This window comes from Passer domesticus, chromosome 4 (assembly GCF_036417665.1).
Source record: "Passer domesticus isolate bPasDom1 chromosome 4, bPasDom1.hap1, whole genome shotgun sequence".
Taxonomy (NCBI): domain Eukaryota; kingdom Metazoa; phylum Chordata; class Aves; order Passeriformes; family Passeridae; genus Passer; species Passer domesticus.
Window position 1 is genome coordinate 79,682,967 of NC_087477.1, and position 72,089 is coordinate 79,755,055.

The 72,089-nt window shown below is 37.7% G+C and overlaps 1 long non-coding RNA gene across 1 annotated transcript; it reads right to left on the bottom strand.

Moving 5' to 3' along the window:
• Positions 1 to 40,806: 40,806 nt before the first annotated feature.
• Positions 40,807 to 52,229, bottom strand: LOC135300136 (uncharacterized). Its single transcript, XR_010362020.1, has 3 exons — positions 52,118 to 52,229; positions 41,917 to 41,988; positions 40,807 to 41,129 (listed from the first exon to the last, which is right to left on the bottom strand). It is a non-coding gene; the product is annotated as an uncharacterized LOC135300136 (long non-coding RNA).
• Between the last annotated feature and the right edge of the window lie 19,860 nt (positions 52,230 to 72,089).

The window sequence follows — 72,089 nt, forward strand, 5'->3', positions numbered from 1 at the left end:
CTCAGAATTAATTTAAAAGTAATACAGAATCACAGAATATTTGGTTTTAAGGGAACCTTAAAGATCATTTTGTTCCAACCCCCTACCATGGGCAGGGACACCTTCCACCATCCCAGGTTGCTCCAAGCCCCATCCAACCTGGCCTTGAATACTTTAAGAAATGAGGAATCCACAGCTCCTCTGGGCACCCTCTGCCAGGGCCCCACCACCCTCAGAGGAAATTTTTATTCCTAAATGTGATCTAGATTTACCCTTTTTCAGATTAAAGCCATTCCCCTGAAATTTTTATATATATATATATATATATATATATATATATATATATATAAAAAATAGCTTTAACTCCTGCCAGTCTTTTTATTCTTTAAGAAATCTCATAACATGCTCATAGCAGAAGAAAGATGTTCCAGGATGTTCTGGAATAAAGACTGGCACTTCTATTAACAAATTTCTTAAACTAATGAGGCCACCAACAGCATCTGTAAAGGACTTATGCCAGTAAAAGATGAAAGCAGGAAATATATTTTTCTTCTCCTCAGTCTCTAAAGAAAAGTTCCACCTCCAAAGTTCAGTACTATTCTAACATCTTAGACTGTTTTAGACTGTTTTTCTTAGACCTCAGCTCTTTTAAGGAAAGGAGTGACCAGGATACAATGAACAAAGGATCCTCAAAGTGGCACCAAAAAGAAACAGCCAAGGAGCAGCCTGTCAGTTTCCCAATTTTTGCCATTACTAACACTTCAGTATCAAAGACAAGACAGGCAAAGCTATGAGGATTACTCCTTTAGAAAAGCTTCCCAAATTATTTCAGTTTTGTCTGATTTTAATGGGAACCTGAAAAAATATATTTATAGTCTTAAACAGGAACAGCTGCTCTCATTAAATATCGAAGTGATTTTGCATATGTATTTTCACAGAAAAAAAATGTATTAAACTTGGTTAAATAAGAAGTATTTACATTCTTGTTATTCTATATATTGTGGGTCTCAAGAGATTTTATTGCAAGATTTCTGTGTAACAAGTGAATTCATCTGCTTTCTTTGATTCACATTTATTTAAGTACATACTTTTTACCATGTGCATAATTTTTTTAAAAAATATTTTTGATTGTTTAGGTTATCTCTGATTAAAAGAAATCAAAGAAAGAGAAACCAAACTGAAGAAAGGCAAGACATATCTAGCCATGACCCATCTGGCCATTTCCATAACAGACTGGAATACGAATTATTTGTGATGGCCCAAAATGGAATTTTTTTCACTTTGAATATATCACCTTTAGCTTAAATTAGCAATCAATATTAATTCCAATAGGGAATTGAAAACTGTGTGTGTTTGAGAGAAGGATGTAATTCTATGGCAACTTATGAAAACCATTTTCATATTTAGTTTAATTTTTCCTTTCTCATTTTCTCTATTTTAATAAGACAAGGATTTAGTAGTATTGTGATTGTTGTGCTTCCCTTTCATTATCCTGCTCTTTGACATAGGGTGGAGAACCCATGTTGAAAGAACAGCCTCTGAGAAAATTTAAAACTGATTCTTGCATATTTTCCAATCCCATTGTTGCCTCATGAACAGGCCCTGCTTTGTCAAATTTTCAAGGTAACAACCATGGTTTCTTTGATTTGACCTTTAAAGTGTTATTGTGTCCTTCAGTTCCATCATTTATTACACCAAGACTGATTCACTCAACCAAGCCACCACAAAGTGACCTTGTTTTCACAGCTCAAAGCACCCAGCAATGCAAATTAATCACAAAAGGGAAAAAAAATCTATTATCTTAAAACCACATTGAACTGCATACCGGGAGTAATGCTCTTAACTTGGGATTTTGACTTTAAAAATGTCATTATTCAAAAGCTCTCGCTTCTGCTTTTGAAGAAAATGGAATATAAAATTTAAAAAACAGTCTGGCAAGATTTGTTCCTGATTATCTGCACAGCGCTGGCCCTGGCTGGGTGTTGTGCCAAGCAGGCTTGGATGTGGGGATGAAGCCATTTGTCCTGGAAGGGTCTGACAGTTATCACACATTGGCCTTACTAATTAGTAATGGAAATTTTCTTCCAGGCTAAGTGCTTTTTTAAAGGAAAGGAGCACACAAAGACAACGTTCTTATATATTTGGTGACTCCACCACTCCAAGTCACTTTGTTGCATTATTGTACAAGTTTCAAGCCCCACAACCTTAAATTACAGCTGGCTGCAGTTCTTCAGGACCTTTGATTGTGAAAGATCCTGACTGATGAAGCTTTCCTACAAAGTTTGTGTAGAATAAACAACAACCATCTCCTTTCTCTGAAAACCAAGCAAAACTTGTGTCTCACCTAAAGACAAAAAAGTACGACCAAAGACTATACTCTCCAATTACTCATTCTTTTTTATATAAAATAGTAATTTTTAATCCTTAAAACAAATTTTATTTCATACACATACATGTAGCTGAAGATTGTGTATGTGGAACAAACTGCTTGGAATCTGTTCTACCATCAGAAGGAAAATGGAGAGAAGAAAAAGACCCCATAGCCCATGACTAAATCTAATATTTCCTGTGCTTTTAAAAGCCTGACACCTTTTCATGCAGTAATAGTGCTGCAGTGGAAAGAGTTGTTTAGCAGTTCAATCTGTTCTCTTCAAAAAGATTAACTGAGGCTTCTTTCAGAATGAGACAGGTTTGGGTTTTTTTGGGTTTTTGGTTTTTGGGTTTTTTTTCTTGACATGGCAAAGACAGCAATTATTTCTGTAAAACCTCCTGTGTTTAATGCACACACATTTTCAGCTGCTTGGGATTGAGTGTCAGATGTAAGAAAGTCTGAAAACATAATGGATCATTAAAAGATTTCACTATTTCCAAGAACAAAGATCTTGATTCCTGTCACTACACAAATCAGAGAGAACAAGGTGGCTGCTCCTAGAGCAATGAGAACATACAAGGCCAGGTTGGACAGGGTTTGGAGCAACCTGGTCTAGTGGAATGAGATGCTTTTCCAACCCAAAACCATCCTCTGATTCTATGATACCACTGTACCGTTCATAGTCACTTTTGTACATTACTTGTTCTATGCAAAAAATGATTTTTTTTTTCAAAGACTGACCCTTTGTTAGGAGGCCTGCATTTTTATATATTAATTTCTCTTGATACTGTGAAAATGTCAAAAGTTTTTCCTGAAAGATGCAATCCTGCTATTTCCAGTTACAGAAATAACAAAGTATTTCCAGTAATTTTTCTCTTCTACACACTTAAAATGGGAGTAATCCATTTGCTATTTAATTGCTTTCAAGAAAGCAATAAATTCACACAAGAAAATTTTTGGAAACTGGAAAAAAGTGTCCTGAAAATATAGAAATATCCATAGCTAATGAAGATAATTTTTTAAAAATTTGTAGTTAATAATTAGAAAAACTTAATGAATCCCAAACTTTTAGAAAAAAAAAATCTGTCTACATTTTTTTTAAGTGGAAAAAACTAAAAGTGCCAAAGCAACATAAATAATTGCTATTATTTATTCTTGAAGGTGATATACAGAAATGTTTCATTCCTTGTATTTACTAAATACAGTTAATGAAGTTTGTATAATGTAGACAGTGGGATGTAAAAAGAGATCACCTCAGTAGGAGAATGGAAGTGGACTTGAGTACACCAACTCTAGCAGGTGACTTTAGAGATTCTGTAAAGTATGAGACTATTTATAAATTAGATTATAATAATCTGAGTCACCCCTTTCAAGACAATTCAAATGTAATTCCAGGAAATTATTAATTGATTGAACAGTCTGACTTAGAATCACAGAATGACAGAATGATTTGGGTTAGAGAAGACCTTAAATTTCATCCAGTTTCAAGACCCTGTTACGGGCAGGAGCACACTGTTCCAAGTTGCTCTAAGCCCTGTCCAACCAGGCCTTGGGCACTTCCAGGGGTGGGAATTCTGCAACACCTCTGGACAACCTGTGCCACAGCCTCATCACCCTCAAAGGGAAGAATTTCTTCCCAATATCCCATCTAACCCTGCCCTCTGTCAGTTTGAAGCTGTTCCCACTTCTCCTGGCTCTCCAAGCCCTTGTCCAAAGTCCCTCTCCAGCTTTCTTGTCACCACTTCAGGAACTGAAAGGTGCTCAAATGTCTCCCTGAAGATTCCTCTTCTCCAGGCTGAATAACCCCAACTCTCTCAGCCTGACCAAACCCTTGAATGCAGCCTGGTAGTGTGAGAGACTGAGAATTAGAATTGTAGAATTTACTGTACCATTGTATTTTCAAATGAAAAAGTAGGGGAAAAAACCCAAAAACGTTTATGCTACAAAAAACCCCAACCACATTGCAGAATGAAGCTACATATTGATAGTCCGTAGGCTGAAACCCAAACTAAAGTTAACATTTGCTCTGCCTTTGAAAAGTTTTATGAAATTCCTAGGAAAAAATTTAATGAAACATATTACAGTGGATAGCCAGCATTAAACAATGTCTAAATGTTGTAACATTACTGATACAGTAAGAATAATTATACATCTCTGGAATGATGCTCAAAATGAGATATTATTCCTTTTTTTTTCCTATGGTTCCCCTATTATCCAGCCAAAAGACACAGAGAACTGCTGGTGATCTCATATGTCAGGATGTTCATCCTTAAAAGGTTTACTCCAAAGGACATACCCTGTCTTCATCTCAGACATCTCCGTGCTCCTGCAACGTGGGAAAAATAGTGAGAGACCTTCAGGGTGGCTTAAAATAGTGACATTTTTGTCCGTGAAATTGCATTACGTTAAACAAAACCCATTACTCTCACTTCATTTAAAGTAACTTTTTTTGCTTACTTTTGTGCAGAGCTACCTGCATTCACTATGTGACAGCTGTTAGGAAGCACTGTCTCTATGGTCATAACCAAAAACATGGTTAGGAGGGGTTTGCAGGCACTAAGAACATCTTAAAAGGCCTTATTATCTAAAGATATTAATAAATTAGATATCTAATATCTAAAGTCTGCCCTATTAAATGCTGAGGAATGAGAGGACCAGCAGTGGTGATTTCCATGAACTTCTGCATTCTGCCTCAGAAACCCCTGAAACTTCAGTCTAGCCTTGCTTCCTTTGGAACTTGCTGTGCATCTTAAAAACTGACCTTGTCTCTCCTCTGAAGTAAATAATATGGAACATTCTAGAACACTACAGTGGATTTTTACATAGAATATCCTGAGTTGGAAGGGACCCACAAGGATCATCTGAGTCTGATTTCTGGCCCTGCACAGGATCCCCCCAAGAATCCCACCCTTAGATCAGGCACACGGCCCTGACAATTCCCTCTTCCATCCCTGGATCAGGAAAATGGGTTTGCAAAAATCATTGTCTTCATGTGAAACCTGTAATTCCAGCCTTGCATTGCTCAGCTGCAGCGGATGGTCTTTAGTGGCTAGAAAATATTAGAATAAAAACTTTGGGGAAAATAAGTGTCTTTCTCTCAGATTTGTTGCTTGTATAAGTTTGTGATGGAATTCCTGCAAACATTGAAATGCAGAGGGATGTCACAGTCCCTTGTATACAGGCAGATGATTCGATCCATCAGGCTTCAGCCTTTGATTAAAAGCTTTGGGAATTTGCAGGTGTTCAATTAGTCACCAGAGGGAGCCCATATTATGTCATAAACACAGCAAGGACAGAGTGAAAAGAAGGTGAGGGGAGAAAACCTTTGGGGTGACAGAGTGAGAGAATCACCCTTGTTTCCCCCTGTTCCCTGACAATCAGGCTCCAGGAGTTTGCTGTACAGGGCAAGGTGTTTTCAGCAATATTACATTTTATAAAGTAAATTTTGAGGAGGATGAGCATATGCTCTCTTTTTCTTAAGCCATCAATGATTTTTTTTTTCAAATTTTCTGCTGTACTAAAGGTTGCTGGCAAGGAATTCACTTTACTAATATACATTAATAAAGGTCAGATGTCAGTACAGCAAAATTCCAGTTATCACAGACCCACTTTCATGACAGGAAATATGTCTGGATAATCAAACACAATCAAAATGAACACAAGATTAGACAGTTTATCTATTAATCTGCTATAAGAGGATGTTGGGATAATGCAAAATGTTATAAATTATGTTTTCACTGGGATTTCTTCTCATGGCAATATCCACTATGACCTGGGAAAGAGCTTTCTGTGAATTGCAAGGAGGGTTTTGTTTATTCCTGGCCTAAGCAGATACTCTCACATCCCTCTGTTTCAGTTTTCCTCCTTTCCTCTATCAACAGCAAAAAAAAATTTGCTGGAAGTGGTATTTTTTGTGAGCATGCTATCTCTCTAACAAATCACTGATTCTATTTGGATATCTTCCCGAGTTATTTGCCAGCAAAATGGCCTCAAATGTATCACATTTCATTTAGCAGTATTTGCTGTTAGTGGTCTCTGTAGAGAATTGTCTGTTTTGCTAACAAACTGAAGGGGGGAAAAAAGAAGGGGAATTTAATACATTTCTAAGTCTTATTTATAGGACTACAATGGTAAAATAACTCTGCTTTGGAATCAACTGGAAGTTTTTATATTAAAATCTTATCTGTCTCTTATGGTATGCTAGACACTCAAGTCTTTAGGGGAACTCTGACATTGTTATAGCTTATATCAATTTTCCCACATTCACACATTATTTCTGCAGACATCTACAAATGATCAGAGTATTTAAAAAGTCTTTGTTTTTTAGGAATTATTCATTTCTGGTTGAGCTGTCTTCCTGCCTATTGCCCTCTCTCTGCCTTCACCCTTTAATTGCAAGGCAATTAAATTCCCCACTGTTTGTAATATCTGTGTCCAAAATGGGTCATCTTATCACATCACCTTTTTCTTTTTTTTTTCTTTTGCTACATGCTTAGCAAAATGTAGTTTAATATTTCTGTGTCCTCATGAAGGTGGAGGTTTCTCCATTCGTTGCTATTTTTCTAACCTTTATCCTTTAGTTGGTCAGAGCTTTCTTGCATCATTGCATGGAAAATAAAATAAAATTAAAATAAAAATAAAATAAAATAAAATTTGTTTCTCACCACAATGCATTAATTTTTGGGATGTATCCAATGACACCATGTGAAAAGGATAAAGTGTGCCTGTGACTGATAAGCACTGATTTTAAGAAAAAAATATTCCATATCCCACAAGGCTGGTACAGAATGCCCAGCATTTAGTTTCAGATAGGATCTGAAGCATTTGAAGGACCATCATTGTCTACCAGGAAGAAAATTATGTGAGATGGTGTGGGTGTGATGTGTAATCTCAGCTACAGGTGCTGCACAGGGACTGCAAACTGCCTTTGTCCAAGGCACAGCGGTGGAACCTGCACTGAGGTGAAACAATATGGTTCATCTGCCAGCATGAACAGGCGGAGAATTTATTTATGGCTCTGATGGTGTATTTGCAACTTGTTCAGGTTTTACTGACAGACCTGGTGCCGAAGTGTCTTGGGTTGGAAGATGTGGCTGGGGGTATGTGATCTATTTCCATCCGTCAGAGGTGGGGCAGTTCTCTTCTGTTCATTGGGCACTTTTCTGCATCTCTTCCACAACCAATCCTCTCTCCAGGAGATCTCTGCTGTTCATGGGCCATTAATTATTAATTATCTTCTGTTCATGGCCACTGAGTGTCCCTGCATGGCTGATCAAATTCCATCATCCCACTGGGAGATGCTCTGCCCAGGGCAGGAGCCAAGCATTCCTACCTGGATACAATCTGAGCCTGGAACAGCACAGCAGCCTTTGCCCACTGCATTCCCAGAGGAGCAGCTTTCTCCTGCCCTGCATTCCCAGAGGAAGAGCAGGCCCATCTCCAGCAGCCCTGGAGCTGCAGAGGAAAACTGCAGCCTTGTGCAGGATCCCTGCTCCAGCAGAAGCACAGCTGGCACTGCAGGAGGGCTGAGCCCCCATGGGATGGGACTGTGCCATCACCCTGACCCACAGGGCTCAGCTCCTGCTCTGACTCTGGCAGTGGTGTTTTGTATTACTGCGGGTTTTTTTTCCCCTAATAAAGAACTGTTATTCCCACTCCCATATCTTCACCTGAGAGCCCCTTAATTTCAAAATTATAGTAATTCAGAGGGAGGGGATTTATGTTTTCCATTTCAGGGGAGGCTCCTGCCTTCCTTAGCAGACACCTGTCTTTTCAAAGCAAGACACACAGGTGTCAGAACGATGGCAAGGGAACAACAATTTGATTTCCTCCTGTGGTCTGCACACTGTGTCTGTACATTACAAGTGGGACACAAGGGTGCAATCTGGACTTCCACTGCCCTTTCCCAAGTCAGAGATTTTCTGCAGAGTTCAGTGAAAAGAAAATCCCCCTTTCCCAGGCTTAAGTGTCTGGATTCAAATATAAAAGTACCAAAGAAGGGGCATGGGTAGAAAAGAGCTTCTCTTGTTCACACCAATCATTTATCAGGAAAATTCTGTACAGTCTGGTGTGACAAGATGCAGAGTTTTCCTGGGCAGTCTCCTGCCCTGGTTGCTCTGCAGTGAGATGCTCAGGGCAGCATTATATGTGCTTACTTAAAACCTTTTGGCTTACTAGCATTTGTGACCTACCTGCATTCTCTGTAACTGTGCTGCACAAGCTCATTGTTTCTGTTACAGGAGCCTCCACTTTTGACTCAGGTTTATGTAATCTTTTTGTTTATGTGTTTATTTGAAAGCTAAACGTTCTTGGCCACCAAATCTGTTGGCGAATCTGATTTTTTAAAATTATTTATATAAATGCAAATACATCATAAAAAGCAGATCCCTGTGGTACTCTCAGCCCATTTTGACAAGTGCTGTTAGGGAGAGCAGTCAGATGAAGTGACATGTCAATAATAACATGAAATTGTAGTGATAGAGGCAGAAGTAAAAGCTAGATTTTATTTTCTTAATTGTTTCTGCATTGGGTCATATCACCCTTTCTGAGTGGTCCCTGACTTCTGAAATATTTGCTTTTCCTAAGTTTATTTTATATTACTGTAAGTTTTGCAAAATATAAAGGCATTGATTTCTCTGAAAACACTTTGGAACCATGGTCAAACCTCTCTTTGATTCCTGTCCCAGCATACCACTGGATCAGCTGTCCCCTCCTCACTGTGGGGGACAGTGAGAGAGAAAAAAATTGTTGAATATATTATTTCTTCTGAAATACTGTAATTAACAGAGTTTGTGTATTAAAAACTCAGGCAGACTTCCACTCCCTAGTCCCATCAGTTAATGCAGTTTATGTATCTGCATTAGCATGCTTGCTCACTCAGCAATCTTCCACCATATTTCCCTCAAGTATCAAGTGTATTGCCAACCTTTGCCAGGATACTACTGAATTAAGGTTATTAGCTGCCCTTGCTGTTTCTTCTAAACTTCTTTGGCTTTGGAGGCTCCTAATCAAATGCTTAAAAGTTATTTCACTGCAGCCTTCTGTGATGGTATTTGCTTCTTTTAAATGCACTTTTCCTTTCCTGAGTAGTCAGCACATCTCCCTCTCAGGGCCATATAAACTCCTAAGAGTGCCAGTGGCCAAACTTTGCAGCACTTCTGAGGGTTCCACAAGGCAATAAATTGAATATCGCAGAGTGTGTGAACTCCTGGCTATATATATTATAATGAAGTGGGAGATGTGCTGATTATCACATAATCCAGATGCATTATGTACAGAATAGGTACCAAGAGGAAAGAACGTGCTTTGCTTTTATCACTCACTGTTATGAGAAGGAAAGGACCCAACTATGTATAATTATAAACTGCAAATGTCATGCCTCCTCCTGCTTCTTCTATCATCCAGAAAAATCAGCACATTAAGAAGGAAGCAATGTCCTGGGTCTTGCCTATTAGCCTCACAAAATCAGGGAACAAAAAGTTCACAACTACTGTCTGCAGTAAAAGAACTTCTATATCTCAGGAGTTAAGTTCTGATTTTAGTTCTCTTGGAACTTAAGAAAAGAGGAAATATGATTAATCTAGAGAAGGGTGCGTATCCAGTAGTGGTCAACAGCAACTGCTTCAAAAGGAAATGCAGAAAATGCAAAACTAGTAACAAGCAAAGCATCTTTCTTGACATTGACAAGAAATCCTCAGATTTCAATTAAACCATATCTAGCCCTCAAAGGTATAACTTTAATGGTTTAGCCATTACATTTCTGTTTCCTTCCTTCTGCACCACATTCTTCTACAAGTGTATATTCATGAAGTGGTGACTTCCAGTGGGAATGGCCTTTTAGAGCCATCACTGACTGAGTCTGGAAAAAATCCCCCAATGTACTGTGAACTCAGTCTCCACCTCTGAATGAAATCTTTTACAGACAGGATGCTTATGAGGTGTGTCCTTTTCTTATTCTACTGCTCAAATTATTTCATTTTGCTCCTGAAAGCAGGTGGAAATCCATGTCTGCACAACTGTGTTGAGGATTCTCTCCTAGTAAAGATGTGGTTCACTTGCCTATTCATTTTTAGCTATTTGCACTGCTATACTTTGTTTTCTCCTTCAATTTTCTTAATATTTTGTTTCCTATCTTTGTCTTCTATTGTAGTTAAAGAACCTTTTATGTTTATCTTAATATTCTTCCTCAGTACTGCTTCATTATTCCCATTTGTACTGTCAATGCCCACTTTATAGTCCCTCTGTTTCCTCACATAAAATTCCAACAATACTGCAGATCTTTCTTTTCTTATAATTTTTAAAGCTCTGTTTTGCTTTCATTTAACTTAAAAGACATATCAGTCATTCCCAATGAAGTTTAATACCTGGTTTTACATAATGGCATATTCTCCTTTTAAACTCACTCTATCACCACTAACATTTAGTTAATTTTGTCAGCCTTATCTCTCTCTAATAATAATGGTCTGTTTATATTTTTTATTAGGAATTCTTCCCTGTCAGGGTGGGCAGGCCCTGGCACAGGGTGCCCAGAGAAGCTGTGGCTACCCCTGGATCCCTGGAAGTGTCCAAGGCCAGGCTGGATGGGGATTGAAACAACCTGGGAAAGTGGAAGGTGTCCCTGCAGGCAGTTGGAACAAGATGGTCTTGAAAGTCCCTTCCAGCCCAAACCACTCTGTAGTTCTAAGGTTCTATGATCAATGGTATTAAATATGACCTTTTAAGAGTTTAATTAACCTGTATTTCTATACAAAATACCATCCAGCACCTGAAATTTGAAACTGTAATTAATCAATCAATGCTCATCATCATGAGAATAATAAAAATAAACAAAACAAAATTATTATTCCTACTATTATAATTATTATTAGTATTAGTATTATTTCTGAAATAGTCTCTAAGAATCAAATCCTCTATCACAGCCTGTTCATTTGACATTACAAGTGTTATCCACCCTCTGGTATCTCTTAAACATAGTGTTTTTTTCCACTTTTATCTCTTGATCCTCAGATGTTACAATTCATTTGCAGTAAATCTAAGTCCTCAATTGTTACTGTGATTTTAGATCTTTGAGAACATCTTGTGACCTTAGATTGAAGGATGATGAATATTTTCTGTTGTGTTACTCAATAGCCAATAAATCAGCCCAAACCCTTTCTTAAAATTCTGTAGCAGAACTGCAGAAACCATGATTCATTTATCTCCTGCTTTTCCTTTTCATTACTGCCTTAGAAAATGTAAGGAAAGCTGAATGTTGATTAAAGTACAATAAATCAAACAACACAGGATTTCTAACAGAAATTATCAAAGATCTCAGATCTCAAAGGACAAAAATCAGCATAATTTCACAGAAGCAGTATTAATAAATAGATTGGCTCTGGCTGGAGGTGCAGTTGTGGGTTTGAAGAGTGGTTTGTAAGCCATGAAGCACATTGCACACGTGCCTTTTTGCATGTTTGCCTTATTTCTTCAGTATTTTTTGAGGCTGTTGACCAATTCCACCCAAATCTAATGGGCAGTGTAGAGTCTGCAAATAAATTGACATACTATAAACCCTGACTTTGTTTTCCTGCCTTTCAAATTAAGAAGTTGGATAGAGTAGAACCACCCTATTGATTGCTCTGGTAAGGATGAAGTTCAGCTCAATCCTTATTAGACAACAGAGTATGTACCTTCACATGGGACACTATGACCAGAAAAAGGGAGATTTTGCTGAAATTAGAAGCTAACTGGGCAGCTCAGACACAAAGCAATACAAAAAGACTCTTTACTAGCTCCATAATTTGCATAAAATTTGAAGAATTTAATGGTCATCTGATAGTAGTATTCCCTGTCTTTGGACATATAATGGTTACAATTCTTAAACTTATATTTCAAAGAGCTACAGCTGCCTATGAATTTGTAAGTGCTCAGGTTCCTTGAATTCAAGCCTCAAGGAACCTGAATTGGGGGCTCACAAAATGATCAGAAATATATTTATACAGGCAATCGGTGACAGGACAGGATGAAATGGCCTCAGGCTGTGCCAGACTCAGGTTGGAAATCAGGAAAAATTTCTTCACTGAAAGGGTGGTCAGGCATTGGAACTGCCCAGGGAGGTTTGGAGCCCTCACCCCTGGGATTGTTCAAGGAATGACTGGAAGTGGCACTCAGTGCTCTGGTCTGCATGCCAAGGTGGGGATGGGTCAAAGGTTGGACTTGATGATGTTGGGGATGTTTTCCAAGCTAAATTACTCTGTGATTCTGTAATTATAAAGTGCATTTTCCTCCTATATTAACTGAAAAATTACTGACATATTTCATAGTCCGTTTTCAACTAAGCTTTTCTGTAGCAGTGTACAAAATGAGTTTTCCACACTCAAAGCATTTACAGTGCTAATAAAGAGGAAAGCACATTTGATGAGCGAGCTTTGCAAAGAGTCATTGAGCACTCATCTCCAATTTGTGTTTTTGATGCTTTCCCACAGTGTTAGCAGAGGCCCTCGACAAAACTCTCAGAAGAAACACATTATTACATCTTCATTCAACTGAAACTGTGACAATTCACAGGAGCCCCATGCTGCACACAATACATGCCAGGGAAAGAAGAATCAGGGCTCTAGGAACACCAGCAGAGGGGAAATAATACATGCACTGCAAACGTGGTGGGATTTTGCATGAGAAATTAATTAAAACCTGTAAAATTTACACTTTGATGTCAGGAACAACGCAGTGTGGAAAATCTCTGTTCTATGTTAGGATGAGAAGGAATGTTGTGGGATTTCTGTTTCTTTTATAGTATTTCTTGGGATACAGTGTTAACTGAGGAATGATGTATTTCACAGTTAAAGTATTTCACAGCAGTGTGACATCACTCTAGGGTATGTTAATTATGTAACATTGGCACCAAGGCAAAATTATGATGGCTTTCCTCTTAATAGTACACTGTTAATTAGAACTCTCAGTGAGGAGGGGTTGTTGTTCATAAAGCTTTGTCAGAGAGAGAAAATGAGTATTTGTCCTGACTGCAGGGTGCCCAGTGTCTTTGTGAATAATTAATCTGGGATAATATACACAACAGCAAAGACAAGAGAAAGCAGGAGGATGCAGATGGTTCCATCTGACAATCCCTTGGGTACAGGGCCTTTACAGAACCATAAATCACTTCAATCACTTTAAAAATAATAGAATTATTTAGGTTGGGAAAGACCTCTAAGATCTTTGAGTCCAACCATAACCCAGCACTGCCAAGCCACCACTAAACCAGGTCTCTAAGTTCAGCATCTCTGTGAAAACCTGAAATAAAACAAAATCTCACAAACAGACCTCTTTCAATAACTACATTAAGACTAAAAATGAGATAAGTATATAAATATCCTCCTAGAGATATTTAGTTCAGCTTAGCATGCACATTAATTGTCCTGACAATACTTCCATCTTCAGTGTTAAATTACTATTTTCAGCAGTGAGATGCTTCCTTAACACAAAAGAAGTTCTTCATCTTCATCTTCTCCACTCATCCAGCAATTTGTGCTGTTGAGTTTTTTGGAAAAGGCTTCCAGCAAGTGGTGAAATTGAGTACCTGAAGGATCTGAATGAAGGACTGGTGTACTGGAATTACAACTTCCGTACCAGCACAAGCAGAAGGAAACGGCCCCAGACTTTGCTGTTTCATTGCTAGCTGACTTATAATTCCAGATTTACTTTCTCCCCTATTCTGTGTAGTACAGAAAATGGTACAGAGTGTGTCTAGAGATTGTCTTGCTTACACATCATCATGTATTCAGTGCAGCAACTCACATCAATACTGGGTAGCTAAACTTATTGTAGCTCCCTTCCTAAGGAGGCAGGACCTCTGCCTGGGAAGAGACAAAAGTAAAACAAAGCATTGCAGCTCACTTAATTTTCAGGTGTAATGGTGCTTGAAAAAGTATCTTGACTTCTAATTTTTTTTTTTAATGTTATTACATTCTGGGTGTTTCATTTGTATCTTGCCTAGTAAATAGAATTATTATTATATAAGTGCAACATAATACTACTACTCATGCAGTAGCCAATACACAGTGTGTTAGTTTTATTAAAATTCAAACCTAGATGTCTGCTGAGTGTTGGAAAGTACATTACTAATATAACTGAATTGATTTTGTTGAACCCATTGAAGGTAAAAGCATTGGGCATAATTTGTCTGCGTTTCTGAAAAAAAAAAAAAAACCACCCACATTTGAGACTTTACCACACAACAGATCCATTTATAAAGCCAGACAGCATAAACCAGAGCAAACAATGTCCTGGAAAATAGACACAAAGGTCAGTTAAAAGGAAAGCATGCAGAACGAAATCTGATTTTGTTCAGGTTGGTATAAAATGCAGCATTAAAATAATTCTTAGTGTTGTCTTTGTAAGGACTGTTCCAAAGCTTATTAATCTTAGTATTTCATGCTTTTTTTTGTTCCCACTCTACTAAAGATCAGATGCTGGATGTGTGCATTAACCTTTCAAGTTAGTCCTGGAGAAGTACTTCCTATATAAAACAGAAATTGCATTATTTTGACCCCCTATACACATCCATCAAGACTAACAGAATATAACTTATTCCACCTTGTCATCATTCAGCACACAGAAAAGAGAATGGATGAAATAAAATACTCACCAAAATTTTTCAGGATCATGTAGCAAACTAGTGTGTGTTGGTGAGGTGCAAACCCAGTGGAGTACCTATCCAGCAGGTATCCATGAAATACATCTGCATTTCTGGATCAGCTGGAAGCAGAACTGCCAAAATACACTTGACTGGTAAGAATATTTCCTGCCCAGTTCATGACTATCCAGAGAAATTTGTGAGCACATAATAATGTCTTTTTGTTGGAGACAAAATGTATGTTAATTATGAAAAAAAAAAAAAATAAATTGAAGTTGGTAAAAAAGTGTCATTTCATATTTTTGGGTTGTGTGCTGTGAATAAAAATCAGCCATCCTTGACCTATGTGTCTGATGAAAACCTAAGTGGGAGGATGAATTCTGATAGAGAGATAAGATGCTGAGAAAAGAAAGGAGTAGATTGAATAATGTGTCTGGGATTGTAACTAATTCAGAAATAAGTCATGGACTGAAGTGTAACCAAGGACTGGAATATAAATAGTTTGAGCAGAACAATGGGAGTCTGGAGTGGAAGCAAAGTGACAGAGTCAGTAATGGAAGGAAATACAAATTAACTCCAAAACAGGAAAGATGAATGGAGAAAAGGAAATTTCAGGGGTACTGGAGATCTGTGGAAATATAATAATGAGAAATGAAGCATCAACACTTAGAAAATGTAATATTTTTGGACAAGATTTTGTTGTGAACAGAAAATAATTTTAAGTCAGATCTTTGTCCTTCCATACAGGATCAATGGACCTCTTAAATGCCTTAGGATAAGACGCTATATTTGTTATTTGATTAATCTCTGTATTTAATCTATGTTTTACCTCATTGTGGCTTTGTTATTTTCCTTTTTTGTTTAATGCTGGACTGCTGTTACATTCCCTAAAGTTCTTGGTCCTGTTATTCAGTTAGAACAGCTTGGCCTTGAGGAGATGCAGCAGAAAGTTCTGGATACACTAATTAGAAGCCTTCATAACAATGAGGGATAAGAATACTTCTAGTCAATCCACTTATTTATTTTCAATGTGTTTTTAGAAACTTCTAAAACAGATGTGGTGACACTACAAAGCACATCACTGGGTACAGAGTTGTGTCAGACAATGCTCTGACACACCCTAAGGGGGTCAGCACTCAGGTCTGTGTTTCAGGTGTCTGTGTCTCCATCAAAAACCCAGATTATTACGTTCTCATACTGTCAGAAGAGTTTCATGGCAAATGTAGGAAACTGAGGCATGAAAGGGCAAAAACCAAGTTACTCTATGCCATTCAAGGTCTGTGTATTAAGAGCTGGATCCAAAAAGTGCTGCCCATGGATCTCAGACAAGTGTGGAATTCTTTCAGGGAAAAACCACCATGAAATCTTACATTTACCTGGCCATTAACATTGACAATCTCTCTCCATTGTTCAGAAATACTCATGAACTTTGTTCTCAAATCTCATAACTTTAGGAAATTAAGTAAAGTTCAGACTAAAACTATAAATGGCAAAAGAATTTTGTCTATTTAGGATATTCTCTTCTCAGCAAATTTTGGCTACTTTCCGATTCCCTAAAACCAGACATGTTGGAGGTCCTCAAGAAGAACAAACAAGCTGCTGTACTTTCAATTTTACATATACCTTGCTTAGAAAATCACATTCTTTTACAAAGAATAAAGCCAGGAGGATACTATCTTAAATCTTCCCCCCTGAGTGCCAGCAGACCTCCAGTTTTGTAATATTTATGAAGAGTTTTGTAAATTCACTCCACATTATGACCAGTATGTCCATATCGCATGTGTTAATCACACACTGGGATATATCCATGTCACAGTAGGGCGCAGAATAGAAAACCAGGTACATGTCCACTCTTGGAATACTTTAAAAGCAGATCAAGCTGAAGAGTGGAGAGAAACCATAGAACCAAAAATATGCTGAGCTGGAAGGGGCCCACAAGGATCATGGAATCCAACTCCTGGCCCTGCAAAGAGACTCCCAAAAACCACACTATGTTTCTGACAGCATTTTCCAAAATGCTATGGCATGGCTCAGAGGATGATGGGTTTCATTAGTCAAGTTCCACAGCACTTTGTAGGGTTTTTTCAAACAAAACCTTCAGGTTCAAAGTGTGTGGCTCAGGAGCAATGGGGAGTAGAAAGACTGCAATTATTGGAATGCTTGTATCATGACATGAGGAAAATAGAGGGAATATAAAAGATCTTCTCCTCTGCAAGGGAGGAGGCTAGACATGATATTAAATTTAATAATGAAATGAAATCCAATAGGAAGGGCAAAGAAAAGTCTTGAAGGAGGTTGAAGGAATACATCCCAAGCAGGAAGAGCTGTCAGATCTTTGAACAGGACCACATTCCCCTTTACCCCTCCAGGGTTTTGTTAACCAGCCAGATGTTTCAGCCTTCACAGAAAAGCTGTTTTAGCAGCTCCTCTCAGTGCTTCCCTGACCATTCCCCTACCCACGTCAGGGAACACAACTGAAATAAGGATCAAGGAAAAAACAAGAGAAAACAATCACAGTTTGACAACATTTGTTGTCATTCTATAGAGTGCACACAACCCATAGATCTCTCACTTCAAATCTGGACTGGATTTGTGTTTGTTAATCTGTTAAGCAAAAAAATAATAATTTATAATAAATATATATCCTTAAAAAAATTTCCTCTTAAAATGGGATAGTTTTTTAAGCCCTGAAGTAGTAAACACATCCCCTTTATAGTAATGGTCAAGAGGCTTCACACAGTTGATCTGCACAGATTTACATTGCTGAAGAGCTATCTTCTATGGAACCCACTGAGAACAGAGCCTGCCAGATATTATTGTCTTTCTCAGCATTTTCAGTAAATTAATCAAGTGTAGAAAATTGTGGCTTTTCAAAAGAATAATCACTGCATGATATATCATGTTGGTTTTTTACTGTACACAAGTTTGTCCCAAGATTTTTTGAGTGTTTATTTGAACAGGAACATAGAATCAGTATTACTGGAAGAGTTTATTAATTTGTGCTCCTTACCTGCCTCATTTTCTAGGACTGTACAGACACAGCACTATCCACCTTTCATGAGCATTAAAAAGAAAGATTCTGTTTGCAGTTAAGACATGTGAATAAATTAAAATGTTTATTAATGAGATCAGACAGGTGTTCAAGAGATTTCCCAAGAGGTAATCAGTAGACTGAAGCCCAGTTTCCAGAGTGAAGAATCACAGAAGCACTTCTGTAATCATCTTGTCTTAGCCTTCCTGTGTGGTTGTCTCAGTCTTTTGTATTGTAGCAGCATTTTTATTGAAAGTTTGCTTGATTTTAATTAGCTTTTCAGCCACATGCAACCTCCCAGTTAAAGACATTACCTCCTATCCAAATAGTGCTTTGTTTTTGGGATTGTTTTGCACGCTGCCAAGAGAGAGGAGAGTTAAAGTATCTTCTGAGCATAACCAAGTGCTGCAGATCTGTGCTAATAAGGTTTGCCAGGCTCCAGCTAATTCCATGTCTTTTCACACATCAGCTTTGGTGGGTTATCCTACTGGCACTGGCAAAACACTGCAAACTTAAGAAATTGATTCACAGAATTCACAGAATGACTAGGTTGGAATTAATTAACTGAATTTACAGAATGACTAGGTTGGAAGAGACCTCTAAGATCATGGAGTCCAACCCAGCCCCAACACCTCAACTAAACCCTGACACCCAGTGCCACATCCAGGCTTTGTTAAACACACACAGGGATGGTGACTCCATCACTTCCCTGGGCAGCTATTCCAGAACTTTATCACTCTTTCAATAAAAATATTTTTTACTGATATCCAACCTATATTTCCCTTGGTGCAGCTGGAGGCTGTGTGCTCTGGTTGTGTCACTGCTGTCTGGAGAAAGAGGCCAGCCCCACCTGAGCACAACCGCATTTCAGAAGCTGTAGAGAGTGATGAGGGCACCTCTGAGTCTCCTTTTCTCCAGGCTGAACACCCCCACTTCCCTCAGCCATTCCTCACAGGGCTGGTGTTCCAAGCCCCTCTCCAGCCTCGTTGCTTCCTCTGGATGCGCTCAAGCGTCTCCACATCCTTCCCAAACTGAGGGCCTGGAACTGGACACAGTAGTCCAGTTATGCAATTAGTTGGAGCCTGGCAAACCTTATCAGCCCAGACTAGCACAAAGGTCTTACAAGGTTCCAGACCTGCCATGAATATTTCTATTCTGTGCTCTCATGAGTGAAAGGGGTTTGCTAACCCCACCTGGTGCTGACCCTGACAGACCTGAGGCAGCTTTGCCCAGCTCCGTGTGTTCTGTCTTCATCCCAAACACCTCAGCTCTGGCTGGTCCTGGAGATTTATCACTATTTTATCACTACTGCTGCATTAATGCAGCTGAGCTATTCCTTGACCCAAGCTGTCGCTGTGAGTTATAGGACCGGAGCAGCAGGAGATTTATCCCTTCTGTTTTATTGGGTGTTTGATGTTTTGAAAAGGGAGGACTCCCATTGCCCCACTGTGAAAGGGCTTTAAATTCACTTGCCTGGAGCCAGCTGTTGTGTTTTGATGTAGTTCCATTGAAGTTGGTGGAGTTATGTCAGGAAACCAGGTTACAAGGGAAAAGATTAAATGCCATGTACTTATTTCATATTGCTCTTGATCTTTTGTTAACAGCTTATATTCTATTTCCACATTTGCTTTGCTAAGGAGATGTATTCCAAGAATTCCCTTGGAACAAAAAGTTAGAGGGATTCCTACAAATGTATATTAAATCAATGATTTTATGCAATTTCAGTTTAAAAAACTTTAGAAAGGAACAAATGGCGTTGAATTCAAATAACGTCACATGGGTTTTCTACTTTATTTATTTTAAACCCCAGATGTCTGTTTAAATAAATTGTTCCTGCTCAACAAAATCTTAATCATATTATTTTTAATTTGTTATGGCTTTAACTTGTATAGACAGCTAGTTTTCAAGGAAATAATCTATAATTTTTGGAATAATATGTCAGTTCTAGACTGATCTTTTTAAGCTGCAATACTGTATTAGTACTTTTACTAAAAGGTTTTTGATCCACCATACACTACCTGAGGGAAAAATTAACAAACATTGAACCAATAAACTAAAATATATTTTTTTAATTCCTCTTGTAATTACCAGTGTTAGCCACACAAAAGAAATATGCTGGAGAATGAAATTTGGCAGCTCTTCTTCAATACTAGTAGTAAAGAAAAAAAATTGTTTTAAAAGTCAAGGTAAATATAAAATTAAAATGTCAATATAAATATAAAATTAAAATCTCAATGTAAATATAAAATTAAAATCTCAATGAAAACATAAAACAAAATGAAGGATTTTCTGTTGGAAACATTGGATTTTTCTGTGATTTACAGAAGTCCAGCCCATCAGCAGTGTAGAAGACGAATCTGGCCTTCCATCAATGCTCAAAAGTAAAAAACCAGAAAATTGCAACTCATTCAAAAGTTGGCTTTATACTATGTAGACGGTATGACTACAATGAGGACTTCAGAACAAAAAGACCTAAAAGATGGATATAAATTGAGTGCTGCTACCCATACACAGCAGAATGTTAACTTTACAATGCTTGATAGCATCCCCAATTGGAATTGTGTCAGAAAGAAGGGAGAGCAAGAAGAACTGAACCCCTGGGAATTCATGAACTGACTGCCCCTTGTAGCTGAGGGAAATCTATTTGCAGAAACAAATTGACCTTGCCAGTGAGATAGAGACACAGATGTTAAATGATGTAACCAGGCTCCAAATCTGCTGAGTCACATGTAGCTCTTGCAGCAGTGAAGAAAGTGGTAGAGGCTATTTTTGCTAACATAAAGGACATTTTTGTCAGAATAGAAGTGTCTCTACTGAATCCTCAACAGATGTCTAATGTGAACAACGGGCTTATTAAAAGTCTATTGTCCCACCTGTAGAAGACATGTGAGAGACTGAAATTATTAATGGCTAAAATAATTTCTAAAATCATCAGAGGATTTTTGCCCACTGTAGCAAACTGCAAGGAAAGAGCTGCTCATCTGTGACCGCTGAAGCCACCCCTCTCCAAATACAGAATTTGGGCTGTGACACAAATTGGAGACAAGATAAACGTGATATTACAGTCCTATCCCAGGTCTAGGGAGAAGAGTGTATCTAGGAGTGATCTGGAAGAGAGACTGGGATGCTGATGGCTCAAACAACCCGAGGGAAGCTGCTGCTGTGCAGAGTACCGAGGGTGAGCACAGCCCAGCTCAGGCTACGGCTGGTGATGGGTGAGATAAGGAAAGAGGAGAACAGTGAGGCAGAAACTGTTTCCTTGTCCTTATCAGAGAACTCAGCTGTGGTAACTCCCCTGCTCTGGAGCTCCCAGGGCATTCACATGTGGCCTGAAGGTGTTCACTCTGCTGAGGGGCCATGATGGGCACAGATGTGATGGGCAGCTATGGAATTAGAAGGCATCAGAGACTTCTGAAGTCTTTGAAGTCCCCTGATCCACAACATCACATCATCACAACATTCCATCATCCAGGTGTTCCTTATTTACAGCATTCCATCATCCAAGTGTCCCTGATCCACAACACAGCATCACCCAGCTGAAATGTCCCACTCCAGGGGAGGTACCTGGGAGTTCTTACCTGAGCCTGAGTGAATATAAATCCAGCAGCACTTCTACTATTGGGGAATTTCCTGAAAACTTTTCTTTGCTACTCAAAGGCTCCAGTCTGTGACTGACACTATGATCTAATCTTTGCAAGTAAGGACATTCCTTGTTTGAAAGTATCTTTATTCAACATTTTTTTTTGTTTCAAAAAAAACCCTGACTTTGACTAAAAGTAGAATGCAAATCAAAACTCAACTGAATGACAAATCTGGCTGTTGGCTGGAGCACCCCAGTTTCTCACTGGTTTTTTTGGAAGGTCCAAGATTAGGTCAGGAAAACAGCTTGGATTAGATTGAGTTCAGAGATGAAAGTAAAACCTATGTTCACTTAGATCAGCTCCCACTGATTAAACCTTAGGGCTCATAAAGTGCATTATTGTTTGCTTTTTAATATAAATTAAAGGAATTAAATTACAGATTTTTAATAATGTTAAGAAATATGATAATTCCTTATATCTGCAGACGCAAACCAAATACCATTGCCTGGAATAGGGTGACAGTGGTGACTTTAAGGCAAGCCTACCCTTACATTAATTATCTTGGGTACAGGTATCAGCTTGACCTGTGTGCAATGTGATGTCAAAATCACCCCCCAAAAAGTTCATGGATGTACAGGAGGTTGGTTTATCTTGTTGCATTCTCTCAATAAAATAATTCTTATTAGTGACAATGAAGTCTGACCATATGCCATTTACCAATTGCTGCATATATTTGAGGACTTAAAGAGAAAAGTGTTAATGTGGATTTAAAGAAAACTGTATGTATGTAAATATGGCTACAAATACTGATAAACTTCTGCTGAATTTTTTAGATACAATAAAAAACAAAAATAACCAAATCTCAGGAAGACTTCTCTTTCTGGGAAACTAATTAAATAGATGCACCTCCTATTCTTCTTAGAATTCACTGTTTGCCATATTTTAATCCTGCATTTCTAAGAGGAAAATGGAAAATTTAAAAAGCATGTCAATGTAATGAGCTGTATTTACAAGTCTCCTTTTAGCCAAGTGACTCAGGGTGCTATAAAGATAATAAAGTCAAGTTATAATCACACAAATTGTTATGAATGCATGTTATTAACTAATGAGAGAAAAAGAGAAAATCTAACCCCCAAAATTAGACTCAAATGTGGCACCATTAAAAACAAACAGTAGAGCAAGACAACAAGTTGTTAATGGTTTTTAGGGGGGGGGGGTTTTGTGGTGGTTTTTTGTTTGTTTTTTTGGGGGTTTTTTTGGTGTTTTTTTTTTTTGTTTTGTTTTGTTTTGTTTTGGGTTTTTTTTTTGTTTTTTTTGTTTTTTTCCCTGTGATTTGTTTAACTTGGATTTTGTTGTGGGTTTTCTACCTTAAAAGACATAAGGCAGGATTTTCAGACATCTCAAAAATCTCATGAAATATTTATGTGCCTGAAACTTATCCATGGACGGAATAGAGAATGCTGACCCTAGGCAGCTGGGCTTTCTGCAACATGTGCCAAAGGATAGCTTGAAAAATGCCTCTTCTTAACTAGGGAACAACTTAAAGTTGTCAGCAAGAAGAACATTCCCTTCCAGAATTTGTGTGTGAAAGTCAGGGCTGCCAGCAATTACCTCTGTCCTTTCAAGACTGACATCCTGAAATTTTCCCTTCCATCCATTAAAAAAAAAATGGATTCAGACTTCATTGCTAAAATGTACAGACTTCATAAATATTGATTTTTTTTTTCCTATGGAGGTAATTTACTCTGCTTTCTTGTGAGTTCTCTTCTGAGAAAAGATTGATCTGTATTTGGACCTTTTCCAGGAAAAGGTGAGAATTCAACCAAGTCTTCTATTCATTTTTACAGATGGCCACACTAATCAAGTTATGTTATTTGAAAAGAAAATGTCTGGCATTTCATATTGGGAAGAGCTTTGCATTTCTGATTTGTGTTAGATAGACTGAGCCTGTTTATTGAAGTCAGGCCTTGGGGATTCAGGCAGGGGAGGAGATGCATTTCAGTTGAGTTTAGACTTTGACAGCATCAATGTCTAACTCTAAGCTGGTCATTTGGGATCTTTCCAGTGTCAGGGGGAAGAAGTGAGAACTTTGAGTGATTGCTTTGTCTCATTTCCTTAAGTTTCAGATTAATTTTTTAATTTAAAAGTTCTTTTCATTGCTTAATTTCTTTTTTTTATGTTTGTTTTCTCAAAGGGCACCCCTGTATATAAGGGGGTTTATTAAGCCCAAGAAAAATGAATTAACTGATTCATGGTCACTTATATTATTAAACAATTAATGTAAAAGAAAAAAAAGGATGAAAGCAGCATCAAGTCATTATGCCTTTTACTCAAACCCCAATCAAATAAAGAGTTGCCATTTCTGATTAATATTTATCGTCCCTGGCTTTCAGTGTTTAGAGTGATAGAAATTATGTAGTTCTTTCAGGTAATCTATTAACCATTTCATGCACTCACCATAAGCCACTAGAAAAGTTTCCCTCCAGTTTGACATGAACCTCCCCAGAGAGAATTTTAAGCCTCTTGTTTCTCAGCTGGTCCATGTTCATGGAGAAGAGGCAGTTTCCTGGTCTGCAGTAACCCTTCTGTGCATTTCAGTACTGCTAACATGTCTTCCTTTCTCACTTTTGGTAATGGGATATTTTCTTTTTAACAACCAGAATTCCTAATAATTTTACTGTTAAAACCATGAAGAAAAAGATAAATATACTTAAAATTCTTTCACTGCTTTTAAAAACTGAGGCTTTCAATTTTTTTCTCTTTAACTAAAGTGATTTTATTAATGCCGGTTTGATGTTGTTTGACTCCAGCTGACAACTAAGTATGACACAATCCCTTGCTCATTTTCTCAATCCCCTGTCCTAGTGGGATGGGGAACAGAATCAAAGACAGGTAAAACTTATGGATTAATATAAGAGATAATATAATAATTGATAAGGTGAAGAATGAATTACTAATTATGTAAATAAATGAAAATATATTTAAGGATTGATAGAATAGTTTGGGTTGGGAGGGACCTTTTAAAGAACATCAACCCTTTTGGGGTGGAGCAGAGTTAATTTTCCTCACAGTATCAGTGAAGGATGTTTGATCCCATAGCCAGGCACAATGCCATTTCAATTGACCCTTCCTAGGAATTGTGAAATTCCTCCATCTTTTTATGTATCCCTTGATAATCAATACAGCCCTAAATAAAAAAATAAAGAAATAAAAAATTGGGATCTGTTTGTCTAGTATGTTAAATAAATGTTTTCCTTCACAGTTGGAACAACCTAAAAACATGCCCAGGATCAATAATGGTGGCCAGAAAAACAACTTGATTGCTTTTCAAAGTGTGCTTATTCTTTGCTCATCTTTCAAAATACTTTTGTTTAACAAACACCTGTTCCCACCATTAGAATCACCATTAAGGTAAATATCTTCCTAGTGTATGATTTCTTCCCTCTGATTTATCCTGGAGTTCAAAAGCAGATACAGAGACATGAAGATAAGGGGGAGGAGCGATGACATCTTCATTTAAAATGCAACTGTTTCAGGCAAACAATTTAGGTTTTCACTATTTCAATGTTAAACATATACTTCACATTAAAAGCAATCAGGCCAGAAGAGAGAGAAGCAATTAAAGCAAAAAGAGACAGAGAGAAAATGTTTCAGTAGCAGTTCTTTTCCTTTTCCTTTTTTTTTCCCTGCCTTTCTTCCTCCATGAAGCCAATTTCATTTTCAGAGCCTGAAATTACATGGCAATCTCAAAGCCATTTCTCTTCTTTTTGCTGGAATACAGAGATTGCTGGTTTCTGCTGTTCTAGGTTTTTTTTCACCCTCTGTAAAACAGAAGGCTTGCAGGAGTACTATTTTGACAGGCACTAAAAAGAAGGCAGAGAGAGGCTTGGTATGGAAGTGCTTTAAAATCTCGTGTGCAGTGTATTGTGTTACAGCACAGTCATCTGACTGGAAGGAAAACACAAGTCCTGTCTCTGTGATAAGCTTCTCTCCAAAAGAAGTGAAACCACCTGCAACACAGTCCTGAAGCACAAAAGGGTTTAGATCTGAATTTGAGGGTGAATAAAAAACATCTTCATAAGAACAACATAAGAACAGGAAGGCGTGAAGACCTTGGTCTCAGAAAATGCATTTGAGGTGCTTGTCACTGGTTGAGCAAATGAGATCACCACTGTATATCAGTCAGATTCAAAATTAAGCACATATCAAAATGAAAATCACATCAAAAATCTTCATTTAATTATTCATTAAGAACCCTAAAGTAAAATGGCAGTGGTGAATTTCACTGTACAGGAAGAACTAGGAAGGGCAATAGGGCCACAGGCTGGGATTATGTGCTGAAAAAAGCACAGTCTCTTCTTTTTGTGTAGTTTATGCTTTTATTGTAGATCCTGGGTAGCCAGCACCTTCCAGTCTTTTTATCCCATCATGATGAACAGGAATAATTATGGCTGTGCCTGCCCTTCTCTCTCAGCACAAGAGAGAGCCCTCCCTGGTCCAACAATCATTCACCTGCACAGGGAATCTACAACTATGAAACTACAACCAGCAATTTAGTAATAATTTAATAATAATAAAAGGATGTATGGAGGTGTTCCCAGGGTGGCATAATTCCTCCTGGGACTCTTCTTTGAGTCACTGGTGGAGGAATTTGGTCAGCTCTAAAGCTGTGTTGGAAATTCCTGCCACAAACTCAGATGGGCAGGCTGCTGTGGCAGCCATCCACCAAACCCACCTGCAGATTCTGCCCTAGAATCTGCACTAGGAATGGTTTGCACTCAAAAGTAAGATAACAATTTATATTAGATAACTTTCCTGTAATGTCCCTTGATGTAAAGCATAGGATTTGCATTTTTGGAACAACTCCACAGCTGTCAATGAATCCAGTCATGTGAGGAAGACTGCAGAGTTGGGGTCACCTCTTGGAATCTGATTAGAATATTAGAAACTCTCAGAGCCTCTTTAAAGGGTTTAACAGAGAACAATATTCTCATTTTAACAATTTATAGGATGGTTAAAAAAGCAATTTAAAAAAGATTCTCATTTTCATTTAAATTCTATAGGATTTTTACAATTATATCTCTGGAACTTGATATTTTCATTTCTATAATTTATGTACAGATCTGTAAAAGTTTTTTGTAATATTCTTACTAAATCCACCAGGCTATTCCAGAAGGCTCTGTAGCTTCCTATTTTCAGTGCATTTAATTTTGGAAGAGCTGGGGGTTTTGTTTCTTTGCTTTAAACACACACACAAAAAACCTGCTGTCATAAAATTCGAGGTGGCCTATAAAGAGTTAAAATAACCCACAGCCTTCCTCACTCCCACATGGCTGGCAAGCAGCTTCTGCTTCAGCTATTGGTAGACTTGCAGCAGGAATGCAGACACAGAAATTAACAGTGCTGTTTGTGAAATAAGGAAGAAAAAGGAAAATGTCTCTGTTACACTTGATCCACCTGGGACAGCACAAGGTAAGCTGTGCACAGCACACTGTGCATCACAACTCTCATCACAGATGAATGGCCAAAGCCTCTGGAAAGCATATGGCTTAAGCAAATTAAGAGTGTCTGGAGCTGTTTACTAATGAGGAAAAAGCAAGCAAACAACACTGAATGTATTAGTCCATCACTAACTAAAGGGCACTGTATGACAGCAACAAAATAAACAGATAAATCAGTAAAATCCTGTAATCCTGCCAAATAAATCACAGGCTCACTGACAATTAAATGTAGCCTACTTTGACTCATAAATAGCATCACATCTTTACAGGCTAAAAAAAGACTTTGCAAAGCCTTCCATGCAATCAGGTTAGTTTAAATCACCTGTGAAGTAGCAAACAATAGATGGCATTTAATATGAGAGGGAAAATAATTTGGCAGAAAGATGAAGGGTTGTCAAGGTTTGTTACTTTCTCTGATTTTCTCAAAAGACCAAGGCCAGGAAAGGTCTTTGTAACTGGACTATCAAGGGTCCCCAGAGACTGTTCAGACCTGGTGGGAAAGAAGTTCCTGCACAAGAAGCAGACTAACACGTTTGACAACTCAAAAGTTTATATGAAATTTTTTGTGGATTCTTATCAACTTTCAGTAGTAAATCAGCCCCTGTTTAGACCATCCACAAAGTTCTAACATGAGGACTCATGGCAAGGAACATGAAAGTGTTATGCTTTAGTGATAATAGTTTCATACTCATACCATGAGTAAATTAGGAGTCAAACCAAGCTCTGCTGCCCCAAATTTGTCAAATTAGGTCTCATGTTACCTCCTCTTCTTCCAGCAGGGCAGCACAGGAGTTTGTGTAAGCTAAGTACATTTCTTGATAAGCCCTCTGATTTATAACTCTTGATTAACTTGGATCAAATTTAAATCTTCATAACACACCTTATTCTCATATTCAAAGCTGAACCATCCAATCCAGTCATAGTTCAGAGAACAGTAAGAATATTACACCTACATGTTGTGCCTGACAGCTTTTTACTGCAGATGTGACTGAAAACATCAAGTGACTGTGTGGTGTTTGTGCATTATTCTGGTATATTCTCTTTAATAGTTTCAGAAAAACAAGGTTAATATTACTATACATAAGCTTGGAATTATGTCTTTATCACCTGAGGTGATTACTTGTTTGCCTTCAGCTACCAGCTCTGAACTGTGCAATAGCAAGGCAGAGAAGAGTTGAGTTTTATTTTCTTTCCGGAACAGACATCTCTGTTGTTTTGGAACATAGCAGCCTTATGTTGGCTTGGCCCCTCCACCAAAATAATATTTCATAGATGATTTCAGAAATGTAAGTTTGCCAGACTATACCTATGCTTTTACAGCACTGAAGTTGTTTCCTGAAATATGAAGTGGCAGAGTCAGAAACTTCTATTCCTTTGATTTTTCAAAAACTTGAAAACACTGTGAATCTGAAATTTTGGCATTAATTTCTGAGCTGTCCTCTTGTTGAATATGTCTCTAAGGAACAAGAATAAGGTCAGATTTCTTTCCAAGACATCATTTCCCAACTGAGACAAACATGGTAAAGACATCCTGGGAGGGAAGGAAGAGTGCTTGAGAAATTAATGGATACTTCCAGAATGCAGTTCTATTTCCACATAACCATGTCTGTGTCATAGCAGCCTCTGATATTTTTAATTCTCTGAGATATTACAAAGGCATGGAATTCTTTGCCGTGCTAAAACTTTTGTGACCACAAGCAATAAAAATGAAATCTGAAGTCCTGGTTAAAGTGAGAGCCAGAGTCCCTTCCCTACACTGAAATTACTGTAATGGTAATGCTGCCCATTAGAAAGAAAGAAAAATGGAATAAACAAATGAAAAACACACAGAAAATCTTTCCTGACAGGAAAAAAAAAAAAAGAAAGAAAAAAAAAGGAATTGCATGGGTAAATTTTTATGAAGAATTCAGAAAGAGAATTAAGTAGAATTATGCATGGAGATGTTGATAGAAAAAGAGAAAACAGGAAACAGATTATTGACCCTACACTAAACCAACCTTGGAAATATCTGCTTGTTCTGAATGATGTCTGCTTATTCAGTGTGGGATTTCCAGTGACAATTCCATTCAAAAACCAGAAATTATTGTTCTGATTACCAAGAGTTTAGATGTGTCAGGTGTCCATACATCACTCCAAAGTTTTTCAATGAGCTGGGAGCCTGGATTACCAATCTCCCTTTTCAGTGTTGGAGCCATAGCCTACTTATCTTGTGAGACTCAGCAGGAAAACCACGTAAGATTTAGATGCATCTCTAGGAATTGCTTTTCTGGGAAAAGAAGTTCACTGTTTTTTTAGCTATTGTTCTACCACGTCAGAAGTCTAAAGAGAGATAATTATTTGGACAGTGCTGAATTACTCAGAATGCACTCACACTGTTGAGCAGAAGCCGACTTGACTCCTTTTGGAAAGCTTGGTGAGAATAATTATCTAATTTACAGACACTGCAGAAAATATCTCTAATAAATGATGGTCCCTGTTCAGAACAAAATGCATCACACAGCCAGACTAAAATACAGTTAATTGTGCAGAATCAGGGGGGTGCAGGGGAACAGAAATAGGATGCAATTCACAAAAGAGAAAACATGCTTTAGAGAGGCATCTCTAAAATACATCTCTAAATATAGAGTGATGATAGACAAGAAAACTAAACCCACAGACTTGAACATCTTTGTGGCTTGAAATCCATGTCCAAGCTATACAGCTGGTGCTCATCTCGAACAGGAAATGTCATTTCTAAACTCAGTACCATCTGATTTTAAGGGCCAAGTCACCACAAATGAATTATTATCAAGTGTGTAACAGTTATTTCATTTTCTTTAATTAAGATCACTAGTTCAGAATAATAAAGGTTAGAAAAATGGGGAAATACAGATGGAGTCAAACAGCAACCACATACTTCCAGAAAATGGAGTGTATATAATAGAGACATTTGATTTACACAAGTCTTCCACACACTAGGACAAATATCCATATGTTTGAATAATCTTCAGTTGTACTGTCAATTAATATTTACTCAGGTTCTGTAAAACTCAAGGATGTGATAAAATTTCCTAAGCTGTGAACTGCTTCAATGCCAATTCAGACTTTCTAAGTGATTTTTTAATGTTTCTGGCCTTGGGAATAATAGCATAATTTCACAAAAAGAAAGTTTCAATCGACCATCAGTAGAATATTAGGATTAACTATACAAGGTTTTTAAATAAAAAATTAAACATCTGCTTCAGCCACTCTATGCAATACAAGCACGTTTTCATTAATGCCATCAGAGAAACGCCACTGTCGTAGATAAAGAGGTGAAAATTTATCTGGAGTGATCAAGGTAAAGGCCAGCTAATGCAACAGAAATCAAGGATTTAGCCACAGATCTGAGCACAACTCTCAGTGCATTTGAGGTCTATGCATAAGATCAACAATTTTTTAATAATAAACCAGGAGTACCAAATCATCAGTTCTATGGAGTGACAACCGTGGAAAGGGATTCTACAGACAGAAGGAAAAGTTCACATCCAAGGTGTGTGAATATACACCTTTATTGTAATCTCCATCTGGTCATCAACTGATACAGGTTAGAACATCTCCAACACACATGTTTGGAAGATAAAAGTGGATTAATGCTACTACTGGAATGGGCTTTACTGTGTTGGAATGTAGAATAACCAGATGCCCTGGCAAATTTGGCACATCAAAACTTGTCCTCACATAGCTGGATATCCATTTGGAAAAACATATACAAAGAGGGATGAACTTCACAGTTCTCAGTGGTGGAAACAGGAAAACGTGGGAAAAAGATGCCGAAAATGCATCCTGATAGATGGCATCACACGAGAATCCTGGATATCTCTTGAAATGAAGCCTGTGTTGATGACAGACATTCTGTGCTGGAAGAAGCACAAGACAAACATGATGAAGGCTGTGCTGAGGAGAGACCAGAACCCAAAGAGTCAGGCACTGGAAGAGTTACAGAAAAGGGAAATTTTGATTGGACATAATGGAAAAAAGCCTTTAGTGTGATGGTGCTTAAGGATTAAATCAACCCAAGGCATTATGGGACCTCTGTCCTTGAAGATTTTCAGAATCTGACTGGATAAGACTCTGAGCAAATTGATTTAACTTTGTCAGTCCTTCACTGAAAAGTGCCTTTTACTCAAATCTTCCTATGATTGTGTTCTGTCAGCCTGCCAGATCAGACTAGGTCCCACATCAGAGGCTGCCTTTGAGTGCCTCTCTGCACAGCAGGCACATTCTCTGAATTCCCTGACAGAGGGAATATTTTCCTGAAGAGAATAACACACAGGAACTCTTTCCAGGAAGTGTCTATTTCTCTCCGTTGGCTGTAGAAGTAACTCACTTACTCGTGCACATCTCATTGTGGGTGTCTAAAATCAGATGGAATAAATCCCACTCCCTGTACATCTGTGAACTCAGCACTCACTTCTGCAAATTGCCACTTGCAATGGATCATACTATACTCTTTCATCCTGTAAGATCCGTATTTTTCAAGTGCTCTTCAATTCTGTCATAAAAATGAAAGGAAAACAGCAGTTCACTTTAATGACCACCATAACATTACACTGTTTTGAATCCAAAGGCACTTTTTTCGTTTAATCATCATCCATAAAGATTTTTTTTTTTACATCGTCTAGAAGAGTCACAGAATTTTCAGGTTTTACTGTAAGTCTCCTGGCACTATATTTCATAAGAATACCATTAATTCTGGCACTTTTATTTAGATTAAGCAGTGATATTCTGCTGAAACCTCTAAGGATGTGGCATAGCTATCCTAATTTGGGCAGCATTTAAGTTTTGGCATGTTCAAATACCACTTTGTGAAAGTGAAATACATCACAAAATAATGCACACCTATGAGTTTTGCTTTAACACATATCTTATGGTGTGATAACAGTTGATTTCTATCCCCTCTAATTTTGAAACAAATGAAAATGCAGGATAAATATCAGTATTTTTGTAGTCAGGAAGACAAACTGCATTGTGGATGAATGATATTGCTGGTTCTGCGAGTGCAACAGCTGCAATACAAAATATCTTGAGCAAAAGTGAATGAGAACTTTGTCCCATTCTCATAGAATATTGTAGAATATTAGTGCTTGGGATGCTGATGGAGACAATTATTAGACATTTCAAATCATGATCCACTCACTTCCTGAAAAAATTCGGAGAAGACTGTGAACTCTGCAGTATCCTTAGATTTGAATCTGCATCAGCAGTCATGTTCACTATACATTCACAGGACTGAAAATTCTCAAATATGTGCATATAAAGATTGCGAGTCACTGCTCCACTGTTCATTTGTGCTCTGGTCTCTCACACATTCAGGTGGGGTGTTTCACTCTCCTCAGGGACATTGTCTCTTTGTTCAAAGTTTTTCAGATATCCTGATTCCCAGTCTTGTATCTAAAGCTAGGTCTTGTATCTAAAGCTTATCCACCTATTTTCTTTCTTTGATATTAGGGAGTCTATGGAAACCTGCTTTCAGGCAGATTACTGCATCTCCAGCCTTCTCAAAGATGCTCAAGCAGAAATGGTGAGATCTTGCTTTTGCAGAAAAAAGGAGCTGTCATCTTCTCTCAGATTTTTAGCCCAAAATGTTTTGAAGAGGGGATCTGAGTGCTCTGTACAATAGCAACAGTGACTTATCTTGTTCCTTTCTTTTCTGTTTTAGTACAGAACACTAAGCATACCTTTTGTTTCCAACGCTAACATTAGATATGTTCAAAGACTACAAAGATGAACATTCAGACAATGAACATTCAAAAGAATCACCACAGATTTTACTGATTTGTGGAAAGGAGTGCTGTGCTGATGGTCATTTGAGGTTTCACAGTCAAATACCAAGAGAAGAAGAGAATGGGAATGATTTTTTTCCTTTCAGGAAAATACACCAATAACGACCATATCTTCTGCAAACTTTAAATACCATTAGTAAAATATCTGAATTTACCATTAGTAAAGTATTTGAATGCTTATAGTTGCTAAGCACTGGGAGAGAGAACATGAATATTATCTTATATTTTCCAAGACTAAAGAAAAATGTGTGATCAGAGCACACAAGTAAACTACAGCTGGCTAAGAACTCTGCTGCAATATACAATTACCATTTTTGGGCTAAAACAATAATCTGTTCTGCTTCTTTGGCTGATAATCATCAGAAACATGAATTTAGTACAGCAGATGTAGATGTTAAGATTCCCTGGGAGGGCTATTCTGTTCAGCCCAAGGGTATTTTCCTAAAGGTATTTCAGGCTAATAACTTAAGTATCAGTATTTGAATGAATGCAGTATGAGAAAAAGGTCACATATGAGCATTTCCTGAAAGCATTTTTCTTTCCAACAGCAAAGATTAGTAGCATATAGAAGTTGATATTTTATCCTCAACCAGTACAAAGCTGAGCTCTTAAAAGCCTTTTGGTGTCCTTGGTTGCACCACTAATCAGCTGGACTACCTTGTCATGTCAAGAACATCTGCATAACCCTTTTACTAGTCTGGATATAATTTGTTGATTTTTAAAGATTAATAAAGTGAGCTACTGCCTTCTGAACTGTCTCACGTAGCCATGTACATGGGCCATATGTTTATACTGAATTATTTTTTAAAGGTTCAGAAAGACAAGCAACATCAATTGGATAACCACACAAAAGTACAGTGAATGTTGGTGGTTTCATTTTTTCCTTAATAAAGTTATGTATATTTTATAAAATAAACAGGAAAAGAAGGCAATATATATTAGTTCTTCATCTTGATCCATTGACCTTACTCCAAAGGACAGATTAAATGTCTTTAACACATTTACAAGCCCTTACAATGTTATTTACTTCAGCTTAAATAAATATAAGCAGCAGCAAATTGATATCTACGAAATATAGCATAAGTAATAAATATTTACATATATCTAATGTAAAGATTCAGGGAAGGAAACTTTCTGAAGAAAAATGAATCCTTTATGACCAGATGGAGGTATCATAACACTCTTACTGCCTCTTAGTCTATGAATTCATAGACACCAGGGATTAACTATCTACACAGACACATACACCTGACTCGTGAAGGATTTAATCTTGGAGGTCTTTCACAGTCTTGATGATTTTATGATTCCAATCCATATTAAAAGGCTAATTCTGACTCCCTTCAGGAGCCTCCTGAACTATTTGCATCCCTCCACACTTCCCTTTCAGTAACTGGCAGGAGATAATCTCCAGTTCCATAGATTTTATCTGGTTCTTCCCCCTGGCCATGTCTGTAAAATCCCCTGCACAAAGTTACCCTGCCTGGCCTCTCCTCTAATCCTGACCCAAAGCTCTCCACCAGTCTGTTGTCCAGAAAAGCTCCATGCACCTGAGCAGCTCTTTCTCTTGGAGGGTGAGGCTGTGCTCTCTGTGTTCCTTTCCTGCCTTTCCTGCAGATCTTTCTGTCCATCAGCACAGATCTCCAGGCAAGCCAGCCATCTGTCCATCCTAAATAATCCAGTTCTGCAGCCACATCAGGTCTTGTTCCTTATTTCCCAGGCTCTGTGAGTCTCTGAACAGACTCTGCTATGCCTATTTTTGACCAGGTTCACCCCTTCCAAGACTTTTATTACTCTGTTTCATGCGCTCACTAGCTTATTGTATTCTATTGGATGCTAGGAAGGCAGGACTTTGATGCAAGACTGACTAGAACATTTCATCTTAAGAAGTACATAAAAACCATCACGAGCAGACTTGAAAAAAATAGTTTGGGAGTAAAAACAAGCGTAAGACTTTCTGAAGTGGAAGAAACTAAAGAAGCAGCAGAATAGAAATTATTGATTCCACCTGAGCACTCTTTCTTTGCAGGTGCAAATTTCTTTCATTTAAGCTTGGTCTCAGGTCAATCTCTTTTCAATGGGATCCAGAACTGCACCAAAAGTCATCTCTGGTCACTCAGAAAAAAGTGTTTTCTGCTGCACAAGGTCTGGTTACGTGTCAGTTCCACCTTTGTCAGCACTTTCTGATCTCTGCTGTGCTATATGTTACATATCTCCTCCTGTTCTGTGCCCACCTCTGCACCCCACTAACTCCCCCCTCCTCCAACCTGGTTGCTGTTTGGGAAAAGACAGTCCCAGCCTTCCTCCAGAGGTTTTCCTCACTGGGAACCTCCCTAAGCAGAGGGAAATGGTGAAACTCCTGCCCTGACACTGAGCCATACCCACTTAAAGGAGCAAAAAGTGCATCCAGTAACAGTGACGGAGAGCTGCAAAACCTCTCATGGACACTCCAGAAAGAACCAGGTTTATTCTCTTGTACCTCTCCCTGACACACTTAGTGAGCACATAAACCTGTGTGGAGGACTCCTGAAAATCCCTTCTCCCTCAGAGCACCACTGCAAAGCTCCTTGCTTTTAATGGGATTCCAGTTGTGCAGGACTGAAGCATCCCCTGCCATTTACATGGATTTACACTATCACAGTGGATCAGAATTTTCCCTGAGAACATATTTAAAAGAATACATGCATTTAATTCTATATTTAATAAAGATAATAGGCTGATTTGACAGACAGTGGCAGAAGGCAAAAAAAGCAGCAGCAAGGACCACCTAGACCAATTTTTTAAAAATAATAAAAATAATTTTATAGCTTAATTCCTAACTGAGCAATACATCATCCTATTTCTCTTCAAAACCCTAAGGTTCTGGCCTGAAAAGCTTTGAGGATTGTACTCCAAACAGTACAGATAAGCTCTTATCAGATAAGCACATACCAGCAGAAATCATGAGAGCACAGGGATACTCTATTTTTAGAGGAGAAATACACAACTTCACATGGAAACTGTATACAACTAAATCAGATTTAAATATATATCCCAAGAAAATAATTCTGATGGAGACCTGTGTACATTCAACGTACTCATATCCACATGGAGCTGGATTCACCTCCCACAGGGGGATTACCCTCCAATTCCACTTTCTGGTTGTTTTCAGATGTGGCACATAAGATGCTCATCCTGTTTCTTAGATGAGTGTCTTGAGATAAGGATCTTCACTGAGCTGTTTCTAATGCAAGTAAAAGGTTATAAAAGCAGCATGTGCCTCCCTGGGGATGAAAACAAGACAGATGTCACCCACCTTTCCCCTAACACCATCTGTCTGCAACTATCTTTTCCCACTTCTTTTCTGTTTCTCTCAATTTTCCTTGGCGATGTCCAGAAACAGAAACACTTTTCCAGGACAGCTTGGGCATTTCAATTAGGTTCCTGAGATTTCTTCTGTGAAACTGAATCAGAAATAAGAGCAGCTGATGGCAATCTCGGCAAAATCAATACAACAGGTTTTCCCACAGCATTTTTAAATGGTGTTTGTATTTAAGTCACAACTGTCCTAGGAAGTACTGAGGCATTTAAAGCCTGTCCATTCTAGCACCTCGTTCTATCTGTCAGTCATATCTACATTAAGTTTTAGGACAAATCCCATTCTAAGATTTCTTGCTATTGTTTGTGTAAGGTTGAGTAATTTCAGAGGCGTTACACCAAAATACACAGACCACAGACTCATAATGAAGCAACATAAGTGTTAAGTAACTACCAAAGCAAGAAAACCAATTTCAAGGCAATAAAATCCTATAAATCAGGAATATTCACCAAGTTCTCTTGAGGAAAGGAACACCATTTTAGGCAAAGAGAGACAAGCAAAGAAGCAACAGCTACACACAATAATGTATAATTTGAAATCTCTTAGAAAGAGCAACAAACACTTAGAATTCAAGTGTTACACCCAGCCAGGGATCTGTTTCTACACATCTCTTGCCATAGTCATTCATAGAGCAGCTGTTGCAAAACTTCACTAATAAACCTCATGGCTTCACACAAGACTCTTCACAGTTCAGAACCATCTTTTTTCATAATTAGGATCCTGCTTCAGTCTTTCCCCAGATAATTGGGCTAGCATTTCAGAAGCCAAACATACTGAAGTCTCTCTTAAAATTTAAAACCAGAGCTATTAGAAAACCTAAAGGAAAGGTGATGCACTGTATCCCTACCTGACCAGTGCTCTATAGCACAACCTGAAAGTCTATCTTGTTTCACTGCTCCTGCCTTGAGGCTGAAATCTGTCACACAGATGTGTTTAGGCAGTGCTGCCAGAGCTCTGACTTCACCAGCAGGCTCTGAGACCCTGTGCAGCCTCGGCTGGGACCTCCCCACACCCACCAGCTCCCTTTGTCCAGGCACTGAATTTAAGCTCAGCACTTGGTTCCAGAGTTTGAGCTCTGCTGTGTGTGATACTCAAATCTGTGCTGATGTGACCCTGCTTGGGGTATTTTTGGGGTCCCCAGGATGAAGGAGGAGTGACTGAATCTGATTCCATGTTCTTAGAAGGCTAAATTATTATTTCATTATATTATATTAAAGAATGCTATACTAAACTATACTAAAAATATACCAAAGAATAGAGACAGGATACAGACAGAAGGCTAGAAGATAATAATGAAAAGCTCCTGACTCTCTCCTCAGAGAGTCCAACACAGTTGGCCCGTAATTGGCCAATAAATAAAAACAATTCACATGCAACCAATGAAACAATCACCTACCATATTCCAAAAAAAAAAAAACCACAGGAAAAGCAAATCAGATAATTATTGTTTATATTTTTCTCTGAGGCTTCTCAGCTTCCTGGGAGAAGAAATCTTGGTGAAGGGATTTTTCCAGAAAATATCACAGTGATACCTGCTTGCTGCTTTTTTGATGTTATCTCAGACCTGCCCAGCGGCTTAATGTGAATCACCAGCTTGTTGCAAGCCCTGATTGTGCCATGGATCTGTTCCTCTTGTTCATGTACTTAAATGATATTTAATTCAGCTTCTCTAGGATAGAAGTGCACAGCAAATAGAAAAAATTTTAGGTATCTCTTAGCTGCTGGTGGTGCAGATGTTCCAGATTCTCTGAGCCATGATCTCTTCCCCAGGGTTGGCACAGAACTGTGATCAGCTGTACCGTCTGGTAGTTTGATGTTGCTAAATTCCTGCAAGAGATGCTGCTAGGAAAAAAAAAGGTGTGGGGGAGGCCTTGAGCAACCAGGTCTAGTGAAAGTTTCCCTGACCATGGAGGGATGTTGGAACTAGATTATCTTTAAGGACCCTTCAAACCCGCTTCTGCCCCTATATGGCTCATTTTTTACAACTGATAGGAATCTGGGAGAGGCAAACACAGGCTCTGCCACTGTAATTTGCTGTGTTATAATTGTTTTTTTCTATATTTATTTCTAAAGAAAGCACACGTTTGAGATCCTCTGACCTTACATCCATAGATCTGTAAGTGCCATTAGGTCTACAAGTTCCAAGCTGGTTTCTTGCAGTAAAATTTCTTACAGATTCTTAAATAAAAATGAAAATGCATCTGCTTAAATATATATTTGAATCTTCTGTGTGAAGAGGAAAGCAGTGCAGTGCTGAAGCCATTTAAAGTTCTGTAATCTGTAGTGATATTAATCTGCCAGAATTAAAAGGTAAATATACTTGACCATGCCTATAATTCTAACATGTCGAAAGAGGTGCAGTCATTTGCACCGTGGTTCTTTAAAATCAGACAGAAATAAAGTATATTATTAACTACAGAAGCATCTGCTAGATAAAAACATCTAATAAAAGGCTAAATAAAGACAAGTCTGTATTGTATTTTTCCTTCTAGGTTTAGTCTGTTCAATAGCTTGCCTTGAATGGAGAGCCAATGAATTTTTCACAGCTCTTTTTGGGACCTAGAAAAATGTTACCTTTCATTCATTTACTTATCATACTTTAAGGTGAATACTATGAATTTTGTACTGATATAGATTTGGGACACTGGAAATCAGGGCAGGAATATAAACTTACGTCAAGTTTTGTGTTTGTGTTCCCAGAGGAATGAGCAGGGTCCATCATCAGAGTAATAAAATCTCAAAACTAGTTTGGCCACATTTACTTTTTCCTTAGAACAGAGCTGGGCAAACTTGGACGATCACGAGTGTAAAACAAGAAAATGAGTATTTGTTAGATGAAGATACTGGATCCCCAAAACTCAAGTCAAGAAATTAATAAATCTTTTTTATTTGAGTGAATATCACACTGAGCATCTTTTGTGGCTGTTTCTATGATTCAATTAATTGTTAACTGTTGTCAGCAGCCTGTTATGAAGGTGCTTGTAAAACGCCTACTAAATTGGGGGAGGTGGAATCCCCATATGGATCAGAATATTCAAATCAATCTATTTACTTATCTTGTGAATTCCTCACCTTTGAATACTGTGCTCACTGAGGAGTGAAAAATAAATATTTATGAAAACACAGGGTGTTCAACAAAGCTATTTTCTTGAGAAATTAGTTTTGTTTCTTGTGCAGAAGTTCCGATCCTTTTAATGATTTATTCAGCAAGAACTCAATGCAGATTTTGCACCCAAGTTTGAACAGTGATATTTGATACATGAAAATAATTGACTATGAGAGTTATTTAGAACCCATATTTTATTTATTGGTGCTTTTGTGACTGCCTTTGTTTCTAAGTGTTTTTAGACTCACCACATTTAATTTTATCCTGCTTTTCCTTGATTCTTTTGCTGTTATGCCAGTGATTATGTTAGTGCTGTTTGACATAACTGAGCTAAAGATGATATCTTAGTGTTCTTATGTGATTACCTTAAATATTTCCAGCAACTGCTGAGGTAACAGGAAAATAACTTCTATTGATGTTGCTTTTCTGGGATACAAGTGAAAAGATATCCAAGGAATTGATTTAAAGCTCTTAAAGAAATGTTGTTGGGTTTTGTGTTTACTAATGAATAAAAGAATAAATGAGGGCTTTTTGCCAGGCTTCTGCATGTCTTCAAAGATTTAGTATAAGATTGTGAATATTCTCTCCCAGGTGCCCATTTCCACCATGGTTCTCTGCTCCCTTTACACAGAAGGGAAAGAGAAGGTGTTTCTAGTGAGAATTAGCAGTTTTGTTCTCTGAGATGAGCAGGAAGACATGTCAGAAATCTGGAACTTTAGATAGGTTTCTAAATACCAAGCGATTAATTTGGAGGTGATAAAACTACTTTGTTCAGCACTGGGGGGGGTTTATAATCCCACTAGATTCTTTGGAGGTCTTTTAACATCAAATGTGAAACAATTTAAGAAATTTGGGTGTTTGCTGAGATTTATAAGCTCTAAAACTTCTAGTGTCTTATAGCACTCAGTCAGTGGACAGCAAGGTAGGTGAATAATACATGCAGCAAGTAAGAATTAGATATTCTACTTTACTAACAACAAAAGGAAAAGAAAATATCTGTTATATTTCTAACACCACCTCACACAACATGTTAATGAAGTTGAAGATACAGAAACCAGTTATGGACTGAAAATAATTATTTTCAGTGATAAGGAAATGATGTCCCATGATATAACCATCAGCTAAAATTCCCCATTTCTAGGCAACTGACACAGGGTGCAGGACCATGTGATTGGTAGAGTTTATTTTATGTTTGAGATGAACTCAGAAAATCTGATAGAAAGCAGAGCAGAAGTGCCTTTAGCAGCCTTGCCAGCTCACGTAGGCAGAAAGCTCAAGCTGCTGGCAGTGCTTCCATGAAACTCAGGACAAGCTGGAAAAAGGGACCAACTTGTCTGCAGTGCTTGGGGAAGGCTCAGAAGTCATGGCAGGAATATAAATTTTATGTGAGAAATTTGTAAGATGCACGTAAGTGATGCAGGTGGCAGAATAACTCAAGAGTGACTCTGAGTGTAATCATGGGTGTTAAGGAAAAGCTGCAAGAATCCAAGGCTGCTGCAGGAAGAGCCTTGAGCAGCAGCTATGACAGCCAGAGATGAGTTTAAATAAGATGCTCTCACCTGCCAGTGAAAACCTTTCCCCTTGGACTCGGGAAGAAGTGATGACAGGAGAGGCAGAGATAACAGAGGAAATGAATGAATTTGTCCTGGAATTGTGAGACTCGTTCTATCAAAGAAGGGGCAGAGTTGTCAGTAGTGTCAGTGCATTCAGGCTTAGATGAGCTTGGAGGTGCAATTCATAACATCTGTACCAATCTTCTCACCGGTTTCTTGAAGAAATCTATTGTTCCTGACAATGGCACACAAAACAATTATTTCTTAAATAAAGAAATATGTATAAAGTATCTCTTTAAAACACTGAAAAAATAGAGTGTAGGCAGCATTAGACCAATCCACCTCTGTCCTTGTCAGTGAGAAATCACCAGTAGCACAGCTCTTCCATGGAAAATTAATTCATTCTACTCTTAGCTATTATGAATGTTTTTCACCTATTGACCCTGTTCAGATTTGTCATCACCTTTTGTCATCAGGTTATTCTCTAGAACCACAAATAACCTTCTGGGAAAGGATAAAAAAACTCCAAATATTATTTTCTAATTACAATTCCAAGAATTGTCATAAATTGAGTGATTACTTGGCTTTAGGTAAACTCTTCAGATTCTTTCTGTTTTACTGGTATAAATTCAGTTTCTTCACAAACTGGCCCCAATGTTCTGCACCCCAAGCCTTGGGCAGTACCTTCTGAGCAAGCATTTAGATGTGGGGGTTTTTGTCTTAGTCCTCTCTTTCAGCCAAGCTTGTTGGGCTGCAGGGCACAGCATTCATATAGAAAATATATAAAGAAAATAGGAAGAGATGGATGGGTGGATGGATGAATAGTATTGGCTTTTATTTTGTAAGACATTGGAGGTAATTTAAATAGTAGTTGACTTCCAGAATATAATCTGTATATGTTGGACAGCTTCTGTTCAAAGTACATTTATTCAAAGCTAATACTAATGTATAAATTATACCTTAGCAAATGAAAAACCTCCACATCTTCTTCCAGTGATATAAGCGTGGGTTTATACACTCACCACCAAATGATTTTTGAGTATCTCTCAGCTGCCTGTCCTTCAGTTCTCAAGAATCCTCTTGCATCCTTGAGTCTAAAAAAAGAGAAAAGCAGTTCTGCCTCAGTTGCTGTGGCTGTCAGGATAGTTCAGAACAGGCATATTTCACACTAAAATTAGAATTATTCAATGCTATTTGCTCCTACTTCAAAATGGAAGTAGGATACACTTTGCAAGTGATTACCTGCAGTAAAAAGTATTAATCCAAATTCAACTGAAGAGGGGGACAGAGTTCCATTAGGCAAACTTACAGAAAGGCATTTCACAGCCTCTGAGATTGTTCTGAGTATTTGTGGAAATCCAAGTCAGTCAAGCCCTGAGCAGAACAGCTTGGTCTCATCCTGCCAAGCACACATACGTGGAGGGTTTATGCAGATTAATGTGTCATTTCTGGAATCCATGTTCCATGGGTGCTATAATGCTTCTCTACTCAGCAAGCACACTGCAGCTTTTAATCAAGTTTCCAATCAATTCAGCATCAAAAAATGATTGGTTAACATCTGTGGTTTTAAACTCCTTCCCCATAAAACAAGCTGTGCTGTATGACGTAGGTTCTAATCTGCTTCATCTTTATTGAACATATTTGTTCAAGCCAGGAAGAGCCATGACTAAACTTCAGGAATCTCTGTTGTCTAATGAGTGGCTGGAACCAACCCCAGAACATTTTTAGTCTCTACAGAGACAGCACTGGCCGTACACAAAGAAGCTGCAGGTAACTGTGTCCAATATTCCTACAGAACATAAAAATTAAAGACACAGTTTTTCTCTTCTCAGATTGTCTTGTCACTGTAAGCAAGGGTATTGAGAAAGATACATTCTATTTTCCATCTGGATTACTCTCATGCATTTGATTTCTGGTCATTTATAATCCAAGATAAAATTTCATGTGTTGAATAAACATGATACATTGGAGCTGACCATCATGAGCTACAGTTCAGTGTCTAGTGCTGAACACCCGAGGCAGTGAAAGAAAGAAAAGTATTTCACAATTTAGATTCTAGTTTATGTTCCTTACTGCATTTTTCTTCTCTGGCTTTCTGAGAAATAGAATTTATTGCCACAGAAGAATGGGATTCCTGCATGGTCAGCATCTTGTGAACTTTGGGAGAAGATCAGCAACTCAAGATGACTTATGCTTTCCTCCTGCTCTTCAGAGAATTTCAACTTTTTCTATGTATCAGCTAGAAGTGAAAATGCTGAAAAACTCAAAGGGGGCAATAATTCCTGATTTTACCTTTAGCCAAGTGAATTACAGTGTGGAGGACAACCAAAAACTTGATAAGTGTAAGTTTTTAGAGGAGCTGAGCATCTAGGAAGTTTCTGTAACTTTTCTGTGGATATGTCTCACATTGATGAGGAAGCATGTAGGTTTGACATGTACACTGAAAGATTTTTACTCAGGAAACCAATTAAAGCTCACTGATCTTCTAAGGGAAACCTTTCCCCAGGTTATCCTTTTTACCCTTTTGTTATCAGAAAGAAAATGTCTGAGTGTACTGAAGTTAGTGAGATTTCCACCTGCAGTAATATAAAATTACTACTGAATTATTCAGACTAGAATTGACAGTATATGATAACAACAACTATTATCACCCTGGTCTCCCTCTAATATCTTCTGCAGCCAATCTGTCATCTCCAGGAAGGCTTTTTTAAGCAGACAAAAATTATTTCTGCAAGTTCAGAAACATGACAGATATCTTCTTTCTTCCATGTAGTCTCCTCTTCCCAAAGTTTAGAATACAGTCAGGAAAGATATTTCTCATTGGAAACCATGTCTAATAGAGCTCTTTGAATTAGTTCTTGCATCAAAATCTGTAAGGATGACAGCATCATTTGAAAGAAACCTTTTAAGAAAGTTTGTGAGAACTTTATTGTTCATCAGCAAGTAAATAGATTACAGCATGAAAAATTCTCACTTATTATGTCAGATTCCATCTTGGGAAAAAGCACTTTTTGAATATATTCTGGCTTTTCAGAAATATACCACGTTTTGATTACTTACCAACTTGTTACACAGTCTTCTATAAAAAGGCACAGGGATATTAAAGAAATATAAGCATTGAGAGATTAAAGGAGGTATTCTCATAGTTTATACTTGATTTGGAAATATTTTTTTTTTTATTTACACAGTGGTATTAAGAATAAAAGAAGTCTGGAGAAGTGTATACATCCTCTATGGTGTAATCTCAAAGATACCTCAAGTCCATCTAAAAATGCAGCACTACTGTGTGAAATCTGATCATACATTTATACAATTACGTCATTACTTGACCTAAAAGGTTTAAGGACTGTGGAAAATGACAGAATGACAGTCACATTTCACAGACCCATTCTTTCAGATAATCTATAGACAGTGGCACACATCTTGTGTGGCTATTATTGGTCACTTACTTTTCCCTTCAATTAACATGGACTGGTAAAAAAAATGGGTTTTCCTTAAAAGAGCAGTCTATGAGTGGATTCTTTTTTTAATCATAATCTTGTTCTTTCTCTCAAGGTATTCTTATAACCTGTCACAGTGAGAAACACAATTTAAAGACAAAATTAAATTTATTAGCAGGTAAAATCCATTACATGCTTAGCTGAGGTAAGAAATATGGAGCAGATGGGTTGAGATTTTCCAACACTGAAAATTCAGATTGTGAAATGAGCTTTCCAGATGGTCACTACACATTTATTTTGGTCATTTTTATGTAATGACAATACCCATTTAATAGTGATGGTTCTGTAGCTAAAAAAAGAACACATTCATTTGCTGTATATAATCCAATCATCAAGACTGACATGCTTTCAGAAAGCTGTTAACAATATAAGAAATTTATCCCATACACTTAAAATAAATGGTATTTCTGTGTGAATAAGAAAATATTGAAACTGAAGTAGGGAAGAGTCTTGGGATATGGGACAGATTTATGCAAGATCAAGTCCAGTGTAGAAGCTCAAAATTTTCTGGCTGCTCTTCACATGCTGCCCAGACCTTGTATTTACCATATCAACTTGAGAGATCTGCTTTCATTGACAACCTAATCTACTCAGCTAAATTCAGTCAGTCCTAATTAATGATGTCCTGGGACCTAAACACAGCAAACTACTCTACAGCCAGTCAATTTAGATGGTGCACAATGTTTGCCATGTTCAAAGCATGGTACAGACAGAAAAGGCTACCAGGGACACTTCTCCCAAACCAAAGCGTTGATGTTACTTCCATTTTGTGGCTTCTTCAAATCTCTGCTATCAGTAAGAAAGAGTCATAGAATGGATGGGTTGGAAGGTGCCTTAAAGGCCACATCATTCCAGCCCCCCCAGCAGACACCTCCCACCAGGCCAGGTTGATGTGAGTGGCCCCCACTCCGCTAAGAAATACCATAAAAAAAGATTTATCTATGGAAACACCCTTATTTTCCTCGAAGATCTCTTTGCTACATGGACATTTATCAGAGCCATGCTTTAATTCTCATGCTTTAATTATTGTGAGCCTTTTGCATAATGTTAGCCAGAAAATTTTATTTATGGATTCCTGAATCTACCACAAGCATTTAATTTGAAATATAGGGCATCATTTAGAAGCTAGTGAAACACAAATGTAATTAGATAAAATTATAACATAGGCCTTGGTTCTCTTAACCTCCTTATTTCAATAAATAAGCAACCAGCTGACCAACCAACCAAATAAATATATAAATACATTTTTAGTTTATTTGTCTACCAAATATATATATTTGCTTTTTTTTTAATCTCTTGCTAACATGATAGTTTAAGGATGCTTTTTGTCCAAAATTTTAAGCCAACATGGAACAATTTAGCAATTAGGTTTAAATGAAAAATTACAGCACACAGAGGGACCTTATTTTCCTCTCTTCGAAACTAAGAGAAAACAGGAAAGTCAACACTGGCAATGAAACTGTCCTAGAGTACCGAACCTTAAGACTTTTTCTGTTTCATTCGGCAGATTTTTTTTTACACTGGATTGTGAGGGAAAGACAATCAATTCAAATAAACCTCAGAATGGCTGACCATATTTAGTTTTCACACATTATTTTCAATGCTTTAATGTCATGGGTGTAACTGAAAAAACAAACTTTTTTCATTTTGTAGATAAGAAAGCTGAAAAGGCAGAAAACAAAATTATTTGTTCAAAGCCATACAAACTGATATTGATAGAGTCAGGAGTAAAATCCATGTCTCCTGGTTGTTATTCTGATGCAGCAGTGACCAGATTATGTTGTTTCATTTCTCCTTGTGCTGTTCTGCAGTCTGACCTCTGGAGCCAATACAGACACAACGTGGCATTTGCTAATCTAAAGACTCTCAGGAGAGGAAGGAAATGTGACAGCAGATATTAGACAGAGTGCAGGCAAACACACTGCAAATAGAGACACAGGTTTTGTGTGGAGTTATAGAAGCTATTTTAAGTAAATCTGGCTGAGTCATTACTTTCATTACTCACTCAAAGAAGCAGAAGTCCAAACTGAAAGAATTTGGACAATGTACCTCTCTGGAGGAGGTTTGCCTTCATATGTCCCGTGTTATCTAATATGCATTGTATTTTCTGTAAAGAGAGAAGACTGGTGTAGCCAAAGCAGAGGACTGTGACAATTTCAAACTAAAAATTCCTTAATCAGGTAAAAGAAAATTTAGCTGGCCTTGAACCCAGATATAAACACACTAAAATAGTCTAAGAGCATACCAACAACATACGATTTTTTTTATCTGTAAGGCCCTTCCAGCATCTGAGCAATGTGATGACTAAAGGTATAAAACTTGAAGACACCCACATGATAAAAAAGGTGCCAAATAAAGAACAAGGTAAGTACAAGGTGGCCAAGCCATCCTGCTCAATACACATAAAGGATAACTGGCAAAATTGAGAACAAGTTTAGCACTGAGAAGAGCAGAGGAGCTCTCCCTGCTCTGTCTGGGAAGACTGAAATAGGCAAGTAGTATAAAAAACAGGTAGGGAAAGGAAAGAAAAAATACCTACCACAGAAAAACCAAAACAAAACTATAAAACTAAACCAAGAGGAAAAGGTTTGATTGTGATCTAAAAGATTTCAGGCAACACTTGACATGAACTCAGATTTCTTGACCACAGCAGCTTTTAAAAATGTGTTGAAGCTATGGTTTACTTGGTGTCCCAGTGATGAAATACAATGTCCTTCTTAAAGACAGGTGATGTTTTAAGGGGTTTCTTGCTGAGCTTTGGTATTATAAATCCTTCTGATCATTATTGTGAATGTTCCTAGGCAGTCACTCCATGAGTGTGACTCAGCATCAGATTCCCTGCTGAATCAACCTAAAGGAAACTGCTTAACTGTCCCTACAGCTGGATCTCATAAATCATGTATTTGTCTTTTTTTTTTTTCCTGTGGCAAGTTACCTTGTATATGTGTAGTTTACCATATAAAATTTCTAGAAGACTTCAGGTGATGGACAAGAAAAAGGTTCACAACCGTTTTATTAGTTGGGAACATCAATCTTGGCAGCAGAGCATGTACTTACTTCACTAAACTGTTCTTGTTGTACAGGGGCTGTCTGCAAAGCCCTGAACTGCCCTTAACTCTTGATGGTTATTGCATGCTCTGAGTTACTGGTGTAAAGATGCATCCTGCCCAAAGAGAGGAAAGAGTTTTGTTGCAATATCAGAAGTGACTAGTGAAGTACTAAACCAAGCTTAAGGTACATTTTTTCTATGCATTTAGGTTTCTTTCACCTCTATATATTGCAAAGATTTTAAAATAATTTTATCTGTGGTGCTGTTTCAAAATTACCTGAAACCAATTAAAATCTGCTCTTTTTACTCACACAGGCTTAGGTTCAATCTCTATACAGGAATTAACTGTTGCCATCTTACAAGAAATGGGAAAACATTAGTTGGACCATGAAAATGGATGGGCATCTTGACTTTTTATCTGGTGGAAAAGTATATTTTCTTTATTTAAAAATTCCAGTTTAATTGTTTCTTGTTTCTTTTGTTCATCCTTCACAGAGACAAAACACACAGTCATCACACCTGTATTTATCAGCTGGTAAAACTGTGCGTTCTTTTAGCACATTGACTATGGTCATAAAGTACCTTTATAAACATACATCAGTGTGTTTACCAGCTGGGTTATGCACTGTTTTTTCACTGACCAGATACTGTTACATTAACAATATCTGCAATCTATGTTTCATTTTAAAATGTATAACAAAAGTCTGACAGTAACACATCACTGCAATGGAAAAAGCATCCACTTTTCTTTTGTTCATTGAGCATCTTTAAATTTGACCATCTTTAAATTTGACCAGGTAAATCAATCAGTAATATCTCTTTTTCCTGTTTGAATATTTGACTCCCTGTTCAATTTCTCTTTCTGTAGGTGTCTGATTCAGGTATTAGCTGAGTGTCAGCGATTTAGAAGCTCAATGGCTTGATATACAAAGAAGATGAAAGGTTCCCTTTGAGTAGCCAGCAGAATTTACAGAAGTAGCTTAATAAATTGTTATTACAGTCCTGCTGAGAATCAGCAAACTTCCTGGAGAGACAATGCTGATCACATGAAACCTGAAGAGGAAAAAAAAAAAGAAATCTATCCATTCAAGGGACAAGTCACTGCAATTTTTATTGTTATTGCCATTCTGACAATATCTCAAGTGACGTGCAAGTGTGATGCATTTGCACACCTTGGTGGAAGCAGGTTATGGCTATGTGTTCTTTTTTATAAAATTTCTTTATGAGCGAATGGTGTTATGTACTGTATGCAGTGTTTCTGAGTATATAAAAGGAGAAAACATAATGTATTTTCCTCGGAAAATAGAATTTATGTGCTGCAAATGCCTGATATGAAGGAAAGGCTTTGTGAGGGATTACTGTCAATACTGCCTGTTTATGAATCAAAACCTATTCAGCAATCGTAAGCAGCTGGAAGCTGAACATCTGGGCCAAGAGTCAGCAGAAAATTTTGCTACCTCTAGATATTGTCTTTGTGGGGGATCAGTTTATCTAGGTTGAAATACGGGCCAGCTGTGAAAAGCCAAATGGAGAAATAAACTTCCCTCAATGGAGCAAGGACAGCAAAGCTGGCATGAATGGAAGCACAGAATCTGCTCCTCAAGAACTATTCCCTTCCCTAAAACAGTATGCATAGGTAGAGAGAGAGAGAACTTGCATTTCTCCTCTGTGGGATACTCCAGTGTCTCATAGGCATGAAGAAAGGGAAAACAACTCCCTCAGGTAATGATCTATAGCTGTGGGTTTTATCCTCCCAGGTGCAGACTCAAACTGGGATTTTAGGAAATTGCAGAAGAGACATCCAGCTTTGCTTGCAAAAGGAGGATGTGACTGAGTGGGTTTGGTCAGGAGATTATTTTACCATGAATACAAAGTAATTTCTCCCCTAATTTCTAATATGTATGCTAAGGAGTTGATGGTTTCCAGGTTGTACATGGATGTGCCTCTTTTCTCTCTGTAAAAATGTGCAACAAAGTAATTTCAAGCTTTTCTCTTGAATTTTATATGCTTTCAACTAGACCTTTTAAAGGGAGTATAACAGAGCTCTTAGGGCAGTAATTAATTCTTCCTTTTACTTTAAAGAAAAGAATGTGACAAAAGGCTGCAATGGGAAGTGGGATGTCTCCAGGACCAGGACTAACTGCTAGAATCTGATGTGCTCTCCATCAACACAGCCATGGTATGACCAAGGTTATCTACTAAAACCAAGGTCTTAATTTTGGCAAGCAGAACTTTGTTTGACAAGCCTAAAACACTAAAACTGACATTTTTGCATGCTAAATGTCCAAGCTAGGCTAAAAATATTTTGGAAGATTTCAGCCAAGACAGCCCATCTTGCCACTAATCATTTGAAAGCTATGCTATCAAAGCACATTTCATCCTCAGGATATCAGGCAGAGAATAAAAAAGCACATGGATCTACACAGTAAAGGCAAATCTCCCTACTGACCCTTGTTGAGGGCATGAGTGTTTCTCCACATAATGCAATTTTTATTTTCAGTTTACTTAGTGGAAAATGGCTCTAGGAAAAATATAGGAACAAAAGACAACATAAATTTTAATGTTCCTTAGCTTTTGTGCACTCAGCTTTGCAACCTTATTTCAGGAAATTAATGGAATTGTTCTTCGGTGTGATTATTTATTTGTAATAAGGTTGTGCAAGAGTTTATAAATTGTAATGTTAGTAAACAAGACTTACATTCCTGGCCTGGGAAAAACAGGCTTTTATATTAACAGCTAGTGTTGCAACATTTTGTTGTTCCTTCATGTTCATGAAGTCATTTTTCTTTACAGCCTCTACAACACCAAATGGTTCTGTCATTAAGCTCTTCACAGAAATTTACTGTGATTTTATTGAAATGGAAAAGAGACAGTGCTTTGAGACTTTAAAGGATTTCTTAATGCACTTCACTAATTTCTGCTTTATTTGAAAGCTGCTCTTCAATATTAACACAGCTTCCCCTGCCTGAAATAATTCCTGTTATTGCCACCTCTATCCCCAGCCATAGAATGGGTCTGCTGGCTTGTCAGATTTAATCTCTAAAAAGAAGCAAAGTAATCAAAATCTGTCAAAAATATATGTGCATTAACATCTGATTTAGCCCATGAAGACAAGGAATGGAGTGTGAAGAGTATGGCTGAATAGCCTAATGAAATTTTAATGGAACTTCAGTTCTGTTTATTTGATCTGTATTTGTCACAAAGTTTATTTCTTTCGTTGTTTCAAAAATTGTCAGTGCTTGACAGAATTCTGACCATACTATCATACTACCCAGAGCAATTCAACTGCATAGGCCTCAGCCTTTGCAATTTTGCCTCTCTCCAAGGGAAAAAAAATAAATAATAAAACTGCCGCATAATATGTGATGAGGGGAAAAACACAAAATAGAATTTTACATACTACTAATACTGGAATTTCATGTTCTGGGAAGACACTGGGGTGACCACAGTGAAGGGAAAAAAATAGCTTACTCAGGTCAATCTATTTCTGTTGTTATTTCCAGTTGTATTTCTAACACACAGAAAGTTTTCAACCATGGCTCATTATTTTATGCCAGGCCTGGATATTTCTGCTTCAAGTAACTTCTTGCCTAAATCCATGAAGAGCTCACAGGAAATGTAATAAAAACTGAAAACAGAAGGCACAGAATATCAACAACTAATGATCAAAAAGTCTAGATTAGTTCTGTACCAGACCACAGGAGGAAAACATTGCTCTACCAAAAATCCAATGTGGTTTGGTGCCTTGAATAAGATAGAAAAGATAACATCAGTGCCCACACTGAATCACTAAAACTTGTTCTATAAATATGTCTTTTTAAAACTAGAGCCTAAATAGTCACCTGCTTTGTTTCATGTTTTACAGCATCTTTACAATAAAATAGTACCTCTGTGTTATACTCTCACAGATAAAGGGCAGAAAGACTGAGATTTTGCAATATTTCATATAAGTACAGAATTAAACACCTTTTTGTATTGACACAAATTCTTGAAATTGAAAGTTTGGCTGTAGTATTTTTCTGAAAGCAGGCAAAAGAACAAAATCTGCAGATTTGTTAACATCTTGACACTTAAGTCTACTTAGAAATATGAATATTGAAATGCTGTAATGCTTCTGGATCTAATCCTCATTTGGAGAACTTTTAAAAATGTTTCTAAATGTCTTTCTAAATTCTGGGATAGAAATTTGCACACAGGGTCACATGCTTTGTATTTCAGGTCCTTTTGCCATCCTCGGATCTTAGTTTAGTGAAAAGAAAAAAAATTATAAACGAAAGATTATTTGGATGCTTTGCTCATTCAACTGTAATCCACTTTGCTTTTATTTGATTTATTCTATCCTATAAAAGGAAACAATTTCAAAGAAGAAAAAAACCAAAACCCACCTAACCAACCGACCAACCAACCAAAAAAAAAAAAAAAAGGGTTGAAAGAACTGAGATTCTAATGAATCTCTTCCAAGTGAGCAGAAGTCCAAAGAAAAAATGTTGTCTTGTCAAGTGGAAAGAAGAGGATAGATTCAGATGACTCTTCACAGAAAGGAGTTTTAGATTAGAACTTTGTAATTAGTAACCTTACTGTAGTTCAATAATCAATGCCAGAAATAGCAATTAAACGGAGAATAATGACAATGGTTAAAGAAAGTTTTTGCGACAAAAATTATATTGGACTTGCCTTTTGTTGCTGAACCTGGACAGTTGCATCAGGATTCCCAAAAGCTTCTTCTGCTGGTACTCCCTGAAATGTGGATCAACAGCTTCCATGTCCATGGGGTAATTATGACTGTCAGGAGAAGGAGAAAAAATTATTCCTGCCCCAGGCACAGATGTGTGTGATTTTCATTCATGACTAGAGGAATCAGAGGGGCTTTTTCAAACCACAAGGGCACATCCAGGTGGGACAGGCCAGACTTTCTAACAGAATTTATTTTGCGAGAATAGTAATTTAGATCCAACAAATAGCTCAGTCACAGGACCTCCAAAATAGCTTTACTTCCAGTGAGAGTGCTTCCCTCACCTTTGTGGCCCTGGCCTCAGCTTGGTAGCCCACTTCGGACACTGCTAGGTACAAGGAACAAAGCACAGATTGGTGTGCTTGAAGTTTCATCTTGTCTTAGGCAATCTCAGAAATAACACATGAAAAAGTCTATAGAGCTTTCAGGAAATCCTAATATATAAAAATATTGCATGAAAAACCAATAGGTTTGAAGGAAGCTGGGGTTTGCTCTGCTCTTTCTTTGCTTTCTTCACATGACTGGTTTGGGAAGCAAATAACCCAAGACTGGCCAATTCTGTCCTACCCGAACACAAACCACTCTGTAGATTCATTAGAGCAGCTGTAAGGGAGAGGGACTGAGTGACTTCTCTTAAACCCCAAAAGCAAAATATTCCAAGCTTTTATAAAAGGAGAACTGTCTTTCTGTGTCAGAGCAATCGGGGTTCCATCCCTCCTGCCTGACATCAGAGGAGTTCAAGGAGATGCAGTATTTTGGCAGGGTCTATGAATTCAGCACAGACATATGGCTCAAAAAGACTTTTCCAAACTGGCTTTGGACATTCTCCAAAGGCAGCTCCAGCAGAGATCAAGGTCTGACAGAGCCCAAAGCTTGTCTCAGAGACAATTCTTAGAAAAGCATGAGGTCCAGGGACAAATAGCCAAGGAGTGTGCCCATGATCAGTGTCCCTTATTGCTGCCACCAGGCCCAGCTGCCTCAGTCCTTGGGCAGACAGCCCTCATTCCTAGACAACACCAAAATTGGACAAAAAATTGAGTGGGATTCTTTCTTGGCTAAGGACAAGTGCTGACAGGGTGTCAGTAATTTGGAAGACAAGAAAAATGATTTTTAAGCACTACCAGTATTTGGTCTCAGTACATCAGCACCCTACCTGTGGCTCCTCGGCAGGGATTCTGCAAAGCAGGAGGGGACAGGAGTTCTCTCAGGAAAGGCTTTTAGGTGACCACAGACTGCTAAACACAGGACATTGGGAGGGGACACAGCCAGGACAGGTGACAAGGGACATTACAAACACAGGGCCTCATGCTCAGCATATAAAGCCAGGGGAATAAGAAGGAAAGAGGCACATTAAGAGTGACAGCTGAACACCTGCCTGCCCATGGGAATAAGGGAATTAATTCCTTGCTTTGCTTTGCTTGTGGGCATGACTTTTGCTTTATCTATTAAACTGTCTTCATCCCAACCCATGAGTTTCTCACTTTTCTGATTCTCTCCCCCATCCCATGTGGGAGAGTGACTGAGGGCCTGCGTGGGGCTTCGTTGCCAGCTGAGGTTAGACCACAGCACCCTTGTAGATATTATTTTATTATGGTGATATGTTTTAATAGTCCAGACAAGAAGCAAGAAAAGCTATCTTGGTGCTATAAATTGGACAGATTAGCTGTAATGTTATATTTAGTATCGCACAAAATAGATGTGCTGGCTGCTTCACTCAGACAAGGAACATTTTCTCTTTCTTTTTAGTGGGCAACAAATCATCAGCCTAGAACTGTGCTTTGTGTTCTTAAAATCCTTATTTAATTTCTTTTTAACTTTCTTTCTTTTTGTGGACTCCTTTTTGCAGACATCACACATACTCTTGTGATGACTTAACCATGATTAAGGACCAAATTCCCACTCAGCTTCTCACATAGAAACTAATCATCAGAACAGGGGAGAAAAAAGGATGAGAAAGCTCAGGAGTTGAGATAAACAGAGGTTTGAGAAAGTTATCAGCATTTGAACGCTCTGCCCAGGGAAGTGGCTGAATCCTTGTCCCTGGAGGAATTTAAAAAATGTGTAAATGTGGCACTTGTGAACATGATTTACTGATGGGCTTGGCTAAAGTTTGCCATAATGATCTTAAAGGTTTTTTGCAACCCAAATTATTCTGTGATTCTAATTTGTTGCAAATTAAACTAGATTTGGGTAGTGAGGAAAAAAAAGCTACTGCCTTTTCTCTTCCAAGTGTAACTTCATTCTCTTGCTCCCTGACTGATAGCAAATAATATGTATTTATAACTTTATTGAGTCTTTCAAATCATAGGATGGTTTGGCTTGGGAGGGACCTTAAAGACCAAATTCCAACCCCCTGCCATGGGCAGGGACATTTTCCCCTTGGCTCATAAACCCATCCAGCCTGGTCCTGAACACAGGCAGGAGCATTCCATAGGGAAAACAAAACTGTTGGGGCTCTTCTGCTGTTTGTTTGAGGGCCTTTGGCATTTGTTTTGTTGTTGTTTGGTGTAGGTTTTGTTTATTTGTTTTTGGTTTTGTGGTTTTGTTTTGGTTTTTTGGTTTTGTTTTTTTTTTTTTTTGTTGTTGTTGTTGTTTGTTTTTAGAATTTGGTGGTTTGGTTGGGGTTTTTTTGTTGTTCTTTGAGGGGTGTTGTGTTTGGCTGGTTTTTTTTGGTTGGTTGGTTGGTTGGTTGGTTGGTTGGTTGGTTGGTTGGATTGGTTTGGTTGGTTTTGTTGGGGGTTGGTTAGTTTCTGGTATTTTTTGCTTGTTTTGATTTGTTTTGGGTTCCTTGAATCTTGTTTTGGGTTTTTGTTTTGTTTGTTTTTCTTTTTCTTGATTAGCTGGCACAATTGTTTCCACTGACCAATTCTGAAGCAGTCTGTGTTGTAGAAGTGGAGAGCTGTTCTCCCTGTGCTTCTTCCACTGTGCCTTAAATTATAATTTTGGATTTATTAGTGGAACATTGAGGATTGTTCGATGTCACAAGGGCTAACCTCTATGTTCCTGCCTGATTTAGGGTCTTTGCTATGATACAAAATGGGGAAAAAATTTTGGTTATGAGGTCTGACTTGGGCATTTGTGATGTGGGGCTGCTTTAGGTGATTTTGATTTTCCAGTCTGACATGATAATTTGAGATTAAAACTAAATTAGTGCTGGGTTTTTAAAACTGGGAAAAATCATTGCTAGACTGTTAAATTTAACATCCTGAAGCCTTATGCTTCAAACTTATTGATTAGCCTGCATTACTTTATTATTTTTTCCTGCAAGTTCTTTTATACCTTATTGAGTCAATTATCTTCCAGGTGGGAAACTGAACTGTCTGGGATATAATAAATCTCTAGGTTGTCATTCTGATCAGTGTAAAATTAATTTATAATGTACACTGCATAGAAGAGGCTCAAAGAGGTTTGTAGCAATGTCACTTCTGAATGTTGTGCTAAATCCTTTTCCTTCCCTGTGTAATACCTGAAGGAATTTGGCCCTTGAGGTTCTGTATTTAGAGGCTGTGTCTGGGTTGGGCCATGTAGCAATGTGTGCATTTGCAAATTTGTGTGCAACATCATAATTTTTAATCTTAAAAATGCCATTTTCTACCAAAAAGGTAATGAAATCTGTTTTATGGTGTACAGAGTCAAAGGGTAGCAAGGGAAAAATTTGGTTCTGTTTCTTTTTCACTTCATAAGTATGAATGTAAAAAATAGAACTTAAACTTCATGTGGTATTCTGTGAAGTCTGTATTTCCTGAAATGCATGAGTAAAATTTTTAGATTTTTGCTTTTTCACTTTCCATTTAATATATGTATATATGTGTGTTAACTGGAAGTAATTCCTAATTTTCTGAAAGCCAGAGAACTGTCAGGAGGTAAAAAAAAGATGCATTATTTAAAAAAAAAAAAACCCAAATACAACCTGGGTTAAAAAAAAGTATGAAAAGCCTAACATTTTACACTAAAAACTAAGGGATTTTTTGCTAAGTCTCACAAAAATAATGCATGTCAGTAATGTTTAGTTTTCTAATATTGGTTTGTTAGAAAACTCATTATTTTTCAGTTCTGGATTCCAGAATGGATCCAGATTGCAATGTACCAATATAAAACAAGTTCTGCAAGATTTTCATTCTTGGCTTGGGACAGGGAGACAATACATGGAAAGTAATTTTTCTAGTGAAATACAGAATGTTTTTCAAATTTTGCAGGTTTGTGTTTAGGCAAGGCATTCAGCCAGGAGTAGAAAACTGAAGCAAACCGGTTGTGTATCTTAAGTTTCATAATTACCTAAAATTTACCTTTGTGCTTTCAAAAGGATTTGTTTGATGAGTTATCAGTAACCTGAATTTTGCTAAATAATGCAACAAAAGGGCAGATTTCTTGAGTTGACTTCCAATACTTCAGGAAGATAATTCACAATTGTCAAATCTTCTGCGACTGTAGTTAAAATTAAGGCTGGATCAAGGGCATTGCCTTTGTTGGGACAAATGTTTTATTGCAAAGCAAATTTGGACAACAAGACTTTTACTTGTGGAAAACTATTTAAAAAAAAAAAAGGGGGAGGCTAAGTATCATTTTCCTTGAATAAAAATATTTTAAATAATTGAGCTTTGGTATTTTTAATTTAAGCAGATGCATGAAGTATGAACTATGATTATAAATCTTCCCCGTTAATATATTTAATACTGAAATTCCACTACTTATTGGTTATATAGGACCACATTTGGATCTCAGATTTCTACAACCACTGTCTCAAATTTCTTTTTTTTTTGTTTGGATACATGGAAAGTGATGTTTTAATACAGCTTAGTAGCCTGGAATCTTTGCATATGCTCTGTACAAATGTCTTCCTCATCACTCAAAAGTGATGTGTAGCAGACATATTTATTCAACAAACATTCTTATGGCAAAAGGTTAAATCCTGCTGTAAATCTCTCATCTGAAATATTTTGTGTTCAATTTTCCATCTCCCTCTCTTTGTTCTATGTCCATACCGAGCTAATGTGGATTTACTAGAGAAGTATTGTTTTTCTAAATCTTGAACATGCTCAGGACATTGTGCAGGCTATTTTTGGAAATTTAAGCTAACATTCTGCCTAAATTGTATAGTAGATGCTGCCTTTCTGCTCATTCTGCAGAATTAACTGGGTTTCTTGTGTGTGTGTGCATGCCTACAAGGTTGCAGAGTGGGTATTCCTGAAGGGAAAGTTTTTTTGCTCCCACAGCCTTGCTGTAGTGCCCTTACCTGCACAGTGTCAAACTCAGCCACGATCTCATTTCTTCAAAACCACTGCATTTCTTAAGCTGTCAAAAGCCACCATATGTCTGGATATTTAAATGCCATTTCCAGAGCTGGTGTGGACTGGGGCATTCTCAGCTCTCAGACATGCTGTGTTGTCAGCACAGTGACTGCAGTGGCTGAAAGCTGCACCATGACATAAATACAGTGCTCAGGCATGGAGCACAATGGAGAAAAGCTGGAAAAATCATTGGCTTCAAGTGGAAGAACAGCAGTTAGGAACTGGATATTTGAGTATTATAGTCACTGTTTTTAATGAAGGGATGGGACTATTGCTGGATTAAGAATGATTTATTCTTCAGATAAACATTAGCTGTAGAGATTAGTTGAGATTTTAGAGGAGTAAGTAGTTGGTTATAGCTTAAATTAGTTACAAGTTCATTGTTATAAGACAATAAATAACTTTATAACTTAATAGACAGATGTTACAAAGTTTATTTTGCTTTTTTAACTTATTACCTTTATTTAAATTTGTTGTACTGTGGATACTTTTATCTAACAGGGTGTAGTTGTAGGTACACACATGTTTTTATTATACCTTTTAATATCTTAACTTACTCTATACAATCACATTACTATGCCATAGACCTTTCGCCATCTTGCTCAATAAAATTTTTACTGACTTAAGGTATATTCTTACTTATTCCTATAGAAACAAAAGTTCGTGATTTTTCTCCTTAATGCCTGTGTACTTTATTTTTACATCAATCTAAGCTCCTTCCAAGGCTGCAGATCAAACCCTCTTGAATCTGTGGAAGTTTCTACCTTTTCATTTCCCACATTTGAGGTTCAGATTCAAGGATGTGCTCCATGAGCTAGTTTCTCCTTTAGTCTTTTATACAAGGTAAGGCAGATATTGTTGAATTGCCTGCACTCCGAATGTATCTGTGGAGGGGCACATAATTTGTCCTTTAAGCTTTTAACTGATAAAAGTGTCTCAAGAGGAAAAATTTTACAGTTGAAAGTTTCAGTGAGGAAACCAGATGCAATAGGACTTGGGGCTTTAATCCAATATCTGTTGAAGTTAATGGAGAATTATTGTGTTCCTGAGTGGGTATGGAATTACTGATGTGTACTCTGGAAGTTCAGCTGGTTTGCTATTGATGTCACACATCAGTGTGTTCTGGGCCAGGTTTTTAGCAGGAGTAAATTGCAGTTCTGTCTGGTGGAAAAGAGTGGCTCAGATGTACCACAGCTGGTTTTTTAAACAAACACTGGTTGTTGCATTTCATATACTTGTTGATTTCTTTTCCCTTTCCCTTTCCCCTCTCCCCTCCTGCAGAAGACCATATTTCTGTCCATATTTCAGATTTTTTTAAACTAATATTGCTACAACACTATTTCTTTATGTGTTTTTCTAAAATATTATTTCTACTAAAATATGTATGTTTGTCTCAGTAATAATTTTCATTTTTCACAAGAAAATGTGGCACACTCATCACTGAAATGTCTGATGGTGGGAAGGTTTTAGTGAAAAATAGTTGAAAACTTGGCAACAGTGCAAGTTTTAGAGTTACTCTGCTCTTCCAAAAGATGTATGGGCACTTTTGGAAGCCTTCAAGTATGTTGAGCTCTATTAAATGTTTGATGATGCTACCTTAATTACTGAATTGCTATTTCTTATTTTCTCATGTAATTTTTGGTGCATGGTAGTTTCATTAATTATACTAGTTTACTTTGCAGGAGTCCTAAACTGCAGATTTGCTGTGCGGATGTGGCACTTGGGGACAAGGTTTTGTGGTGGCCTTGGCAGTCCTGGGGAAATGGTTGAGCTTGATCTTAAAGGTCTTTCCAAACCTAAACTGTTCAGTGACTCTGAGACCAATGCTGAGTTGGGAATGAGGGATAGAAATTCTGTAATTATTTATTTTCTTAACAACGGCTCTGCTGTGGCTGATGGGTCAGGACTGACAGGCAATCAATCAATCAATCAATCAAACAATCCATCCACCTTCATGCCCTGATCACTGGAGTGTCTGCGCCTACCCCACAATGTCAACAATGCCCGTGGTCTCTCTCCCTCCCTTCCTGCTGTATCCAATCTCCCAGGCTGGGGGGATTGCTCTGCCCTTTCTCCACAAAAGGATTTGAGAGAACTGCTGAACTTGCAGGAAATCATGGTCAGGCTTTTCATTTGGCTCTTAATGGTGTGAGCTCAGAGGTTGCTTTTATTCCTTTTGGCTTAGACATTTTTGTTTGATCTGCTTGCAGCAGAAGTTCCTGCTCCCACCAGCATGACCTGCCCTACACCAGGCAACAATACTGTAATTTCAGAAAAGCCCAGCTTCCAAATAGTCAAAATTGTTCCTTTCAAAAGTTCTGAAAATCAGAGCTGGATTCTGTCCAAGGTTCAGGAAAGAAGACGCTGCACAGGGAAGCATCACATATACCTGGTCATCTGTGTTTCTCCACTGAAAAAGTAAAATCTGGTGAAAAAACTCCCAGGACATGTGATTTTTCTCTAGATACATAAAGTGGAGCTGCCAAAAGGATTTGAAAGTGGCTACATTGGTGTTTGCTCTGTCTGAAGGGGGATGACATCCAGATCCAGGAGCTGGCTGGAAAAGAGATGGGACAGCACTGATCTCAGTGCTACAAATAAGGCATTTATAACCAAATTAAAGGGCAGATGGAGGTGCCGAATGTCAGCAGAGTTGTGCAATGGGAAAAAGGATATCTTGACCTGACATAATGGCTGGTGGAGGATTCAGAGCACATATGTCCCTGAGATGTTTTGAATTCAGATTTCTTAAAGATTGTTTGGACAGAACGTGAATAACTGAGGCCTAAAAGGGCTTATGCTAACCTGGTTTACTTCCACATACTGAAATCAGGAGAATGGGAAGAAAAGCATGAATTCCCCAGAATGAACTGAAGTTATTAGAAGTATTAGAGTTTGAATGTACCTTTTAATTTCAAAACTGAAATTTGTTGTTAAATAGTTCTTAATAATCCTTCTTGTAAAATGCTTCCTCTCTCCAGTGAGGGACAGTTAAAAATGGATGGTGCAAAGACAAACCACAATATTGTAGCAGTATTTGTCCACCCTATCTAGAACTTGAGTGCTTAAGGTTCAGCCACAGCTCTTAAAAAAGTAAAAGAAGAGCAAAAATGTTACCAATAGAGTAGCAGAATATTTGAAGAATTTATTTGATGCACTGCACAGTGACTAGAAAAGCTTGATATTGCATTAAGGTCTGTGTCTGATCTGTCACTTTAACAACCATAAATATAAAATAAAAACCTAAGAATGTTGAGCTGCAAGGGTTTACTCTTCCTGGTATTCAGTGTAAGCAGTTGGCATTACTTCTTGTCATCAATCATCCTTTTGGTGGGCTAAGCATGCCTAACAAATTAGTTGCTTGTTGCTTATTTGGCTGATATTTTGCTGCTGTGTCAGACTCCATTTGGCTGTTAAAACTGCAGTCTTTTTCCAGGTACTGTGTCTTTCTCTCTGGATGGTGCTAGTAATAGAATGTTCCTTTTGTTATTTGTAGTTCTCATAACTACCTTAAGCTCATAGCTTGAGTTTATTCACCTTCTTTGAGTTTTACGTTGTCTGGCTGAAGCGTCTTGCATATAGAATTTGTGTTTCAGAAAAGCACAGATCAAGTTATTGGTACCTAGAGCAGACCAGCATCTTAATCTCTTAAAATTTGATGTAAAGTGAGGTATAGACTCAGAAGTGTGAAATCTAAAGAGACAAGATGAGACATGAACACTCAGAGCAGAAGTGACTGGAGTGAGAATAGAGCAAACACAGTACAATTACTGACCTTTGTGTGAGAGGAGAAAGGGAATGAAAGCAGCCTCTGAGAAATTTTTTAAAAATAAATTAAAAAACCCAGAGGGTATATATGAGGGATACTTGAATGTGTATGCATGGACATGGCAGTAGTGAGAGGTTCTAAAGAATATAGTTTTCTTAGTGGATATTTAGCACCAAGAATTCCTAAATCATGTTTTAGTCATGAAATGACAAATGCACTCAAGGAATAGGCTTTTGCTGATGTAGGTATCAGCAAAGTGTTTCGTTTTCTCACATTCCGTGAATGTAGAAAGTTTTACAATGCTGTAACAAACTTTAGTATAAAAGTAATCTGCCAGCATGAAGTCTTTAGGACAGTGTTTTTTCCAGATGGGAAAATGGAAATTATTTGGACTTGATTGAAACATTATGGTAGGGGAAGGTAGAGGTGACTCTTAAGTATCCCTTTTCATACTATAATTCTAACACTCAGAAGCAAATTCAAAACAAAAATTGAAATGTTTCACTTCTGGGAGTTTGAAGTGGTTTACTCCAATGTGTTTAGATGACACCTGGTTGTATTTTAAAAGAAACTTTTGCTGAAATTAACACTGATTTAGAACGTCCTTGTTTAGTAGCAGAGCTTTGTGACAAAAAGTGATTCACTCATGTCTTTTATTTTCCTCCAAGCCAGCTTTACCTGACAGTTTCTGGATGTTGGATCAGGTGCATGGATCCTTTTTAGAGAGCTGACAGAATATGTGTAAACTGTGAGAACACCTGACAGCTGCATTTCAGCTGCAGTGTGGTAGAAGATGTGTGAATCAAACAGAACAAGGCAGACCTACCCCAAGAGCCTGAATTCAAGACAATGTGAAAGACATGAGCACATTGAAATTATATATAAATCTGTTACCAGAATATTGACAGCTGTTGCTGTGTGACCCTTGCTCATAGATACTGTCTGCAAAAGTACGTTGGGTTTTGGTAAGTTTGTTTGTTTGTTTCTTTTCTTGGGGGATTTTTTTTTTCAGCACAGGGAGATAGAATAGAAAGAAAATCCATCCAGCCTACATGACTCTATAGCCTTGAATTTCCCTTTAAAAACAAACCAAAACAACTCCCTAAACCAACTTGAAGTAACTTCTGACTTTTATTAAAGAAAAACCCCAGCTGTGACCATGTACAATTTGTAGACATTTTTAAATTGCAGCTCAAGGTTTATGAAATGGATTTGCATTTGTAAATACCATTATTAAGAATTTAAGCAGTTCGGACAATAATTACTTAAAGTGTGAAAAATGTTAAAACAAAATATGTCCATACCTGACTTCTCTTTACTTGTCTTTAAAGTGAGATTTACAATGTGTATCAGTCCTTATTCAGTTGAGTGGGAAATTCTTGTGTGTCTAAAATGAGATTCATAACAACACAGCAAATGAGTAGAAGTGGAGACAGAGCAATATAGTTTCTTCAGTGAGAGACAGAAGATAGTGTGTTAATTATGGAAAACACCAAGAAGAATCAAATTGTACAACATACGTAAGTCTAAAAAAACCAAACCAAACAAACAAAAACCCCAGAGAAACTCAGGTGCTTCCCAGAAGTAGAAATTTAAGTAATCTTGTTGTTGTAGCTGACTGATACTCCTTTTTCAGGGTAGAAAATATTAATTGTCTTGCCCATCTCTTAAATATTTTAAAATAGCTACAGGAAGGTGGCAGAGTAGCATGTTAGAGAACACACTGGTTGGGAATACCTTCCACAGTTTTTATTAAAACTGGATCACAGTGCAGCCAGGAATTCAAGGATCATGGTGACATAGAAATACCAGAAAGCAGGAAAATTATTCTGTGGAATAGGAATTAAAGTTTCCATTTGTGAGGGTGACAATGTGCTCTCTGGCATCTGTTCAGTGTCATCTCAAGGCTGTCTAAGAACTGCTAAATGCTCTGGGGGAGGAACAGATGAGATTTGAAATCTGTAACATTTTCTTCTGGGGGAAGTGTATGGACCAAAGAGAAATGCAGAGCTGCTGAGGTTGGTAGAAGCCTCTTGAGGTTGTGTGGTTCCACCCTGCTGCCCAGTGCAAGGGCTTGCTCAGGGCCATGAGAAGCTGACCTTGGAGTATCTGAAAGGATAAAAACTCCATAAAATCTGGGCAAATACGTTCCAGTCACTCTCAGTACAAAGTGGTATTTTTCTCTTTTTTGAACTTTCTACCAGGTCTTCCTGTGGCACATGAGGAAACTATTCTGCATTGACATTAAAAGTTTTGACATTGACATTGACACAAAAAATTTTTTCTTGTGACATACTCAGAAATGTCTTTTCTTTCCTCTTGGTCACCATGGTACATTCAGAGAGGAGCCAACTGTACTGTGCATGTATCAGAGAGATTGTCTATTTGTCACAGTGCACAAGGCAACGGAGCAATTAGTCAAGATATGAGTCAGGCATTTCTCATTACTAAATTAACCAATTATTAGAGCTGGGCTGAACTTTTCAGCCAAAAAATGCTAAGCAGAAAGCTGCAAATTCAAATTGATGAAGAAATAACACAAGTTATGTCAGCATTGACAAGTACTTTCCATTAGAAAATGTGACCTTAAGAAAATCTGAGATAAATTGAAGCATTTAATTTAATCTCATCTTGACTGCAAGGTTTTCCTCTTTATTAATCAGACTTTTTTATGATACAAAACCTCTCTCTTGATTGTCAAACTTCCAGAACAACAAATATTAGTACAACAAAAGAATTATTTTTGCAGCTACTCGAACTTTTCTTTGGTTCCATTGTAAAATATATATTTTATTTGCCTTAAAATCCTATTCCAATACTGATTATTTTAATGAACCACTTGATATTTTGGACAAATGAGTCACCATTATTGACCAGTTTTGTGGCAATGTCTGTTATCTCCAGCCAACAAGGGATGGAAAGATCTGCAATGACTTTTGGGGGGGAAAAAAAGGAGCATTAACAGTATGTTGCTAACTAATGAATAATAATTTAGATAGTAGAGATACAAAATTTCTGTGCAAAAATGGTTTTATTTATATTTTTGTAAATACTTGCTGAGACAACCAGAGCTAAAGCTCAGGAAGTTGAGGCACTCAGCAGTGACTACAGCAGTAAACAAAGCTGTCAAAACCAGCGACTGTTTGCTTGTGAATAAAACAAAAACCTAGAGTGAATGGAGCTGGGCTTTGGAAGGTAAGTTAATTAAATGCTGCTAAAAGGAGACTAAAGGTTTTTTGTTTCTAGATTTGTATTATTGCTTCCCCAAATCACTGTGGTCATTAGGAATAAATATCTGTTTTTTACCCTCAGCACCAAGGTTATGTAAGGGGTATGAGTTGAAGTGCCTTATAATAAACCATGCTTTGGTGCACACAAAACAAAAATACAGGGCTCTGATTCTCAGCTTATGTTATGCAGAGTCACTGTATTGCACAGGAGAAGCCCAGAAACACAAATGTGATGTGAATTTTGTGCCTGACTAGTTGATTAAAAGGATGCTTTAGTGGCTGCTGCACACTTTATGCATTCTTATTATCCTGCAATTCCACGACGAGATCTGTATCTAAATCCAATCTCTTTCCAACATCAGCAGCAAGTTTAGTATCATGGCAAAATTATTAGAGACAGTTTAGCTACTGGAGATAGACTTAAGTGCTGTTAGTGCTGTGTTGTTCACCATGGTCTGACACTGTCCCACAGCTTTTCTGCATCAAAAAGAGGAAGGAAGCCCCATGGCTGTTTTGGATATCAGGGGTCACTTAACAGCAAACCATGAGCAGGGGATGCTTTTGTGGCCAGTGCTAGGTTGTGTGGGTTTGCATCCAGGCTGTCACCATTTCCTGAAGTAGCTTTTAAAAACCATTCCTTGCTTGTGGCTGAAGCAGAACTTCAAATGTACTTTCACTGTACTGGGAGTCTTTATGTATGGAGGGTGCAGCTGGAGAATCTCTGTTTAATAACCACAGCCCTTATCCTTCATATTTGAAAGGAATGCCCCCTACTATGCAATGAAACAAGAACATTTAAATGGCCAGGAAATTTCCCTAGAAAAGTGTCTACCTGGTAATGTAGCTGGAATAAAAGGACCCTATTTTGGTTTAACCCAGCAGGCAGCTAAGCACAGCACAGCTGCTCACTCATTCCCCCCTAGAGGGGTGAGAATGGGAGAAAGGTAAAACTGTGTTTTGTGATAAAGATAATTTTATAGGACAGAAAGGAAAGGGAAAATAATGATAAAATAACATAAAATGAATGATAGGATCACAAAACTAGTGATAGGACAAAGGGTAATGGCTTTGAATGATAAAAAAAAAGGTAGGTTTAGGCTAGATCTTAGGAAGGAATTCTTCCCTGTTGAGCTATCCCATCCCTGGAAGTGTTCAGGTGTTCAAGGCCAGGCTCTGAGCAACTTGGTCTTGCAAAAAGTATCCCTGCTCTTGTCAGAGGGTTGGAACGTGATGATCTTTAAGGTCTCTTCCAACTCAAACCACTCTGTGAGGCACAAGGCACTGGCCCCATACCCACTGACCAAAGCCCAGCCACACCCAGCCTGCTTTGCACATCTGCTCTGTCACCTGTCCATGCAGTTCAATCCTATTTCAGCTATTTGTGGATTAGTCAGAAACTGCAATGACCAGAATTCCTGAACAAACAGAATCAGTTTGTTTACCCTGTCTTGGCTACCTTAGTTTCCTGATAAATCTTTGTGACTCAGACCTCATCCTTTCCTTGGCTCCTGACTCACTGGCAAAATACTGCACTTCACTGTAGGTTTAAAATAAATATTACAATCCCTATTGCTAAGTGGAATTTTCACCACACAAGTTACTTCTCTCACATGGGTTGCTATTGTATTTGTGGGGTTCCCAGATGAAGGAAGGAATAATGAATCTGACTCCATGTTCTCAGAAGGCTAAGTTATTATTTTATGATACTATATGATATTAAAGAATATTATACTAAAGAATACAGAAAGGATGCTTACAGAAGTCTAAAAAGATAATAATGAAAACTCGTGACTCTTTCCAGTGTCTTGATACAGCTTGGCATTGATTGGTTATTAAGTCAAAACAATTCACATGAAACGAATGAAACAATCACCTGTTGGATATACAATCTCCAAACACATTCCAAAGGAGCAAAACACAGGAGAAGCAAATGTGATAATATTGTTTTCCTTTTTCTCTGAGGCTTCTCAGCTTCCCAGGAGACAAATCCTGGGTGAAGGGATTTTTCCAGAAGATATGACTGCCACAGGTTGCTACAGGTATTTTTTAGCAATCTAAACATTACCTTCATCTTCACACTCTGTCTATACTGACATCTCCTGCTTAGGGTCTTCTGTACAGCAATCCCTGATATCTAATAATGCTAGAGCCAGTCCTATTTTTGATACCCAAAACTTGCCATTTGATAATAAAATCAGCAAGTCTCCTATGAAATCCTGTCCCTGATATACAGTCCCTGAGACAGCTAAGCATAAGCTGCTTTCACAAGGAAGTACAAGAAAACCTTTGGAAAGATGCTGTAAACTACCTGTTCACAGAGGGGGATTCTGCTAAATCCCCATTAAATTTACCTTAAGCCCCAAAGCATGTAATTTTAATCTTCTCAAAGTCCTGCCATCTCTTTTTAATATTTATAAATGGGTAACAGGAATACTCAATCATTTTTAATCTAGTTAAACCTAACAATATCTTGTGGTAAAGAGTTGCACAACTGAGACTCTATTGCAAACTATTTGCTTTTAATCAATTCCAAAATTGCCCATATGAGACTCTTTTTGTTTGCAAAGGTTTTGGCTTAAAGATTAACTTGGAGCAAAGTCTGATGTGAGAAAAAATTGAGCAAGTTGAGTTCTGAATAAAGATCTGGAACATTGTGGCTACCTTTTTTTGCATCAGCATTTGGTAGTTTTGAATGCTTATTTCAGCTCATGTTTTCAGTCTCTCTTAGCTCATTCATCACCAAGAAAAATCTTTCAAGGGCAAAAAAAAAAAAAAGGAGAAATAATAGAAGGGAACTTATGTATGGGCAAGGGTGGAGAGGGGTTAAAAGCTATCCACCCACTTCTTGCTGTGAAGAGGAAAGGTCAAACAAAAGAATATATCTTATTTTGTCTGTTTATACCTGTCTTGCTCCTCAGGGTGTTGTTACCTTGCACTGCTGTCACCTCTGTGCTACAGAAGGAAAAGGTAACTGCAGTTAATGTGCTAAATCCAGCCAAAGTGCCTGAAAGAAGCTGCATTTTCAATAGTGTCAAGAGACTTTGGGAAAAACTACTTTATTTCATTAAGTCTTGTGTAGGGCTGCAGAAGGGAGGCAGAGCAGTAGTGGCAGTGCATCCTTTTCTTGTGGCAGTGTTGAACATAACTCTGCAGAGGAAGAACAGAGTGAACAAAGAACACTAAGGCAGCAGTGGCAGTGGGTGTCCTTTTCCTTAGAACACCATTATACCTGATTCAAAGTTAGACTTACATTAATGTCAAATATGCTTTTAAGATTTGTAGAATATAAAGAACACAATTTGAAGCTGCAGTGACTGCACTGGGAAAATTAGTTCTGTCTTCAGATAGTATTTCAGTGGGGACATTCCTGAGGGTATATGTGGGTGTGATACCCCTCTCTTGCTGGTACTGCATTGTGGCATGCTTGTATTTGAATGCATATGTTTAATTTTTAAGTGCAAAACTAAGCCTCTGCCTGTGGTTCTGTGTATCCACGTTTCTCAGAGGCCACGTTTTGATTGCTTTTCACATAACTTTTTGTGTCCATAGATTGTATTCCCTAAATAGGGAGTTAATTGAGCTTGCTAGCTTGAGTCCATGACCAAGATGTTCTAGTGTGTAGAGGTCTGGAGGAAGGATGTCACTGAGGGATTGGTGCTTGTGTATAGGTAGATATGTAAAATATGCATATGTGTGCAAATTCCTTTGCTGTCCTAGAATGCCATCCCCATTGGAAATGAAGGCATGACATAATTACTAGATGGTTGCATAAAGTCTAATTCTTCATATATGAGAGGATGATAGAAACCTTCTGCTGCATAAGTGACAGTTGTGGTTGTAAATCATGACTTTTAAACTTAGGTTTTCTTTTGCCTAAGTTTGCATACTATCCTGATACCTCTTGTATCTAAATGTCTTACAGTTCAAGCAACACAATTGACTTTGTGTAGATGTTATCTTCTCTTTCCTTATGCAACACCATGCTGGAAACAGAGTGTCATGAAACAGGCTTAAATAAGCAGGTTTCATGATAGGAACCTATACCTGGAGCAAAGGGTGGTGAGAAAGGGTGTTTTGGGATAACCTGGGATGTTTTGGTTGACTTAAGTCAACCTGGGAGCACTAGCAAAAATTTGTTAGGTTCTTTGGCCTTGCAGAATAGGTGGAACAGCGAGTGCAGTTGACAAATAAAAAAAATCTGTCAATCAAAATGGTTAAAACACTGTGATTCCCCTCAAGTTATTCAAAATAGAAGAGAGATAAAGCTGTACAAACTACCACCACTTACACAGAAATTGGCAATTATCAGAGGATGTCCCTGCATGCATTTTGAGAAACTTGAGAAATAATTTTTATTGAAACAAATAATATTTCTAAGTTTTTGAATATTTCCATTTTCACTGTAGTTTCTTCTGTGTTACTTCAGATATCTTCTCTGCAGCCTTTCATTGCACATGCCTCTGATATAGTTGGCATGGAGAGATTTTTTAAAAGCTGACTTTAATTTACTGGTGCTGCATTGCCCAGATCAATATTATTGCATTTGGAAAGTCTATCCTGCCATTAGATTTACCAACCAGAAAATGGAGACCACTAAAAGGCTTGACTTCAATTCAGATTTCTAATAAATCTTCTGCAAATGTGGATTATGAGGCAGCATTTTTTTTGTTCCTTTGAAATACTAAGGAGATCCTCCAGTATTTCACAGGGACTGCTGTATCACTGTCACACATGATCTTTCAGCACAGGATTAAGTAATTATGTGTGTCTTGCAGTGATTTAAAGCTAATGCTTTGCACTTTAATCATGGAAAGAGATGCAAGAGGTGTAACAGAACTGCCCAGGACTAAAGCAATCAGAACATAACATATAACATCAATTTATAAATTTTGTTTTCTTCTCATTGTGTACTTAATTTTCTGAATATCTTTAGCCAGTAAATGTGTTAAGAAAATGGCCATCCTCTATCTGTGTTTAAATTTATCATTTTGGTCACAGAGGTCCATTCCCTGGTTAATACTCAGTTCTCAGATGTGGTTTTTGGCACTGCTTGTTTTAATTCAGCTATTTATACTGTCTCTGATTTTCCTTTCCATTAATCCAGGATAACTACTTGTACTTTCCTTCTTTACCTGCATTCTCAAGTCACGTTTCCCTTTGGCATGTCCTTTTTTTGTTGATTTCCTTTGGCTGTAAAATCACTCAACTTCATTCGGTGAAGGAGCAGGACTGAGGGAAGAAAGTCAAGGCAGTTTGATGCCTGTGTTACCATAGTGGTAATTCTGATCACTCTTCACTCTGCAGATTTGTATATGATGAACAAGCAGATTGTGGAGCTGTATAACAAAGTGATGGAATCCTATTTCTCCCCTCTAAAAATACATTTTTGTTTTGACATTACCCTATTGAACAAATTTTTTAGAGTTACATGAACCTTTTTCATTATAATTTTATATATTCATCTTGAAACAAGCAGAAATTGTTTTTTGTGCTGATAGCTAACAATTTGCTGTGCTTAATTTACTTGTATTTGCAAAGAATACCTGCAGTTCTCTACTTTCCTTTTATTGGCTTCTAAATATATTGGGGTGAGTTTTTTGGTGGAGAAAGAAGATAATACTTAATGATCAATTTCTAAGCATCAAAGCATGTGAGGCTGTGAATTGCTAGCTTCTAATGCATATTCCCTATCTGCAGAGCTGAAAGGAACCAGCAAAATCTAAAAAGCAAATCTTTGTTGCATTCAAGTCCAGTGACCATCCATCTGATACTGATACTACCTTTGAATTTATATCCTGGATTTTCCCAACAGATCTGTAAATGTCTATATATCTTCTGCAAACAGAAATACATAGCTCTGTGGTTAAAGGAATGTAATTTTTAATCATGCCCTTTAGAGCATTTATCATTTCTTTCCAAGAGTTATTGGACTCCAGACATTCATGTGCCATATGGATATATATTCACTTCAATATGAAAATTTCTATATAAATACCACCATCTTCTTTTCTTTGGATCATTTAGCCTGAAAGCTTTAGATCTCCTGTCCAATATTAAGTTGCATAGCAGTAAAATGGCTTGCAAATTATCTCTCTGCTTGAATGGGGTAATTCTGCTTTCCATTTAACTTGAACTGGTATGTCTTTTAATTTTTATTAAATTTATTAATTATTTCATTAACATACCAATGGAATGATAGTCTCATTAAAATGATTAATCCTTCATTTTTAGTTTGTTTGGGGTGAGAATTTTGTCGCTTTGCTTGCTTTTGTTTTGTTGTTTTTTTATTTACCTGGAATTCCAAGTTAAAATAGTTCAGAAACAACAAAATTGTCTGGCTCAGAAAAAATGATGCTGGGGCCTTGAGAGATTTCTTTCTTTGCAGTCAGTGTTTTGCTACATGTCACAGTGATTCATCAGCTGCAATGACTAACAGAAGGGATAAATTACAGGTTTTTTATCATTGCCTTTGGCAGACACATATAGAACTTATTTCTGTGTAGAAATGGTGCTGGGAAAAACTCTGTTGTTCATGTTAAATACTTGATTAGGAAGATGCTCAGTGTAGTAGCAAGACTGATTTTGACTTCTTGGTTTCTGGTTCTTAGGTTGGTTATTCAAACCAAGGTTCTGCTGTGGGCTCCTCTTGGTTCACACCAGAGTTCTGCATCTAAATGGCTTCAGGGAATGTAATCAGAGTTTGAGTGATGGAACGCATCGCATGGAGTGATAATTGAGAAGAGAATTTATCAACTTCCCTGTTCATTATTTAGCTTCCCTCTGTGCTCAGTAAATCTTACTGAGATGTCTGTGAACAGTGAGTGTTTAGTTCATTTCAAAATTATGTTAGTTCCAAGTCCTGGAAGGTCTGGGGTCACACAGACTTAAGAATAAATGCAGCCAGGTGAGCCAAATGAGGCTCAGGTCCTCTTGCTCCTGGGGCTCCTCTCGAGAACAGCTGTCTTCCTCAACAAATTATCTTGCCTCAGCTGATTTGTGGTACCTGATGATTGCATATTCTTACCTGCTGTTTGTAATTCAGGACTTTGCACTCAATCTTCCTTGGAGTGCTACAACACTGGCTACTGACCTTGGCGTACATTTGATTGGTACAAGAAGCTCAGGGAGCTGCTCTGTCAGATACAAATTCTACCTGAACACTAGAAAAAGTGATTAAACACTGAACTCTTTGTTGCCTGTAGATAATATGTTTCACACTCGATACTCTTTTAATTTCATCCTGATTAATTAGGAGTTTTGTCCTTATTATTTATTTGTTCCTGAAGATGGTGTGGGTTTTTTGTGTCTGGTGGAAAATGAGGACATAACATTCATTTAACTTCACTGTAAAATTCTAATTGGAGGAAAAACTTGATCTTTTTTAATACATACTATTTCTCCTCTTTGAATGGTGGTGTGAATTGTTTAATTTTCCATGTTATTGATCTATCAATAAAGGGTTGTGGTTGTGTCCAGTAAAGAGAATCTCTGTCAACAGAAGATGTAGGGGTTTAGTGTAAGCAATGGCTTCTGATTTTTGCATTTTAAGTCTTAAAACTCACTTTTGGTCAGGATGACAACCACTCAGTCCTAAGCTGTACAGAAAGTACTAGTTTTATTTTCTTTT